The following is a 72,089-nucleotide window of genomic DNA, read 5'->3' as shown; positions in this document are numbered from 1 at the left end:
TCAGTACTGGGCCAACGTCGCTAAAATAATATTGTCATATAAATGACAAGCATGGGTGCATTTGTACTCTTGTTAAGACGATCAACTGTGTTTAGTGAAGAAAAGAAACATCCCGTTTGATCTTTCGTCGTGCATGCTGTAATCTCTGCTTTAATTCTTTCCCTGATACCTGTCCTATGTTGTCCTACCCAAGCACTCCTATTGTCATTGCATAACATTGTCCTGTCGTGTCCTCCAATCCCTTCCCTTTTTTAATTTTACCACTCGACCATCTTATCATCCGTGATGCCAAGGAGTTCGAATCAAAGACGATTCAAACTACTCAGAGGTTGGCACAATTGGATTTAAGAGATATTTCTTTTGACCTACTTTGGTCCAATCTACATTAATAAAGGCGACAGTTTCATGCAGAAACCGATGTAATATTTCGTGGGAATGAAATATAGGTTCTAACAATAGTTACGGCTCCTCAGGAACACATTTCGTGTCAAGAATATATCAGTTTGAACCAAATCTGAAGCCTTGAGAACATGGGCGCCCAACACAGTTCCCAGATCACAGTGTATGGCGCGTTGAAGATTTATATGACAAGAGTAGAGGGAAAAGTTAACCCTGTGATACAAGAATAATAATTTAGTGCTAATTTTAATTCCATATATTACATCAGGTAACAGGAAACTGGAAACCTCGTATTATTATTCTCACCTTTGGGCTCCACTGGAGTGATTTGATTCGTAATTAAATTGGCAGTACTGCTAAGGACACATTTTTGCCTTATGTAGTGTACTAAAGGTTAATAAGTGATCTGCATGTAATGTAAATACTGCAGTTATCAATTTCACACCTGTCCATACCAATGATAAACTTCAGGAGGAAAAGTCTGCATAATTATCGTCATTTTTAAGTCGGCCATAGAGGAGAGAGGGGGTGAGGGTCGCTGGTCCTGTTGGGTGGGAAACCAATGGTCTCCATGGCAACGCAGACTCATTCGCACGTTGGAAACAATTGAAAAATTTGCATTTTTCTGGCCTTTTAATAAGATAATTTGATGAAAATGGAATCTTATCAAGTAAACATGCTAGAATATATTTCGGTATTCTTTGATTGAATTGTGTAAGAGATGAATTTATATGGTGGTGATCTACCACCGGGGAGGTGGCGGGAGCAGACACTGACTGTGGTGGTGAGGCGGACTGAGGCAAGGGCTAACTTCACCACTACTCACACTGCATGACTGGCTCACATGACGTGCCATTCCTGGCCTGCACTGACACATGACGTGCCCTGCCCAGCCTACCCTGGCACATAACTTGTCTTACATGGTCTGCCCTGACAGATGATGTGTCCTACGTGGCCTGTGTTGAGAGATGACGTGTCCTACCTGGCCTACACTGACATATGACCTGTTCTACCTAGTCTGCCATGACACAGGACCTACTGATACCTGGCCCGCACTGACACATGACGTGTCATCCCTGGCCTGCTCTGACACGTGACCTGACTATCCAACCCAGCCCTGAAACATGATGTGTCCTACCTGAGCTGTCCTGACACATGACGTATCCTACCTAGCCTGCCCTGACACAAGACCTGTCCTACCTACCTTCCATGACACATTACGTGTCTTACCTGGTCTACCCTGATACATGACCTGTCCGACCTGGTCTGTCCTGAACAATGATGTGTCCTACCTGACCTGTTCTGACACATGACGTATCCTGCCTAACCGGCCTTGACACAAGACCTGTCCTACCTCGCCTGTCCTGACACACGAAGCGTCCTACCTGGCCTGTCTTGACACATGACTTGTCGTACCTGGCCTGCTCTGACACATTACGTGTCCTACCTGGCCTCCCATGACACATGACCTGTCCGACCTACTCTGTCCTGAAACATGACGTGTCCTACTTTACCCCTAATGACACATTAGGTGTCCTACCTGGCCTGCCCCGACACATGACCTGTCCTACCTTGTCTGTCCTGACATATGACCTGTCCTGCCTTGCCTGTTATTATCTGTAATCTTTCCTACTATGCCTGCCAACACATATGACCTGTGATACCTTCCCTCTCCTGACACATGACATGCCCTGCTTGGCCTGCCATGACACATTAACAGTTACCTGGCCTTCCCTGATACATGATCTGTCCTACCTCGCCTGGCCTGACACATGACTTGTCGTTCCGTACCTGCAATGACACATGACCTGTCCAGTCTGTCCTGCGGTGACACATGACATGTTCTACCTGGCCTGGCCTGACAAGAAATTTCCTATCTGGCCTTCCTGTCATAAGACCTGCCCCATATGGCCTGCCTTGACATATGCCCTGCCCTACTTGACCTCCACAACAAATTACTTGCCCTACCAGGTCTACCCTGTCACATGACTTAGCCTGCCTGACCTACCCTGACACATGACATGTCCTACCTGTCCTGCCTTGACACATGAATTGTCCTATTTGGCATCAGACTTTTCCGGCCATGACACCTGACCTGTCCAGGCTTGGCATATAAGTTGTCCTGCCAAGACACAAAACCAGGGCTGCACTGGCATGACACATGATTTGTCCTGGCCTAGCATAAATGTTGTCCTGCCATGAAACATGACCTGTCTTGGCCTAGGATAATTATGTTGTCCTGCCATGACATGACGTGTCCTGGCCTAACTTATAAGTTGTCCTGCCTTGGCACATGACCTGTCTGACAACAAGACTGGTAATATGTCAGGCTAGGACAGGTAATGTGTCAAAACATTGTCCTACACTTTGCTGACATTTCTCGTGTCATGTCTTGTCATCTGTTCTGCCATGTCTTGCTGGGAGCGTCTGGAGTCCCGTGACGTCTTTTATTTGGGTTCATTCTTGCTGCCTCCAGACGATTATATTTAGCGTAGGGGTCATCTCTTGTACTGGAGGGGGGAATGAAGGCTGTATCTCACCTACCCACTTGGGTAAATGTCTCCAAAGCGGTATTGTTAGGTTGACTGGTATAAGAAAAGGTGACTTTATATGGCCGTGATGGACTACTGGGCTGGTGGTGGTAGTGAAGTGGATTGAGGCAAGGACTGACTTCACCACACTGACACTGCTCGATTCACTAGCATGACCAGCCATACCTGACCTACAGTGACAAATGACCTGTCTACCTTGCCTGCCCTAACACATGGCGTGTCCTACCTGGGCATTCCCTGACATGATGTGACCCACGTGGCCTACCCTGACACATGACCTGTCCTACTTTTTCTTTCCTGACATATGGCCTGCCTTGCTTTGCCTGTTATTACATCTGATTTTCCGTACTTTGCCTGCCAACACGTATGTGTGATACTTTCTGTCTTGACACATGACATGCCTTACTTAGCCTGCCATGACACATTAACTCTTGTTCCTGGGACTGCCCTGATACATGACCTGTCCTACATTGCCTGCCCTGACAAATGACTTTTCGCTCCTGACCTACGCTATCACATGTCTTGCTACCTGATCTGCCCTGTCACATGACTTGTTCTGCCTGACATACCCTGATACATGACCTGTTCCTGCCTGGCATACAAGCTGTCCTGTCTTGACACATGACCTGTCCTGGCCTGGCAAATTAAGTTGTCCTTCCTTGACACACTGCCCGTCTTGGCCTGCCCTGAGTCTTCTTTTGAGGCAGGTCATGTGTTATGGCAGAATAACTTATGTGTCAAACCAGGACATGTCATGTATCAAGGTATGTCAGGTAGGAAAGGTCATGTATAACGAAACAACAGGCAGGACAGGTAAAGTGTAAGGCAACAGATCATGTAACAAGGTAGGCCAAGGACAGGTCATGTGTCAGGGCAGGCAAGGAAGGACAGGTCATGTGTCAGGGAACAGGTCATGTGTCAAGGAAGGCCAGGCAGGACAGGTCACGTGTCAGGGAAAGCCAGTGTGAGTGTGGTGATGTCAGTCCTTGCCTCAGTCCACCGTACCGTCATTAGTGTCTGCTGGCGAGAGTAGCTCAGGAGACCAAGTCCCTCTATACTCGTCTCTTCTTCATTGCCTCTCAACTTAATTATCTATTCCTGTTATTATTATGCCATATATTACTTGAAATGACTCTAAAAACCTATTAGGCACACTTTTGTACCAAAGTAAGAGTTATCAGGGGAAATGTGAAACGCGTCATTTTTTAGTTGGACACCGAGGAAAGGGGACGATAACACCGCACTTTCCCCTCCTTGATGATTGCGCTTAGGGGCACGTTACGTTCTGAGTGGCTTTGGAGATATGGTAAGGACTCTTTCTTTGTGATTGTACCCCAGTATTGTACCCCAATACAACATATAAATAGCTAAGGATGAGGTATGGTGCACTGTCTCCTATATGCCATCTAAGATACGGTCCTTACCTTCAGTAGCGCTAACACCGTCACCATCTTTTCTGCTTTACGAGTAGCCTACCTTGCCACCATCAGGCACTCTTCCTCTGCTTTAGGGAGATTTTTCAAACTGGACAGATCACCTTTCATTAACATCTTAGCACAGAAAATCTCTAAATTAAATAAAATTATCTGAAGAAAATGAAGTAAACTAATAAAAGATGTCACCTGATTCAAGTGGGGAATAACCAGACCTAAACTAATAACCTACAGACCGTGGCAGGACGTGACAAAAATAGGACAGGGCAAAGCTCGGAGGCCAGCATGGGCACTGCTAAGGGGTTGTTATGAGGGGAGGGGTGCTGATTATGGTTGTCCTTGTTCTTGAGATATGTAGATTAATAAATAATATTTAGATATTTCAGTAGTAAAGGAAACTGCCCATGAATCAATATTGAGGAAAGAAATAAACATTTTAATGGGTGACTTTATGCCCTATGAAAAGGGGGGGCTGGTCAGCCTGTCCCTCCCCATAGATATATCTATGTCCCTCCCCCCCTCCACCATTCTGGCTGTGCCCAGTGCTGCCCATTTGTTTTCAGTTGCTGTTCTGAGACCCCTGTTATATATTAATATTGAAATAGGGCACACACACACGCACACACACACACACACACACACACACACACACACACACCGCTCGCTGGTGCAGTGGTAACGTTCTCGCTTGCCAACTGGTTGACGGGAGTTCGCGCCTCGCTCAGGCTGCGAAAAGTTTCACCGACGAAGTGGGCGGTTACTGTCCCCCTTGAGCAAGGGGACGGGTGTGTGTGTGTGTGTGTGTGTGTGTGTGTGTGTGTGTGTGTGTGTGCGCGCGCGCGCGGTCACAGCCTTGCCCTTAGATCGGACTATATGAGCTCTCAGCTCTCTTCCGGGAGGGTAAAAGCTGACGATCACGACCATCAAGTGATCCTGACCGACCCGGTGAAATACACACACACACACACACACGCACACTCAGTGGTAGCGTTCTCGCTTGCCATCTGGCAGACGGGAGTTCGCGCCTCGCTCAGGCTGCGAAAAGTTTTACTGACGAAGTGGACGGTTACAGTCCCCCTTGAGCAAGGGGACGTGTGTGTGTGTGTGTGTGTGTGTGTGTGTGTGCAGGTCACAGCCTTGCCCTTAGATCGGACTATATGAGCTCTCAGCTCTCTTCCGGGAGGGTAAAAGCTGACGAACACGACCATCAAGTGATTCTGACCGACCCGGTGAATTACACAACATCCTTACAAATTTATGTCCATTTATCTCCAGTACAAGAAAGCACTAACATCCTGCACATTACATAATACTAACGCCGCACCAGAAACCCCAGATGTGTGAGGCGTCTAATGAAAGTAGGTTTGTTACCCCGATAAGACTCTCGCTTGTCGTCCACGGCCAGGACACCAAAGCCTTGGTCCACACTGCTGCATAATATTTGTCGTCAGCTGACTGTAAGCCGGTCGCTTGAGACGCGTGTCTTTCTGTATATTTGTGCAGTTTCCCAGAACTTCCATTGCTATTTTGGATATTTCAATGTCTCAGATCACTCAGAAGTACAGTATTTCAGGGTGATCTAAGAAAGCAAGAACAGCTATTGTAAGCATCCAGCTGGCCAAGAACGCAATGAAAACCATGATAGGAGAACCCAGCACTTCAGTGCAAGCCAGGTAAACAGTCTTCTGTTGTCATTTTGTTAGTCACAGCTTGACTCGCTATGTAGCAGCCATCAGATTTTACGTACCGGTATTGTTTAAATCTGATTTTTACATACTCGGGAAAATCTCATTTTTGAGGAAATTAATATCCTGACAGTACTCTTGAAGTGCTAGTTTTCATTTTACTGCATGCATACCCCTTAACTTAGTATCATTATACAGTATATTTGTGTGCTGAAGGTGTGTTTCAAGACCCACCACCTTGTTTTGGGTATAATTTTCCTTTGTTGCACCAATATTTCGGTGAGCATCCCTACGTGTCAAGTGGGGTTGGTGGAGGATTAGTGCCCCTCCCTGTAAAACAATTAACTCTAAGCCCTTGGCCACCCCGTCTGGGATACATGGCGTCTGGCAATGAATGAATGAATTGTGACATTTGGCATTTCCATAAAAAAGTGCATCTGTGTGGAGTTTGCAGTATTGTCCCATAAGCAATTTTGGTCGATTTTGCTAGTTCACACCACTTGATTTCGAAACCAAAAATATTTTTTCTGGTCGATTTTAGTGTGATACGATGAATATGAGCTTCATTTTTTTTGGATACCACTCGTTTTGGAGATTAGACCTACTGAAGGGAAAATATACCTATATTTGGGTAGTTAAGGAAGGGGCCAGGTTGCCCACGACAGTGTTTACCGAACGGCTGCGTTGTTTACCAATCATTGCTCTGACAACGCGTCAGTGTATCTCGTATCAGAGCAGTGGGAAACTTAATGATTTAACCAAACCAATCCAATCCAACCTAACCTCAGTTGTGTGTGACAGCAAGCTTTCAAAGTTAAAAACTGTGCACTAGGAACATTTAATATGGCTAGCAACTCGCAGATGTCAGCAGAGCTCTGAGTTAGTTAAATTCAGGATTTTCTTGTTAAATACACATTTCCGAAAACAAGTTAATAATGGAATAGACTCAAAATAACGTGGTTGCTTCAGATTTCCTGGAACGAGTGATGTGAACTTTGAAAACTGACTGTAATTTCTCTGCTGTGATGCAAAAGTAAAGAATTTTAGTAGGTCTGAATAAGTTTTAGTGTCTGTCATTACATCCAAGAAATGAAACACATATCAGGAGAGTGAAACATATAAAAGCAACAGGGAAATTATACCTCCTGGAAGCAGTTGCCTGCAACCATAAAAATTATCAGAAAAATGTAGAAAACAGGCTGGAAAAATAAGAAGTCCGTTGGGAAAGTCTTTTTGCTGCTTAAACGAAATCATGTACAATATTTACCGTAACATATCAAGTTAGGAATGAAGATACTGCGGTATATTGCTTTCACAGTTTGGTTAGGTTAGGTCCTGCTAGGCTTGGTTTGCATGTATAACCGACAGTGTTCCATAATTAATAACTTCAAAATTATGCTCTTCTGCATCCTTTAAAACCTGGTCCATTGATAAGCAGGGGGTTGTATATTTGTGGCCACCCCTTGTGGGAGTAAGACGTCTGGCTATAGATAGGTAGTATATTTTACAAAGGAAATGATAAATTAGCTATTGCTTTGTGTGAATGGCAACTTTCGTAGATTACCACTGAATTATTACCAGTAAATGGAAATGTTGTCATGTTTGAAATGTCCGTATTGTAAAAATTTAACCATATTGATGAAGCCTTGTATATTTTAGTTGTAGTAGTTGTAGGCAGTTGTTCCTAGGCAGTCTGGCCGAACAGCCCCAAGTCCCTAAGGAAGGCCACGGCTGGGATTGGGCTTTCTCACAGAGCTCTCAAGGAGTGTTTGTTGTGTTGTTGGCGAAGGTGCTTGTGTGCAATGCAGTCTTCCATAATGTGCTTAATAGTATGGGGTGCTGTGTTGCATCCTGGACAGGCATCAGCAACGGAGTCATCAGCCTCTTCTGATAAATCAAGAGGGCTGGATGATGCCCACATCTCAGCCCAGCCAGGTGGACCCTGTCCTCACGAGGGAGATAGGATTCAGAAGGGTGGATATCAGGAGGCTGTGCATGCAGCTGTGTGTTGTCTTTGAGTGACTGAATGGAGCGGTGAGTATGGATATGCTTCTGGAAGCTGATCTGAGGGGGGAGAGATGACAGTACTGTATTTGTGTATGACATCATGTACTGGATGTTGTTTTGATGTTCCTTGGTGTGTGTGGATGTGCTGCCATGTAGTGCAGTGGATGGTGTGGGTTTGTGGAGGCTGTGGCGAGAATTTGGGTGCCTTATGGATATGCTTCTGGAAGCTGGTCTGAGGGGGGTGAGATGATCCTGGGTGTTGTTTTGATGTCCCTTGGTGTGTGTGGATGTGCTGCCATGTAGTGTAGTGGATGGTGTGGTTTTGTGGAGGCTGCAGTGAGATCGGGTGCCTCTCATGTCTAGATGATCGTTGACTTTGAGGACTTTGGTTTCTTGGTGTAGGTGGTCTGTGGGTGTAGCAGTTGTGCAACTTGTGATTATTTTTAGGGCCTTGTTCTGTATGGTCTGTACAGTGTTGTAGTGTGTTTTAGTGAGGTTAGAAGCCCAAGCAGGGCTAGCATAATTGATCATGGAACATATATATTGTTTTGTATACTGTGGTGGTGGTTTCTTTGTTGTGTCCAAATGTTGTATGGGCAAGTGAGCTCAATGCATTGAGTCTTGTTGTTAATTTATCTTTAATGTTTGTGATGTGTTGTTTAAATGACATTGATGTATGTATGGAGTTTGTGTGTGTGTGGTAGGGGAGTGTTGTTTATGGTAAGGTGTGGAATGTGATTATGTTCTGCTGTCCAGTTTGTGAGAAGGGTCACTGTAGATTTGGCTGGGGCTATTTTGAGCCTGTTGTGGTGAACCATTTGTGAAGTTGAGGTAAGGTTAGAGGATGTGTGTGGCTGTGTTTGCGTTTTGGTGTGTGCATGTGTTAAGTTGTTTGCATAGGAAGCTACGTATATTTGTGGTGTGTGGGGTGTGGGTATGTCGTTTATGTACCGTATAGGTTAAAGAGAGTAGGGGACAAAACAGATCCTTGGGGGATGCCATTTGTGAAGTTTCTGATGTTTGAAGATTGACTGGCCAATGTTATGTGTGCACATCTGCCTGCTAAATAGTTTACCAGCCATATTTTTGTGTTATTGTGAGGTTTGTGTTGAGTATTTTGTTTGTGAGGTTGTGGCGGGGGATGGCATCAAATGCTTTGCTAATGTCTAGTGTGACTATGAGTGTCCTGTGTGGTGGCCTAGCTGAGTTTATGCCATCAAAGGTCTGTAAGAAGAGTGTTTGTGGAATCTAGTGGCTTAAAACCATGTTGTGATGGGGCTAGGGGGTTTGAGGTGTAACTAGTTGTAATACCAGTCGTTCAGTGACTTTGGAGGGGGTGCAGAGCAGTGTGATGGGGCGGTGTGAGGAAGGTAATGTGGGGTCTTTGTTGGGTTTGGGGATAGTGATGATAGTGCCATGCTTCCAGATGTTGGGTATTATGTTGTGTGAGTAGCTGCGGTTTGATATGTTGGTGAGTGCTTGTATGCCCTGTGGTCCAAGGTGTTTAAGGTGTATGTTGCTTATGTTGTTTGGTCCACAGGCAGATGAGTGCCTAAGGTTGCCAGTAATGTGCTTTGTCTGGTTGTAAGTGCAAGGTGCGAAGTCTGGGTCTGTGGGGAACTGTCTCTTGCATCAGATGACACATCGGTCGTCACGATGGGAGTTTAGATGGCTGATGTGAAAAGTGATTGATGAGAATGTTTGCTTGTTGTTTTTTTGAAGGTATGGTGTCTGTTGTTGTGATGGCAGTGTGTCATTGTGTAGTGTTGCTTTTGGAGAGTGTGATGCTGTTTAGTGTTTTGTAGAGTTTGCTGGTGTTTGTTTTGTGATCAAGTGTTTGGAGATAATTATTCCAATTTAGTGTTTGCTGTTCTGATATTTTATTGTTTATTTGAGTGTTAATTTCTTGTATTTGTTGTATGGTGCCTTGTGTATATTTGTTGTATGGTGTCTTGTGTATGGGGTGTCGGGGAGTATTGTAGTGTGTCCCGTTGACTGATGAGGCCTTGAAATCTGGTGTGAAGTTGGGGTTGTGTCTTTTTTTGTTGCCTCTAGGGATGTGTCTTTTGTCTGCATTTTGAATAATTGTATTGAATGTCCACAGCAGTGTTGATGTTTGTGATGGGTGTACTGTTTAATGTTTCAAAGTGTTGTTCTGTTTCAGTTGTGAAGGCCTCCCAGTTGGCTCTCTTATAATTAGTGTATGTGTGTCTGTGGCCAGCTGGGGTGATTCTGGCTTTGGTACTGTAGTGATTTTTAGTTGTTAAATGCAAATGGTTCTCTTTGTTAAATTACCACTTTCAAGATCATGAGAACTCTTGTACCCGTCAATATATTCAGCAAACACCAATTTATTTTGTCCAGCTGAAAGGGAGTTTATGATAAGAGTCTGAGCATTACAGTATCACTCTTTGTATAGACTAATCCGAAAGTGCAGTTTCAGAATACAGTACCCCCACTTTCCAGAAAGACATTCTTGCAAAAGGGGGTGTTGATATCACTTGCCCCCACACAGTCATTGCATGTTTGAAGACAAAAGTTTTCTGTGGAAGTGTATAAAAAGAGATTCCGGTAATAATGTACGTCTACATGGTACACAGTACTTCATTGTGTTTACTTTTTTTTCTGTTGAGTTCATAGTACATACCAGAATGATTGCCTGTTCAAGGCCATTTCATACATGAAAGTTGATCTGCTAATTTTTCCCAATTAATAGCACAGTACCAGCTATATTGAATAGTAGTAGTTTGCTCCCTTGGCTCATCCTTTCTGGTCGTTCTATAGCTGCTGTTGTAGATGGCCATCGTTCTTCTCCTAGATCTATCAACAGTGGTGTTCCTCAGGGCTATATCCTATCACCAACACTCTTTCTTTTATTCATCAATGACCTAAGCTGTACATCTAACCCTATCCACTCGTTCGCTGATGATTCCACCCTTCACCTTTCCATTCGGTTTCAGCAATGATCATCTCAGCAGTTGCTTCAACAAACAAGGGATGAGGCAATGGCACACCTAATGTCTGACTTGGCTCGTATCTCTGACTGGGGTAAAAATAATCTTGTTGTTTTTAATGCATCAAAAACTCAGTTTTTACACCTATCAACCTGACAAAATCTTCCACAGGAGTACCCACTAAGGTCAAATAATATCCAGCTCAATCCTGCATTATCCTTGAACATGCTTGGGGTTTCATTCACTCGGGACTTATCTTAGAAAAATCATATTGGATCTCTTGTAAAATCCACTTCCAAGAAATTAGGTGTGCTAAGCTGACTCCGTACCTTCTTTATCCCTGCACAGTTGTTGAATTTATACTTCTCCTTTATTTGCCCCTGTTTAGAGTACAACTTTCACGTGTGGGGAGGCTTCCCACATACAGCTCTTCTCAGTAGGGTGGAGTCAAAGGCTTTTCGTCTCATCAACTCTCCTCCTCTTACTGGCTCCCTTCAGCCTCTGTCCCTTTGCCTCACTTTTGCATCTTTATCTCTTTTCTATTGCAACTTCAATGGTCACTGCTTCTTTGAACTGTCTGCTTGCATCCCTCCACCTTCATGACGGGTGTTTAGCAACCGTCTAGCAACAAATTCTCATCCCTTTTCTGTCCAACTCTCTAATGCAAGAGTTAACCGTTACTCCCAGTCCTTCATTTATGCAACAGGTCAACTTTGGAACTGTCTCCCTCTGTCAGTATTTCCTACTTCCTATGATCTCCAGTCTTTCAAACACAGCGTGTCCAGGCATCCCGAAATAAACGGATCTTAAATTTGGCTCTCTTGTGTAATGTTTTTGTTTTTTCTTGGAAGGAATGGTTTGGAGGCTCCTGGACTTTGGTTCCCTCTTTCTTGCATTAAAAAAAAAAAAAAATTAAATGTCAACCCAGTGGATTGTAGGCTTAAGTTGCTGATCTCTTGCAGTCCACCATCCTCCTTTCTGGGTATAGAGAAATAACTGAAGGTTATGTGTATAGTCAGGCAGTTGAGCCACCCAGTTATATTGGTGCCACCACATAAAAGTGTTCCACTCCAGGCACCAGATGTATGGAAAAAGTTGTGTTATCTCAGAAGACATCCCTGACACACTGAACAATCCAAGTTACAGTACAAGTAACAGATATGGTCAAAAACATTACAAGTTCTTCAGTATGAGTGGCAGTGTTAATGGAAAAAAAAACGATTTCTATATAATGAGGACTGCCTGTACATTCAAGTGTGGTGCAGCATTTTATTGTGAATTGAGCTGTTGCATGTGCAGTATTATGAAATCTTTTTGTTCATGTAGGTACCTGGTGATCTAGTACTGGTAATTAGAAAGCTTTAGTAGGAGTGTTAGCCTGGAATAGGTTTAATCTCCAATAGGTGGCTGAAGGTTTTTGTAATTTAAAACACTATGGTAGTTTATACTCAGTTCTCCATGGTCTGGAGGGGGTAATAGGGATTTACTGTCACACACACACACACACACACACACACACACACACACACACACACACACACACACACACACACACACACACACACACACACACACACACACACACACACACACACACACACACACACACACACACACACACACACACACACACACACACACACACACACACACACCAATAGGTTGACTGGCTCTCTCTCTCTCTCTCTCTCCCCAATAGGTTGACTGGTTCTCTCTCTCTCTCTCTCTCTCTCTCTCTCTCTCTCTCTCTCTTCCCCCAATAGGTTGACTGATTATATTGTAGCCAGAGCTTGCCTTATCTTACCTTTGTTGTCCACAGGTGGGAAATGATTGAGCCAGACTGAATACCTTATTACCCAGACATGCCCCTGATGAAGTATGTGTTAAGATGTTGCCAGTTCTCATCTCTCCCATCACCATCCACTTACCTGCAGTGAGTACCAAGTAGCCATATGGTGCAGTAATAGGTTATTTTTATTTTTATTTTTTTTATCATACACAGTATTTTATTTATGTATGTATGTTCTATAGCCTATTCAGTCCCATCCAAGAAGAGACAAGCCTTAAGCTTTTGAAAGCTGGCAGCTGGTTGGTAGTCTAAGTACATTCATTGTTAATGATACATTGTGAATTATTTTCTTTAATGAGTGAAGCTGACCACCCTCATCTTAAATGTCAGGACCAGCTTGCCTAGCCCTGGGCTCCTACGCTTCTCATTGGACAACATATGATTGGAGGATGGATGGATGGATAAGGGTTACAGTTATCATTTGATGGTAAATTGCCCAAGTTAAATATATACCGGTAGTTATTTGCATAGATTGGTTTAAAAGTGGGGCCTTACAAAGTTTATCAGGTGGCCTACCATGTAAAATTTTGAATTCTTGAGACAAATCAAAACACATCCAGGTAAAGTTTTACAAGTACTGTACCTTGATTTTTCTTCCCATGTTCAGGCAAGTTAAGGGGAGGGGAGGACGCCAGCAGGGACCGATTTTTGACTGACAAAGGCATTTTGTGAAAGTTACCCCATAAAATATCTCCGAGTATCACTCGTTCTCTGTAAAAATTTGGCAGCCATACGACAATTCTTTCCCCTTCAAATAAATTATTTTGTAATTCCAATTTTGAGGTTACTTCCCTGCAGAAATCTCCATTTTCTATGTAATGTATAATATGACCACTTTTTTTCTGCAAAAATTATGTCATATGTCTGGCAATGGGAGTGTGAGTGTGTGGAGGATGTGAGCGAGGTGGGAAAGGCCAGAGATGCTATGACACTGGGGTCGGTGAGACATGCCTGCCTTGATCTCAACCAGTTCTCAGTCTGCGCTAATCTTGGCCATTTCTTATCGTTTTTCCACACTTTTTGAAGATGGGGCGACCATCTAAGAGCTACTGAAGTGTCTGGAAGCGGTAGAGAAGAATTTGATGCCATTTTGATGGAAGTAGCAATTCTTTCTCTACCATCGCCACCTGCTCCCCCCCCCCCCCAGTGCCACCTCACCTGATGACCCCCAACCTTCTACATCTTTTTCTCCAACTTCGTCTTCGCCGACACCTTCTGCCTCTTCATAACTATCCCTAATCCTAACTCTATCTATCTATCTATCTATTGCAAGACGCCTCAATCCCGTTTGGGGTGGCCACAAACAAATCGCCTCCAAGTCGCCCTGTCCCCCACCATTTCACTGCCCTGCTCCCAACTCACACCCCCCTCTCACATATACCTCTCCACCCCATCCCTCCATCTCATCCTCGGCCTTCCCCTCCCTCTTCCCCCCTCCACCTCACTCACATACACTCTCTTCGTCAGGCTTTCACCCTCCATTCTCCTCACATGGCCAAACCACCTCAGTGTGTTCCTCATAACGCTTCCTATCACATCCACATCCACACCACAACGCTCCTTTATATCCTAACTCAAAAAATAAAAAAAGTACCTAATTTGTTCCTAATCTTACAGACACTGCAAGTCAACAGAAAATGAGTGATATCTCGGAACTAAACTTGTTGTCCCTTGGAGTGATATAACTCCATTAGTTTTGAACAAAAAGCATAATACCTACAAAAAGAGGAATGAAAGCGGAACATTGTGTGCGTATATTTTTGTCAGAGACTGACAAACATGACTGTAATGATTTTTTGAACTTGGCTAAAAGGGGGTAAAAATTGAGATAAATACATAGGTATTTTGGGAATTTTTTTGTTCAGCAATGGTGAAGAATATTAAAAAACTGTTAGGGCAATTTATTATTGAGGGTTTTATTAGTAAAACTATCAAATATCATAGAGATCAGATGAATACACATTCCCTGGTTTCCCATTTCTCGTGTCTTTCTTTCTTTTTTTTTTTTAATGCATTTTATGCATATATTATTTTTTTCTGTAAAAACTAATCGGTCAAATTTACTCAAACTTTGGGATGTTATTGCTTATATAAAGTAACAAAACATATAAAGAATCAGACAAATATAATAAAAACAAATGTACCTTCATAAGTAACAACCGTCTGCTCCCCATAAGGTAAAGTATGTCATTACTGTGACATTGCATAAAATCTAACCCTATTAAACATCGGAATTCCAGTGAAAAATGACAGGTAGACACTCGTGAAGAAGCTATTTGTCACCGTTACTTAAATATCCCGCAGCCCATACCTTGTCACAGCTCTGTTGGAAGTTGTAACTTGATATTCAGAACTAAAAAGACAGAAAACTTACTGATGATGTGAAAGTAGTAAGCAAAATGGAAATTGATGCAACAGCAAAATCTATCTATCTATCTTTTGCCAAATGCCATAATCCTGTAAGGGGTGGCCATTTGACTTTGAGTTATTTGTTTTATGGGGAGGGGCACTAACCCTCCACCAACCCACTTGCTGACACGTAGGGAGTACATATGGTTTAGTTATAAGGTTACCACCCAGCGTTGTAAATGGTTTCTTGGCTTACAGGAAACCATTTGGCTTGTCACTCAATGTAAAGACACCTGTAAAGGAAAGAAAAGCAATAAGAAGTGACAGGAAAGATGGGAAAAATAGGAAGAGAGGAGGGCAGGCACAGAAAATGAATGATAAAGGCTAAGGAAGAAGTAGGCAGCACTACATCAAGTGAGTGGATGATGGTCGCCATCACCTACCACAACAGCAAAATGCTGTCAGGTAAATTTGAATTTTCGTCAGCTTAGTCAAGTGGGACATCCCATGAGCTGCCTACCCCCTCCCACATCCCCACATGTCTACCATTCATCATAATTCAGGGAAAATGTCATATTTCATTGGAATTACAATGTTTTACTCGGTTAGATTTTAAATAATGTTGCTGTAATGACATAATTTATCTTAATTTGCCTGAACATGAGAAAAAAAAATCATGGTACTGTACTCATAAAACTTTACTTGGACGTGTTTTGATTTGTCCCGAGAATTCAAAATTTTGCACATATCTAGGCCATCTGGTAAACTTTGTTAAGGCCTGTTTTTAAATTAATCTATGCAGATAACTGTATATAATATTTAATTTGGGCAGTCTTATCATCAAATGGTTATTGTAACCCATATAATTAAAATAATTAAAATGCATCATTACTTTCATCTTAAATGTCGGCACCAACTGCCTAGCCCGGGGTCCTATGCTCCTCGTGGGGCAGTGTAGGATTGGATGATGGGTGGATGGACTAATGAATGTACATGGACAACCAGTCAGCTGCTAGCTTTCAAAAGCTTAAAGCTTGCCTCTTCTCAGATGAGATCTAATAGGCCATAATGTATTTATTATTTATTTATTCACTTGTAGTGGTGGTAGTGGAAGGCTTGGGTCAGAGATGTGTTAATAGCTATCTTATGTTTCAAATCCAAGACTTGGTCTTATGGTTTTTCTGTCTTTAAATTCTGTCATGAAAGTAGTATGATTTCTTGTGGTATAAATTGTCTGGGGTACTGTAGCTTTGCATAGGAATTGGCTATTACCATTTGTTACCTTTTTTTTTACATTTCTTCGTCTTTCTTTCATTTTTCTGTGAAGTGGAAGTTTGGCAGAGTTGTGATGGTGGTGTGGATGTGCTGGAAGGTATTAGGAAAAGTACCGGTACTTGTAGAGAGTTTGGCTGTGTGTAGAGAGTGAAGAATGAGACCTTGACTAGGAAAGTGTGTGTGATTGAGGTGGAGGGATCGTATCATGTGTATCTGTTGTTTATAAAAACTTGAACAAGCTTGCATGCATTTGCCTTGGTCACCTAATGGCAAGTATCCATGCTGCTTGATCTCTGGCAGCCTCCCTGGATGGGGTGAAGTATATGAATGAGAGTGATATAAGTCAGGACAGCCTCATGTGAGGGGACGGGATGACATGAGGCAGTATGTTTGTGGCTACCCCTCTGGTATTGATGTATCTGGGTGTAGATAGACTGGTATAATTCTATATTGTTCTTGTAAGGGTGTTGTGACTTATTTGCCTACTACATACAGATCAAGAAGTCTTATAGATTTCCCAGTACATGAAAGGAGTGATTTAAACTTTTTTTTTTTTTTTTTCTTCTCCATATCCTGAAAGTCATTTAGGAAGAGCTTGATAAAGATGAAAATAATGATATACAGTTTACATACTTAGTCAGGCATAGGATTCTGTAATATTATTGGGTAAGAAAATTAATAGCTACCAATTGTTGATACTTTATCCAGTAATAGAAAATGTATTTATGTGGTAGGCGAACCTCCATCCAGGCACTTGATGTAGTGCTGCCTTCAGAAAATCTGTCTATCTATTGCCAGATGCCTCAATCCTGTTCGGGGTGGCCACAAACAAATCGCCTCCACGTCGCCCTGTCCCCCTCCATTTCACTGCCCTGCTCCCAACTCACACCCCCCTGTCTCATATACCTCTCCACCCCATCCCTCCATCTCATCCTCTGCCTCCTCCTCCCTCTCCCCCCCTCCACCTCACTCACATACACTCTCTTCGTCAGTCTTTCATCCTCCATCCTCTCCACATGGCCAAACCACCTCAGTGTATTCCTCCTAATGCTTCCTATCACATCCACATCCACACCACAACGCTCCTTTATATCCTCATTTGTCAGCCTGTCTCTCCATGTGACTCCACAGGCTCCTCTTAAATAACTCATTTCCACTGCTGTCACTCTTGACTTGTGTCCTTCCAACAACGACCAAGCTTCACTTCCATACATTAGAGTTGGTATGTCATGTAGTAACTTTTTCACGTCCATGCTCAATTCCCTGTTCCTTATCACTGCTTTCAAAGAACCAGCAAACTTTCCTCCCTGCTGTACCCTTTCAAGCATTTCACCCTCCAAACCTCCATCCTTACTTATCACACTACCCAAGTACGTAAACGTACTCACATTTTCCAATTCATCACCATCCAACCTTGCTGTACATTCACTGACTGCACCTCTCTCAAAGACCATCACTTTACTCTTCCCTACATTCACCTTTAGATTCCGTTTCTTACACGCTCTCCCAAACTCATCCACCAAGCCTTGCAGCTCCACTTCATCTTGTCTCAACAACACAGTATCATCTGCAACCAACAGTACAGGGAGTTTCCAAATACTGTACTACCCTCTCTTACCCAGGCCACTCCAACATCCACTACCCTACCTTGTACCTATTTTATTATCCCATCCATGTACAAATTGAAAAACCATGGAGACATGACACATCCCTGTTTCAACCCAACCTTCAAAGAGAAAAATTCACGCAGTTCACCATGCACATGCACTGCAGCCTTAGCACCATCATACATACTCTTCACAGCATTCAACAACTTCCCACCTACTCCATATATTCTGAATACTTTCCTAAATCCTTGTCTATCCACCCTGTCATATGCATTCTCCAAATCCATGAAAGCCACATACAACTTCTTTCCCTTCTCTAGAAACTTTTCCACTAAAGATCTAAGAATGAATATCTGATCTACATAACCTTCTTCCTTTCCTAAAGCCTCCCTGTTCTTCTCCAACTAACTGCTCAGTACTTTCTTTAACTCTGTCAATAAGTATCCTACCATACACTTTTCCTATTATCCTAAGAAGCCAAATGCCCCTATGATTACCACACACTTCTTTTTCCCCTTTTCCTTTGTACAAGGGAATAATTATACCTGACTTCCAGTCCTCCAGGACTCTACCTTCCTTCCAGGCCAATCTGCACATCTTCCACATCCATTCTACTACTATCTCACCCCCCTGCTTCAGCATTTCACTACACACTCCATCAATTCCTGAGGCTTTCCCCAATTTAACTTTCTTCATTGCTTTCACAACTTCTATCCTACTGATTTCTTCCTGTCTTCTCACCTCCCTCCTTCTCCCAGCCATTCCCCAGCCACTTATATTTGCATTACTTCCATCCTCTATGTTCAACAATTCCTTAAAGTGTTCTCTCCATCTGCTCACTTTTTCTCCCTTCTCCACTAGTAATCTACCATTTTTATCTTTCACTCCCCTGCTAACTTCACATCCACCCTGTCTTACTGTCTTCACCTCTTTCTAGAACATTTTCTTACATTCCCTCCACTTTACACTCAAATTCCTTCCAAATTCCTCGTCCACTCTGTTCTTACTCTCTCTTACTAATCTTTTCACCACTCTCTTCCTTTCTACATATAACTCTCTCTTCTGGCTCTCTACTTCTTCCACGCCCCTATTTCTCATCCATTCATATGCTTTCTTCTTTTGTGCCACAGCCTGTCTCACCTCTTCATTCCACCATTCTGTTCCTTGCACCTACCTCCATCTTCTCTTCATCCCACACACCACATCACAATTTACTAAATTGTGTAGTAACTGGATGAGATGGAGGGATGGAGTGGAGAGGTATATATATATATATAGATATATATATATATATATATATAGATATATATATATATATATATATACACACACACCCACACCCACACACACATATTTTATGCGAGGAAGAAGGAGCCAAAGGCTAGGAGCCCACAAAACAGTTCCTTCCAAGAAAAAACAAAAACAATACACAAGAGAGCCAAATTCATGATCTGTTCATTTCGAGATCCTGGACATACTGCGTTTGAAAGACTGGAGATCATAGGAAGTAGGAAATACAAACAGGGAGACAGTTCCAGAGTTGACCTGTTGCATAAATTAAGGACTGGGAGTAACAGTTAACTCTTGCATTAGAAAGTTGGACAGAAAAGAGATGAGAGTTTGTTGCGCGACGGGTGCTACATGCCCGTCGTATAGGTGGAGGGATGCAAGCAGAGAGTTCAGAGGAGCAGTGGCCACTGAAGTAGCGATAGAAAAGAGAGAAGGGGATGTAAGTTGGGGGGAGGGCAGTGAATTGGCAGGGGACAGGGTGAAATGGAGGCAGTTTGTTTGTGGCCACCTCTCATGGGATTGAAGTCGTCTGGCTATAGATAGATAGATAGAGTTAGATAGATAGACAAATAGCTAGAATTATACTGTACTGTATAACCAAATGGACATCTGGTAGTCTAGTGGTTTAAGGCACTTCGACCAGGTGTGGTCTACAATGGATTACATCTGAGGGTTGGTTGGAATTAATTGATCACATACTTTTAATGTCACTCAGAGGAAAGTGACTAGACATTTCTGCTCAAAATGTGTGGTCCATACTCATGATGGAACAGTAAAGGATTGCATGATAGATAAGTAAATAGATAGTATTTAATAGTTAGGTAATAACCCATAGATGTCAGGAGGTTTCTCACTTATTAAGATCGTCTGGTGTTGACCTGGGTAAAAAAAGATAAGTCATCAGGTGAGGTTTAGGGGTTAATTGAGGTAGTTTCTTAACTGTTATACTTTGGCTGGTTTCTCACTTGTGAACGCAAGCATATAGATAGATGGATAAAGTAAAAAATTGGCATTTGCAAGAATATAAATTAAAGTCCCATTGCAACCTATGACGTTGATGTACCAGTTTCCCAGTTTACAAAAGCACTTGTTTGGAAAAAGTTGTTAAATTTTAAAACTCATCCCATATAAATGAAAACTGCCTTTAGGTTAAGTGAGACTAGGTGTTTCAGTGTTATATATTTATTCTACTTACTCCCTCTGGCTGTGCTCTGCAGTTGGGTGTCCACAAACATCTCCCTGGTACTGGTGGGATTCCTGAGGCTTCCAGGCAACCGAGACTTCTTCACGATTACCCGGTAAGCCCATGGTGACGCACAGACCAAAGACTGCCACAGGGGAATGGGAGTTTTTGGCGGATGCAGGGAGTATCCATGGTGATGCACAGGCCCAAGACTGCCGTGGGCGAGTGGGAGTTGTTGATGGATTCAGGAAGTTCTAGTGTCCTTGATGATGCACAAACCTGAGAGACTGCCACAGAAGAATTGAAGTTGTTGACAGACTAAGAAAGTTTGAGTGCTGGGGTAGTGGGACCAATTATTAATTATTATTTTTTTTTCATCATTGTACTTATTATTAGATGCTAGTAATTTTACTCATTTATGGTTGAGACAGCTTGGGTATTCTGTTCCAATAACACCAGGTGACTTTATTTAGCTGGGAGTGAATATAGAAGTCCAGAGGTGTTAATACTGTCACCATTATCCCTCTCATGGTAACATTGACCTTTTATTTATTTATTTATTTTTTAATCTCAGTTTATACTTGGATGAGTCCTAGGAACCCAGGTGTTAATATTTTCCATTTTATTGTACATATCTTTACTTGTACATATCTTTACTTGGGAGTAATGTAATGATTAGTGAAGTGCATTGCAGGTAAAGATGGAGGTAAGTGATAGGATGTTTGTGAAACTGTATATATTTTATTTAGGTATTGGAAAAATGGGTCAGGTTAATGATAGTGAAGATACTTTTATTTCATTTATTCATTTATTTCTTTATTTTTTTTCCTTATGATGTGTTGCCAGGATTTTGAAGGCTTGAATGATGCACTTTCTCTTTATTTGTCTCTGGATCCTACCATACCATTGATACCACCATTTTTTTTGCATTAACTAAGTTTATTTTTGTCTCTGGCTCCTATCATACCATTGTTAGGTGGAAATAAGGGTCCATTAGATGCTGTACGTTTGTGCATCAGCAAAATTAACTGAAGAAATGTTCAGACTCCAGACAAAGTACAGTAATTCTTTCTGTAAGACTGGCTGTGACTAATATGTTTGAGCTAAATAAACTCACCCATTGTAAATTGGAATGTAGTAGCTACAGAATTCCTTTGTCTCAGCCCAAGCACTGATCATTATGGTATAGGTATAGTTTTGAACATACTGGGTGCCTCGGCTTTCTCTTATTATAATAAAATTGTTTGTCATCAGGTAAAATAAAATGCAAAAACAGGTAGTTTCCAGACAGAGGGTTAATGCACTTTTATTTTAAAAATTTGTATGATATAGCTGTTAATCAACATGGAACACTTTTTACAGAACCTGTCATTAATAAGCAGTTAGAATGTGCTGAAAAGGGTCAGGGATGATGCAAGTTGCACACCCATTTATTGTAATATGTACTGTAACTTTTTTTTTTTTTTTTCACTTAGTTGCTAATGGACTTTTTTTTTTTTTTTTTTTAACATAGTACATACAGATTTACCCAGTTCCATCAGGTGCAGTTTAATGCATATTAGGAATCTAGAATTTATTTTTTAAAAAATATTTGAGTGCATAATTAACCTCAAGGATAAGGGGTTGAATAGGAAGGCTGCCAGAGATCAAGCAGCATAGAGAGCTGCCATTAGGTGACCAGGGCCAATGCATGCAAGCGTGTTGGAGCCTTTATAAATGATACAATACAACAGTACAAGTGTATAATATTACGGAAGCGTAGGACTCATTTAGAGTCGTTTCGCTTTTTTCGTGGGGCAGTGTAGGATTGGATGATGATGATGATGATGATGATTCACTTTAATACAGTACTGTAGTTTATGAACACATGGATAGTGTTAATGTATTTAAGCTGGTGGCATTGTTATTGTTTTTGTGCTTTTCTCCAGATGATTTTATACAGTTTATGTGAGATTTTTTCAGCTGGGAGGATTAGAGGTAGCCTTTATTAACTCCTTCAGTACAAGACATCCTTCCTTTGATGAATAAAATTGTCTCTAAGCAGCCTGAATAAAGTGGGGAAATGTGGCATCAGAGTTAAAGGGTTAGAATGGTATTAAAATGATTCATTACTGTATTCTGTTAGGTTGGTTTTATCCATTGTGATGTGTAGAATTATTAGTTAGTTATTTAGTGTATTGTGTTTGTATTATGGCACAGCTTATGTTTTTGCTTTTATATTTTGTAATATACATCTCAGTTTATTTCTTATTAAGCAGAATTAATTGACGTCAGTTGCATTTATTTGTAAGAGGTGGTGCCTGGTGGTTTAGTGGGTAATTCTGGCTTTCCAATCAGATTGAGCCGGTGAAGGTTTATATCCAAGGGATGGTTGGGATTTATTGCTCACGTAATGCCACTCAGGGATGGGTGAGGCTCGTCACTCTGATCTTAAATATCAGGACCAGCTTGCCTAGCCCTGGGCTTCTAAGCTTCTTATGGGGCAACGTAGGATTTGATGATGGATGGTTGGATGGATGGCATTTGTTTAGTTATTATAAGTCAATGGCTGTGGCAGTTTATTCACACTATCTGCTGTACGGTACACTTTGGTTGTGAATACTTGGTGCTTCCCCTGGTTCATGGGGATGTGAACCCAGTGAACTGCGGGCTGAAGTTACCCTTCTCTTGCAGTCCGCCATCCACCGTTCAGGGGACTGGGAGGAACTTCGGGGATGTTTTTATAACTGGGCTGCCAAACTTACTAGATATATTGGTGCCAGTGTTTGAAAGTGTCCCTCTCCATCATCTGTCTTAATACTAAATGAGATTTTCAGAAATCTTTCATCTCGCCAAGCTCACACACCCCTCTCTCTTATACATTTCCACTCCATCCCTCCGTCTCATCCTCGGCCTTCCCCTCCCTCTTCCCCCGTCCACCTCACTCTCATACACTCTCCTCGTCAGTCTCTCGCTCTCCATTCTCTCCACGTGACCAAACCATATCAATATAATTCTCCTAATGCTTTCTGTCACATCCACATGCACACCTCAATGCTTTTTCACTTCCTCATTTGTCAGTCTTCTCTCCACGTAACTCCACATACTCCTCTCAGGTAACTTATTTCCACTGTTCTCACTCCTGACTTGTGTCCTTCCAGCAAGTCTAAGCTTTGCTTCCATATGTTAGGATTGGTATCACAATACTGTCATGCAGTGACTTTTTTGCTTTCATGCTCACTTCCCTGTTTCTTATCACTGCTTTCAAAGAATCAGCAACCTTTCTTCCCTGTTGTACCCTTTCAAGCACTTCACCCTCTAAACTTCCATCCTTACTCATCACACTACCCAAGTACTTAAATGCACTCATATTTTTCATTGCCTTCTCATTCAGCCTCACTGTACCTTCAGTGCCTTCATTTCTCTTGGAGACAATAACTTTACTCTTCTGTACATTCACCTTGAGATTCCATTTCTTACACGCTCTCCCAAACTCATTCACAAAGCCCTGCAGTTCCCCTTCGTCTTCACGTAACAATACAGTTTAATCTGCAAACAACAGTACAGGGAGTTTCCAAACACTGCCCCCTGTCATTAGGGTCGCCCCAGTATCCACTGCCCCACCTTGTACCTCTTTTAAAACCCCATCCATATACAGATTGAACAACCATGGAGACATGACACTTTCCTGTTTCAATCCAACATTCAAATAAACAAATTTACTCAATTCACTATCCACATGCACTGCAGCAGTAGCCCCTTCATACATACTCTTCACAGCATTCAACAACTTTCCATTTACTCTGTATATTCTCAATACTTTCCACATTCCACAAGGGTGACCTATATAATAATTTGTAACTTTCTTTAATATACTGAAAAATGTGCCATAGCTCCAAACTGTAAGGTTTGTGACCAACCCCATAAGTAGGAATATGGTCACAGTGATGATGATTTTGATGATGATTAAAAAGACATGTAAACTTATAAAAAAATTTTAGAGTGGCTCAAAGACTCCCTGATAAAAACAAAACTGACTGCACAAAGGCTACAGAATAGTTGCATGAAGGTAGTATGGAAGACAAAGAATATGTACAGGTAGGCTATACTGTACTCCTTTCATTTAACTTGGCTGTAAATTGCCATCTTTCCATCATGAATACTGAGCTGTAACAATAGATTGGCATTAGAATGTGATTTTTTAATAATGAAGAATTGTTATGGAATGTATGTAGAGTTGTAGTTTTGTCTCATTTTGTCTTACATCTATGTGACTTGCTACAAGAGAGATCATTTGGGCCAAGGTAAGTTGAATGAACTTTAGTACTTCCTCTTACAGCATGGGCAGTAGTCATCCACAAAAGTCATAACATCCCAACTTGTAATTCCACACTCAGGCCCTCACTTTAAAAAAAAAAAAAAAAAAAAAAAAAAAAAAAAAAAGGTTGCTTATGAGGCTTTGTGGTGCCCCTTCTTAGTGATTTATTACACCTTAACACTGTTGTATATATGGGTACAATGTATAGGGCATATACATTTATCTTTGTCATTAGAGCATCAATTTAGTTGTTCATGTTGCTTTTGCTTAACCCTGTTTGCTGACTACAGGCTAGCAACTGCTGTGGGCTTATCCTAAAGGTACAGTATTGTACACATATACTGTGCAGGGAACTGGTGCTCCCTTGTGATAGCACCTCACCAGGTTCCTTCCCACAGGGACATACAGTAGTTTGCATGAACAACAAAGAAGAGGATTTTGAAGCGTAATAAGGATAATAAATCACCAACGTAGAGGTGTTGTAAAATCTCCAAAGCCACTTGGAATATGAGCCATACAATTGCTTACACTGTATCAGAGAATTGCTGCTCTTTGCTGTTTTGAATTAACTGTCCTGTGTTGATTAGGCACTTGGGAGGGTCTGATGGTTGAAGTGTCTGGGTAAAGGTCAGACGTGGGTTCAATACCAAGAGGTGACTGGTGGATTTTTTATCATGTAATCCTACGGAGGGATGTAGGCTGGTCATTTATCCATAAATGTACAGTACACTTCTAGACTATGGTATCCTAGCTTCCGACCCCTGCACCTGGAAAGGGATAACATGGAACTAGCTGTTACCAGTATAGTTTACGTGATGGAGTTCACAGCAGGTTAGAATCAAGGACATGACTTTAGTGGATGACTGCATGCCCCTCAGTGTCCTCTTCTTCCTCACATTCACCTCAGTATCTTCCTTTTATTCTACCCTTCCTCCTCCTCCTCGTCCCAGTCTTCATCTCATTCCCCTCTATATCTGCCTTTTTTTTTGCTGCCCTTTCTTCGACTCTCATGCCTTACTTCATCGGCTCAGTCTTCCTCTCATGCCCCAGTCTCCCACCTCCTCATCATTCACTCATACTCTTCCTGCGCTTATATCATGCTGTCATTCCTCACCTTCTCCTCATTGTCCCTGTCTTCCTCTGATTCCCCACTATACAGTATCTTCCTCTTTTTGCTGCCCTTCTTCCTATTCTGCCTTCTACTCTTGTGCCTCTTTTCCTTGGCTCTGTCTTCCACTCATGCCCCTTTCCTCCTCCTCCTCCTCCTCCTCATCATCATCATCATCATCATCATTTGCTCATATTCTTCCTATTTTATCTTGTCATTCCTCCTCCTCGTCCTCCTCCTCCTCCTCCTCCTCCTCCTCCTGCTCCTCCTTGCAGCATTGTGCCCCTCTTCCTCTTACCTCTGCCTCAAGTATGCCTCACACTCCGTTTCCCTCTTCCTTTCTTGTATCCCGCTTCTTCCTCTCTTGTGCCCCTCCTCGTCCTTTCCTGTGCCTCTCCTCGTCCTTTCCTGTGCCTCTCCTCGTCCTTTCCTGTGCCCCTCCTCGTCCTTTCCTGTGCCCCTCCTCGTCCTTTCCTGTGCCCCTCCTCGTCCTTTCCTGTGCCCCTCCTCGTCCTTTCCTGTGCCCCTCCTCTTCCTCTCCCATGCCCCTCCTCTTCCTCTCCCATGCCCCTCCTCTTCCTCTCCCATGCCTCTCATCATCCTCTCCTGTGCCCCTTCTCTTCCTCCTCTTCTCCTATGTCCCCCCATCATCATCATCATCTTGTGTGCACCTTTTCGCTCTTCCCTGTACCCCCTCCTTTTCCCTCTTCCTCCTCTTTATCCCTCCTCCTGTTCTTTCATCATCCCCATGTCCCCTTCCCTTCTCCCTGTGTACCTCCTCCTCCTCCTCCTCTGTCTTTCTTCCCTTCCTTCTCTTCTCTGTAATTTTCTTCGTCTTCCCCTTAGGCTTCTCCTCCTCCTCCTCATCTCTTGTTCCGCTGTTCCTCTTATGCCCTTTTTTCCTCCTTATCATTCTCTCATGTCCCTCTTTCATCTCCTCCTTCCTCACATTTCCCTCCATCCAATCGCAATATCATCTTCATCTAGTACACCTTTCTTCTTCTCATCTTCCTCCCAAGGAAGATAAAGAGGAAGAGAAATTTGATATATAATATTTAGTCGGTCAGTCCTCTCTTCCTCATTATTTTCCTGTCATGCCTCCCTCCCACTACTTCAATACTCCTCTTGCTTTTTATAACCCCCTCCCTTCATATCTTCCCCTCCTCCGTATGCTCCCTTCCGACTTTATTCCTCCCGACTTTATTCCTCCCGACTTTATTCCTCCCGACTTTATTCCTCCCTTGCTCCTCCTGCTCTTCATACCTTCCCCATGCCACTTGTCCTTTTCAGTCTTCTCTGTCTTTCCCCTCGTCCTCCTTTCATGTCCCTGTTCCTCCAGATCTTGTCATAATCACATTCCTCCAGATCCTCCTTTCTTTCTCCTCATATTGATCTTATGTCCTTCTCGCATTCCATTTAACTCCGTCATCAATAAGAAACTATAAAATAAAGTTATGCATATACAATTTTTTTTTTTGTATCCTCTGTGTATCCTAAAAACGGTAAAAGGTACATGCAGTCAGAATATTTTTAGTCCTTGTGAAATGATGTACTGTATTACAATATTTACTTTTGATACGGTCTTAGTTTTAGGTATGTAAGGAGAACCCCCCCTATAGTCAGGGAATGAATGAAAATAAAGTAGGGGGATACAAATAATGATGCTCATGCAATCTAGAGAGAGAAGCATTTTAGTGCTGCCATCTACGAGGCTTTTCATCATAGGGTTCTCAAAACAGGTTATCATAAGCCCTTCCCTGTGTGGATGAAATGTAGTTCAAATGTCGCCCACTATGTGGCAGCACCAGCTTATGAAAGTTAGTGGTGCTGCCATCTAGTGGGAGATCTTTGAACTAGGTTCCATTGCACAGGGAAGAGGCCTTATGTTTTGCTGTTCCTGAGAAGACTGGTGCTGCCACCTGGTGGCAAATATGTGAACTAAAGCTGCATTGCACGGGGATGGGGTCTTACGTTACCATGTTTTGGAGATCAACTTAAGACATTGTTAGTTCACATTTTCCGCCAGAGGGCAGCACCAGTCTCCTCAGGAACAGCAAAACATAAGGACCCTTCCCTGTGCAAGGGAACCTAGTTCCAAAATCTGCCACTAGATGGCAGCACTAGTAAGACTGGTGCTGCCATCTAGTGGCAGATTTTGGAACTACGTTCCCTTGCACAGGGAAGGGGCCTTATGTTTTGCTGTTCCTGAGGAGACTGGTGCTGCCACCTGGTGGCAAATATGTGAACTAGAACTGCATTGCACATGGAAGGGGTCTTATGTTATCCTGCTTTGGAGACCTACATGAAACAGTTAGTTCACATATTTGCCACCAGATGGCAGCACCAGTCTCCTCAGGAACAGCAAAACATAAGGCCCCTTCCCTGTGCAAGGGAACTTAGTTCCAAAATCTGCCACTAGATGGCAGCACCGGTCTTACTAGTGCTGCCATCTAATGGCAGATTTTGGAACTAAGTTCCCTTGCACAGGGAAGGGGCCTTATGTTTTGCTGTTCCTGAGGAGACTGGTGCTGCCATCTGGTAGAAAATATGTGAACTAAAACTCCGTTGCACAGGGAAGGGGTCTTATGATAACCTGTTTTGATAGCCAGTACCTTGATATTTACCCCGCTACGAACTGACGGCAGTTTTGATGTGCTAAGAAGCATAATTCAGTATTAATGTGGATAAAATAATACACTGTCTACCTCTGAATTTTAATTATTACTCAGTAACAATTTCTAATTACAAGACAACAAGTTCCTGGTAAAATATATAATTACAATACTGCTGAATGGAGAATAAAGTACATGAGAACTGAGAAGAGGGGGAGAAAGAAGGGGCTGGCAGAATGAGGAAAAGGAAGGGAATATGTGAGCAAGAAGAGGAAGAGCACTGAAAGCATTAAAAGTACGAGGAGTAGAAGCAGGAGGAAGATGAAAAGTAAGAGGGACACTGAAAAGGGGTTGAGGGTGAGAGAGGGGGTTACAATGGTGGGGAAAAAAGGAAAGGGAAAATGGAGGGTAGAGCTGAAATACAAAGAGGAAGAGAAGGGGAAAAGGTAATGAGAGAGGAGGAACACACGGGTACAAAGAGGAAGGGAAGGCAGAAGAAGAAAATGAGGACAATGAAGATAACGGGCACAAAGAAGAGGGGAGGAAGAGGATGTGTGCTGAAGGGAAAAGTGGGGAAGAGGATGTGTGCTGAAGGGAAAAGTGGGGAAGAGGAAAAACAGAGGAGGAAACAGAACAGATATAGGAAGAAGAGGAAGAGAAGGAGGGAAGAAGATTGAAAAGGGGAAAGGAGAAGGAAGAGGAACAAAAAGAGTAAGAACGAAGAAATGGCAGGGGAGAGGAGATCTTGAAGAAGATGAGGAACGCAAATAGGAACAATATGGACATGCAACAAGAAGAGGAGGAACACACAGAGGAAAAGGAGGAACACGAGGAGGATGAGGAGGGAACAAAGAGGAAAAATATATGGATGAAATGAAGAATGGGGGAATAACAAAGAGGATGAGGAGGAGAACAAGGAAGAGGAGGGAGAAGATGAGGATGAGGAAGGAGGGAGATGAAGAGGAATTTAAAAAATCACTATAGACGAGGGGGAGCTACGAGCTGAATGAGGAAGGGGAACCAGGGTGGAGGAAGAGAAGGGTTGAAAGGAAGGAGGAAGAGCATATGAAGAGACAAAAGGATAAAAGAATAAGGCAAAATGAGGAGCAAATGGGAAGAGGTAAATGGCAAATGGAGGAGCAAAGGGGAAGAAAAAGGCAAAACTGGGAGCATAGGGGAAGAGATGCAGTAGGTGGGGAAGACAAAAGGCACACATGACAAAAAGAAATGGAGGGAGATGGAGGACAAGAGGAAAAGAGAGGAGGAGGGAGGGGAAGGGTAAAAGGAAAAGAGGGAAAAGAAGGAGCACAAAAGGAAGGGAAGCATCAAGGCAGGAAGAAAATGAACACAAAGGGAGATGGAAAGAGGAGAAGAGGCACAAAGAGAGGACGAGGAGAGGCATAAACATAGCCGGAGGGAAACGTGCACAAAGGGAAAAGGAAGAACAAAAACTAAGGACAAAATTATAAAGGACGGAAGGAGAAGGAGCTCAAAGGGAGGAGGGAGGAGGACAATGGGAGGAAGAAAAGGATAAATGGAAGAGGAGGAGCACCAAGGGATGAGAGAAGGAAAGAAACGCAGAATATAGAGAAAAGGAGGAGGTGGAAGGTGGGGAAGTGAAGGACGAACATAATGTGATGAAGAAAAAAAATACAGAGGGAGGAGAAGAACAAAGGGGGAACAGATATGAGAAAGATGAGGGAAGAAGTATAATAAGAGGCAGAGGAGCACGAGGGGAAGAGGAAGGGAATTAGGAACATAAAAGAAGAATGTGAAAAGTGGGTGACTACAACAAAAATTAAATAACATAATAAATGCCAAAAGGGAATAAAAACTGCACTACAGAGATGTCAGATCACCTCTGAGGATTACACTGAAGAAGCTAGCTAATTTATCTTAAATTTTACCCAAAAGATACATCTGAAGAAGTTGATCTACCTCGAAGAAATTAACCTTAATGATGTTAGCTCCCCAAAAGTTACATCTGAAGTTAACCCACCACAAAAAAGCCAGCTCTAAAGAAGTTACACCTGATGAAGTTAGCTCAAATGAAGTTAAGCATGGAGAATTTTAACCTACTCTATTCAATAAAGTTTCAACAAAAGCTTTTCCAACAGACTATTATGTTGTTGATGAATTAAGAACTATACCGTATGCTGAAAGTTGTCATGATCCATTATAAAGTACTTCCAAAGGAAAACAATTACTGTATTTTGTGCCTTTCACTTTTTAATGGAGCTGGAGAGGGGCACTCTTGCAAGGTGGAAGTGATACAGCCATGTATGAACAGATCCGCTGCCTGGTTATACAAATGTCATCTCCCTCTTTATCCCCCAAAAGGAAGATGGTGGACTGCAGGAAAAGGACTTCAGCAAGTAGTCCACTTAGTTCACATTCCAATGAGCCTTGGACCTAAACAGTAACAACTATAGCATTACATGAATGCAAAAAGTTATGATATTTTGCAACACATCCCTGACATACAAAAAGGATCACCTGTGTTATGACAGGGCACAACTATCAGTCCATAAATACATCTATCTATCTATCTATCTATTGCCAGACGCCACAATCCCACAAGGGGTGGCCATTTGACTTTGAGTTATTTGTTTTATGGGGAGGGGCACTAACCCTCCACCAACCCACTTGTTGACACATAGGGACCACGCATGGTTTGGTTATATGGTATAATAATAATATTAACAAAGAAATCTGGTTAAGATTCTCTTGCACGTTATTTATGCACTTCGTGTCATTTGTGCAATTCATGTCAATAAATAATAATAATAATAATAATAATAATACAGTAATAATAATAATCCATCCATCCATCCATCATCCAATCTTACGTTGCCCCATTAGGAGCGTAGAAGCCCGGGGCTAGGCAGTTGGTCCTGACATTTAAGATGAATAATAATAATAATAATAATAATAATAATAATAATAATAATCCATCCATCATCCAATCTTATGTTGCCCCACAAATTCCTTGATGAGTCTGGCTAAATGCTTGTTTACAATCAAATCTCCGCATCTTGATCCTATATCTCAGGTTACAGATAAAAAAAAAAAAAAAAAAACAGCAAAAACAAATCCCATTTTACCCCTGAGGTGTGTAGGTGCCAAAGGTTAGGCTATCAGTACATTTAAAGGTAAATAAAAGACCTACTTCCCTTGGTGGCATTACACGACTGATAAACCTCAAATCACAGTCTGGGGACTGAACTTAACCACCAGACCACCACATGCCTAAACTCAGAAGTATAAATCAAAATTCCTCTTTTGCATTCTTCCTCTTCTGTCTTTCCTTCATTCTCTCCTCTTCCTTCTGCCTACAGGTGACTACACTCCATCTTCTGTCTTTCATTCCTTCATTCTTTCCTCTTCCTTCTGCCTATGGGTGACTCTACACTGAGTGAAAAACCAAATGGTTTCCTGTACAACAGGATACCATTTACTACACTGGGTGGTAACCATACAACCAAATCATGGCACCTGGTGGTTTAGTGGGTAATTAAGGGGCTTCAATCGTACCTATGTAGGTTTAAATCCATGGGGTGGTTGGGGTTTACTGCTCACGTAATGCCACTCACAGGTGAGTGAGGCTGGTCACTCTCATCTTCAATGTCAGGACCAGCTTGCCTAGCCCCAGGTTCCTACGCTCCTCATGGGGTGACACAGGATTGGATGATGGATGGATGGATAAATTAAAATGTTTGGCTTGTGAGGTGCTGCCAGGATTCTAAGGGCTTAAATATATGATTCCTTGTGTGGAGTCTCACTGGGCATGTAGCTGGTAGTTATACACTTTCCTACTTTTTCCCTGTTCCTGGATGCTACCTCACGCCATCCTTAGGTGAAACAAAGGATCATAGTATACTTGAGAGTGTGAGGGTGTAAGCATGCCCTTAATCTCTGATTATTAAATGCAACATTGATGTTATTAGCCTGCATTCCATACTACTGAGAGCAATAAATAACAATACAGAGAAGTTAGATATGTTCAATCATGAAAACATGCTTCAGTAACTGCCAATAAAAAATGGGGTTTTGTCCACAACTTTGCACTCTCAGTTTTCATTATACAGTCCAAAAGGTAACGACGATGAAGAAAAGGACGAGGACTGTGAAATGAGGATGAGGAAGGTGACGACAAGGACAATGAGGACGAGGATGACGAGGGCGAGGACAAGGATATCAAGGAGAAGGATGTGGCTGAAGCTGCCACTTACAATGATAATGGGTGACTGGAAACACCAATGAACTGACTGAAATTACCATAATCTGAACCACTGCAAGGAACATGGAAATTCTATAATTTATTCTAACAAAACCTACTTTTCTAGTCTGAAGTATCAGGCACTAACACAACACTTTTCAATTTTTCCTTTCACAATGCTAGAGAGGGATGCCTTCACGTGATGGTACCAAAAAAACTGGGTGGCTCACTGCCTGGCTATACTAATGTCCATCAATTACTTTCCAGTCCCATGCAAGGAGGATGGGGGACTGTAGATGAATGGCAACTCCAACCTGCAGTCTACCAGAATCACTGATAAGTCCAAAGTCACAAACACAATGGTAATTCCTTGTATCCAATTGTAACAATATTATCTGAAGGAGGCCAGAGTAATGAACAAAAATTTTTCCCCTGATGGCAGCGGGGGCAGCAACAGTGGCGACTTTTTTCCCCAGAAGCCCAGCAGTCCTACGTGTCACAAATCTTCACATGTCACCACTAGGGCACTATTACCATACTGGATACATGGTGGGGCTGCATCTGCCACTTCTTCATCGTCATCTTGGCGGTCATCTCTAACACATCTCCTGTTGAAAGAATTTTGTAAAGTGCTCTACACCTTGATGGAGGAATTATCATCTACAGAATGAGACAACTGCAAAAGGACAAAAATCTGGGTGTAATTAAGGTGCAAGAAGCATATTTTTAAATTCAGAGTTCAATACAGAATATGTAGCTTCACAATGTAGAGGTAACAGCCAATCCAATTCCATGTTACCCAGGACATCTCTCCTAAAATGAATAATTGAATTAGCCACAAGAAACTGAAAGAAATCCTAAGAATACCCATTCAGCACATGGACCTAAGCTCAACAAAGTTAACTGGTCATAGACAGAATAAAGTGCAAGACATCATTAGGCTGAATGGTTTAATCAAGACTGTTTCGGTTGTATTATCGCTTCTGCCAGAAACACAATTACGAGATTTTGATCCACTTTTCTGGTATTTTATGGCATTTTTATTGCAAATTATTTTAATTTTACTTTTGATGGTTAGATCAGGTAAGGTTAGTTCAGCTTATCTTCCAGAGTTAAATAAAAATAATTTGTGTCAAAAATGCCACAGAAGAAAAGTCTTAGAACTGTCTAAAATAGGCTACATAAAAAATGGATAAAAATCTCATAACTGTGTTTTGGGTTGAAACTATAATTTTACCACTGTTTCTGACCCATTTCACCCAGCGAGAGGAGCATACACATCTATCTATCTATCTATCTACTGCCAGATGCCTTGATCCCGTAAGGAATGGCCACAAAAAAAAAATTGCCTCTACGTTGCTCTGTCCCATTTCACTGCCCTGCTCCCTGCTCCCCCCTCCCCCTCTCATATACCTCTCCACTCCATCCCTCCATCACATCCTTGGCCTCCCCCTCCCTCTCACTCACATATACTCTCCTTGTCAGTATCTCATCCTCCATCCTCTCCACATGGCCAAACCACCTCAATGTGCTTCTCCTAATGCTTCCTATCACAACCACATTTACACCACAATGCTGCTTCACTTCCTCATTTGTCAGTCTGTCTCTCCATGTGACTCCACATGCTCCTCTCAAATAACTCATTTCCACTGCACTCACTCTTGACTTCTGTCCCTCCAGCAATTTTCAAGCTTCACTTCCATATGTTAGAGTTGGTATCACAATACTGTCATGTAGTAACTTTTTCACTCCCATGCTCACTTCCCTGTGTCTTATCACTGCTTTCAAGGAACCAGCAACCTTTCTTCCTTGCTGCACCCTTTCAAGCACTTCACCCTCTAAACTTCCATCCTTACTCATCACACTACCCAAGTACTTAAATGCAATCACATTTTCCATTTTCTCCTCATCCAACCTCACTGTACATTCACTGGCTTCATTTCTCTTGTAGACCATAACTTTGCTCTTCCCTACTTTCACATCCTTACATATACATCCTAGGGTTAAATAAATAACTCTGATCAGAATTACCAAAGTATCACTGAACTCTGTAATTCTGTACAGTACTAAAATTCATACTGCTGTATACTACCAGTGTTGATCCATAAATGAAATACTGTATAGCTACAGCACACCGCTATATTTGGCATTTTGTATTCAACTAACCTGATTTTGCCAAAAAGCAGCAAACAGATTGGGATGAGATGAATCAAGATACAGTATTGTTGGATGTTAATTCTATGGGAATATGGTATCACCAGGTTCTCTGCTTTCGGTGCTGCTTTCATCCACACCATGGACTCCACTCCCAACATCCCATCATCACTCCCTGCCATAGATGTTGGCTTGATGGAGGATGGCATGTTTCGCTTTGTGCTCATCTCCACAATTCTGGAACAAAACAACTAACATTAACCCCTTGAATTATATGAAACTGAACTTAATCATAATGTGTTCACTTAACAATAATTTGCTCAGCAATACACTCTGGCAACACAATCCTATCACTAAGCAAGGGATGCATGTAACATAAAACATGACACCTTCAGGTTCAAGTTCGTCATATATTTGATCCAGGTATACATCCAGATACTGGTGCTAGAGAGGGACACCATCATGTGGTGGTACTGGTATGACTGGGCAGTGCAGCTGGTTATACAAATGCCTTTCAGTTCCCTCCAGGTAAACTGCGGAAAAGCAACTTCAGACTGCAGACTACTGGGTTCATTCTGATGAACTTTGGGTTGCAGTTACTACAACCCAATTTTGTGAAGCCAAGATAAATCCTAATAGCACTGCTAGTCCATCCATTCATCATCCAATCCTATGTCGTCCCATAAGAAGCGTAGGAACCAAGGGCTAGACAAGTTGGTCCTGACATTTAAGATGAGAGTTACCAGCCTCACTCATCCCTGAGTGGCATTACGTGAACAATAAACCCCAACCATCCCTTGGATATAAACCTACACAGGCTCAATCCAATTGGAACACCTTAATTACCTACTAAACCACCAGATGCCATAATTTGGTTATATGGTTACCACCCAGTGTAGTAAATGGTTTCCTGGTATACAGGAAACCAATTGGCTTGTCACTCAGTGCACAGCCTCCAATAGGCAGGAGGAAGAGGAAAGAATGAAGGAAAAAATGACAGAGAAGGAAGGATGGAAGAAAGGAAAGGATAGACATTCAAAGCCGCACTACATTGAGTGAGTGGATGATGAGCGCCCCCACCTACCACATACAGAATTGCTAGATCCTGTTATAAGTTTTCAAAATCCTTTTTTTGCTATTGAGTACTTAGTTAATATCTTGAATTCCATTTTGCTGCAACAGTAACATTTGACAGTATGCTCTTCTATCTACTTATCTAAAGCTAGATGCCTAAATTCCTGAAGGGGCAGCCACAAACAACTTATACACTGTGCTTCACAATAAGCCAATCTGTAAAGGGAGAAGAGTGGAGCAGCATATTTGTGAAAGAAGAGGAATGCTTGAGAGAGGTAGAGTACTGGAATAAGATAAAGTTGTCTGGAGGCAGTACTGTCATGGCTATCCCTTGTCTGTTGGTTTTCAGGAGGAAGTATGTCAATGCAAATGATGATGATAATGGTTTAACATAGAAAATATTAAGAGCAATTCTACAAAGTCCTATCATACCCCCAAATTAAATAATGTACAAAAGAAATTTTTTGATATGAATGATTTTTTACTAGTTGGTGGGGGTGCTCACCATCCACTCACTCAGTATAGTACTGCTCTCAGTTGCCTGTCCTTTCCTCTCATCCTTCCTTCCTCTTATATCTTTCTTTCCTCTTCCTTCTGTCTACGGGTGACTCTACACTGAGTGACAAGCAGATTGGTTTCCTGTACACCAGGAAACCATTTACTACACTGGGTGGTAACCATATACCAGTAACTAAAGTATGGTGCCTGCTGGTTTAGTGGGCAATTAAGGCACTCCAGTCGGATTGAGCCGGTGCAGGTTTATATCCTAGGGGTAGTTGGGGTTTACTGCTCATTAATGCTACTCAGAGATGAATGAGGCTGGTCACTCTCATCTTAAATGTCAGGACCAACTTGCCTAGCCCCAGGCTCTCAAATAAATAAATATACATAAACAGCATATATAAACAAAAAATGTATATAAACAGCATATACTGTATAAACAACTGTCTCAAGATATGCCCGTCATCCTGAAGCAGATTTCCCGAATTTCATGTTTTCTCAAAAAAACATATAGATAATTGCTTCAAAATCAGTAATTGAAATCATTATAAAATATGAATGAAAAATTTGTAAAAAGTATCAGTAATTTCAGGGAAATAATGAAAACCTCGATGGTGATAAGATAAACACCAGGTTTGGTTTCTTCTACATGCATACTGCCCATTTACTATAATCGCTAATTTGTTTCGTTTCGTTTCGTTTTTAAAGGCTCCAACATGCTTGCATGTGTCGCCCTTGGTCACCTAATGGCGGTTCTCCACGCTGCACGATGCATTGCAGCCTCCCTGTTCAGTCCCTTAACCCTAAGGTCACACTTAATGACCTCGTCCCATGTCTTTCTCGGTCTACCCCTCATAACCCCACCCCCAATGTTAACACTTCTCACCCAATTATCATCCCCCATCCTCTCCACATGTCCAAACCACCTCAATCTACCTCTCCTCATCACAACACCAATACACTCCAGTCCCATCCTACCTCTCAACTCTTCCATTGTAAACCCAGCCCCTCCAGGCCTTGGACGCAGGGACGCACTGCACATCCACCTAATCGTTGTCATTTCTGTACGTCTGAGCCAGCGAATGTCTTCCTCCTTCACTGCCCAGGTCTCATTGCCATACAGCATTACACTCCTAACACATGCTGCATACAAAGATCCCTTAGCACATAGGAAGAGCCCTCTCAATGTCAGGAGAAGCAAGAGCTCTCTGAACTTCTTCCAACCACTTCTCACCCTAGCCATAGAGCTAGCTCCAGCCCCACCTCCAGCACACAACATGTCTCCCAAATAACAAAACTCTTCCACACACTCAAGAGATTCACCAGCAAGTTCAATCCTTTCACGTTTGACAATCTCCACCTGCTCACCCCGGCACGCCGTACACATAAAATCAGCATTATCTCGCAGTCTACCTCTGATACCACTACATCTCTTATGCACCCATTTATCACACACACTGCACAAGATGGAATTACTTCCCACGCCCTTGTGGCAAACTGCACATGGCCACTCTCCCTCGTCTTTGACAGTACTGCCACCAACCCTAGATATCATCACTTTTGTTTTATCTGCATTTACCCTTAAACCCTTTTGCCCCATACCATCTCTCCACTTCCTAAACCTTTCCTCCGCCTCCCTTTCATTCTCCGCAATCAACACCAAAACATCAGCATACAACAACTCCCACGGGAGTCCGTTTCTAAAGTCACGTGAAAGGGCTTCAAGTACCATGATAAACAACATGGGACTCAAGACTGACCCCTGATGCACACCAACATTCACGGAAAACTCATCACTCAAATCTCCATTCACTCTCACCTGGGTGTGAGCACCCACATACATGGCCATAACCACCCTAACCAGCCACTCCTCCAAGCCAAGCTTTCTCATTGCCCACTTCACCACCTCTCTAGGAACTCTGTCAAAGGCCTTTTCCAAATCAACAAAAACAAAATAAAGATCCCTTCTCCAACCAATATATTTTTCCTGAAGCTGTCGAACAATGAATATGGCATCAGTGGTCCCCCTACCTGGCATAAACCCAAACTGCATCTCATCAATATTCACTCTTTCTCTAATCATACCTTCTAAAACTCTCTCCATTACCTTCATTATCTGATCTAAAAGCTTTATACCTCTATAATTTCCTCTTTCCAGGGCATCACCCTTCCCTTTATACACATTTACAATTGCACTCTTCAGCCAATCATCTGGGACAACACACTCATAAATAATCCTATTTATCAGGTCAGTGACTAAACTCACCCCTATATCGCCTGAGGCCTTCAACATTTCGGCAGTCAACCCAGACACACCTGCTGCCTTCCCCACCCTCATCCTGCCTATTGCCTCACTCACAGTAGCAGTATCAATCAAAGGCCAATGGCCAGACACTGGATCTGCTGGCTCCAAACCTTCCCTGTCCCAGTCAAATTGTATATTACAATTTTCAAATCTGATTACATCTAAATAATCATGATATATCTAACCTCTCTGCTATAACCATAAGGGCCTTTACAGATTATGAAGAGAATAAAGTACGGTACATCACTGGTGAAAATTTAAAAGGACTGTATTAATGTAGCAGTAGAAAAATGTGCTCATAAAAATAAAAAAATGTTCTAAACTCACATTACCCCTTACACATTACTTATGGTTCATACAGCACAAACCACACAACAAACACATTAGTACACTGCGGCATACACTGTGATGGAGGCGGGGCTCCGATGTAGGTAAACATGATCTTTAACATTCACAATGCCTAGTTTTGGTTTATACAGCATCATTCATACAACAAACGAGGCATTATTTGGTACGTATTTACGAAACCGGCACCCCGATTCCACCAAGTTAGGTAGTTTAGATTCGTCCATCTGTATTTGATAGTATGGACACTGATATTCCGCCTATATTGTAATAAACTCATTAACTTGAGGTAAGTAATTTTGGTACTGATGCAAGCAACACAGGCAGTTAACTGCGGGGTTGTGACTGCAGTTCGTGATTGGGATAAGACAAAATTACCTATTTTTTGATAGTCAGGGAAGCGGCCAGGTCACCCACGTCATTTGTTTACCAACAAATGTCCCCGACTGCCTGCACTGTTTACCAACCATCGCTCAGACTGGACGCGTCAGTGTTATCAAACATACTCAAATATGCGCAAAAGAAAACAATAATTAGTGTCAAAGCCGCGGAAAACTTAGCGACTTAACCGAACTTAACGTAAACTAATCTAACTCTGCCAAAGCTAACCAGGGGGCTTCGCCCCCAAGACCCCACAACAGTCAAACTTTTCACCTAGGTCATCAACTGAACCATCTGGTACAAGAAAAATGAGAGAAGGATAGTCTACTGTAATACAGCCATCTGATTCCGTTTCCAAAATGTTCTTCATCTTCGGAACTTGTTCAGCGTTCTTCATCCTGTTCTTCATCCTTTCCTGTACTCGCTGTACTGGCTGTCGCCCCTCTGCAGCTCCTGTGTGGAAAACAAGATACATTAACAAAGGTGAAAAAAGATAACAGCCAATCCCATATTACCCCTTTTGAGTTACAGGAGCCCTAGGATAGTCCACATTTTTGTTTTTAATGCAAGGAAGAAGGAGCCAAAGGCCAGAAATCTGCATGATTGTTCCTTCCAAGGGAAAAAAAAAAAAGAAACAAAGCCTAAATACACATTATAAATGACCAACCTACATCCGCAACGGCATTATGTTATTAAACACCCCTCATTTATCTCTCGGGGTCAAACCTATGCAAGGCCTTCACCCTGCCTGGGACATTCTAACCATTGTTTACTTGTAGCAGAGCTTCATGTCAAAGAGTGATGACTGAGTAGCAGGTTAAGAAGCCTCTACCCGTATTTCAGTATAACAGAGGTTCCTCCCAAGACTGACGGTATCCAAACCAATATTAAACCTATTGTTACTTTATATCAAAGAAATATAAACTCCAGACTATATGCAAATTGTTACATCTGTGAGATTTTCAGGATTCAAGAGGCTTGAATGGCTTGTGAATGAGTTTGTGGCCCATTTCACCGAGTATGCTGTTGATAGTTCTCTACTGTGCTTACCCTTTCTTTGCTTTCTGAATTCCACCCCATCTCATCTTAGAAAAAGAGGTCAGGATGATGGTGATGGTCGACTGTGTATTACTTATAGGGAGATCAATTGGTGACTATGCTGAATGCCATAACATTCTTTTTTTGTTCATACCTGAGATGACAGGTAAAAGAATCGGTCAAAATATTAAAATAAAAATTTTCAGTCCACAGACTGCTAATGGTGTCTATTAATCATCTGTCTAACCCTCAGTAGGGGGTAATTTATTGCAACCCTTCAGTACCTGTTCATGAGTGCTTTGGTGATGTGAGAAGACACGGCTACACTGCAGATCTCTCTCCTCCTGTCATCTTGACTCCCTCCAGTCATCATCATCTGAACTTGCTCCATGGTGCACGAGAGAGACACCTTCATGTGGTGGCACTGATGTAACCGGGCAGCTCCATTTCCTGGTTATGCAAAGTTTCCTCAACTTCCTTTCCCCTGAAAGGAGGATGGTGGAATGTGGATAGAAGGACAGATTCAGCCTGAAGTCCACCAGGTTCACATTCAGACGAGCCTGGTCCTACAAGAGCAACACCTGAAATTAAAGTGTAAATTTAAAAACAAACCACCAATAACATGGGAAAGCAGAAATGAAATGGACAATACGGTAAATGATGGGTTCCAAAATATATATGCAATTGATGCTGTGTTGTTAGGTAAATGGCAAATCATATTCATAGTTAGCAATGGTGCTTTAACCTTTTCATTGCTGTTGGCACTCTTGGGTATTTGTTGTTGTGGATTCAGGTTCATTAGAAACGTGAACCAGGTGGACTGAAGGCTGAAGTTGACCTTACCCTGCAGTCCACCATTCTGCTTTTGCTGGGCAGTGAGGGAGCTGAGGGACACATTTTCTATATACTAGGTAACCGGGCACGGGACCTTCTGGCTATTTCAATGCCAAAACATGAAGGCGTCCCACTCCGGCACTACTTAGGTATTTTGAGGAGGGTAACACCAGAAGATTTTGTTTAGTTGATTGAAGTTCTATACTCTGCACCACCGAAAATGTCTGCAGACCCGCACCCTCTCAGCCACCATCACTGCTGATGGGCAAGGATGAGGTGGAGATGGGATTGAATGAGGCTGAGTAGAGGAACTGGGTATGGTGAATCAGGATAAGGTGAACGGGAGGGTGAAACGAGTTAGCATGGACTGAGGGACTGCATTCTCCACAAAGATGTACTCGTACTGTCTTTTATTGTGGCTATCACTACATGATTTTATTCAGCTGATGAAAAATTCCACAAGGTGAAGGAATTAACCCCTTCCTGACAGGAGGTCCTCCTGTGGTATTATCCGTAGACTAAAAATTAACCGTTGATGGAGAGGAACGACTTCAAGTTGTGGTACTGATATAAACAGGTTGCTCCACTACTTATAGTTACACAAAACTCCCTCGGCTTTCTCCCTGTCCCTCAAATGAAAGATGATGTATTCAGGGGAAGACCAGCTTCAGCCTGCAGTCCACCGGGTTCGCTTTAAAATAAGCCTGGGGCCACAACAACAACAATAAGGATTTGACAAATCACTTACCACCAACATTATAACGCACCAAACAGGTCCCTCAGGTGGCGTCACAAGGGCTGAGGTCCATACACAATACCGCGCCTGCTCTGATGTAACGAACTTCCCAATCCCCTTTTTATTTACCTTAGTTGATGGCGCTCTCCACCACACCCTGCAGACAACAGAATCACTGAGAACATCTTATAAATTGATACCACCATAACAGCAAATTATCCTAAGATAGTGGTTGGATGAGTGAACAGAAAATGCATCACAGGGAAAGCTTTAAAGCAGTTAATCTGCACACCAGTATATTATGTTAGTCTAACTTCAAGCTCTGCTACATCATCATCATCATTATCAACCTGACCTCTTATTCCCACCTAGGGATGGGGTGAGGAAAGAAAATGGAATACGTGATAGCGAGAGAACTAACCAGCAGCATCACCAATGAAATAGGTCACACATTCATTCAGGTCTACAGACTACCTCACCGGCTAAACCATCAGCACACATGAATATATTTTTTGTAAACACACACACACACACACACACACACACACACATACACACAGAACCACCATCATCCCAGTTCTTAACCAACATGCAAAGATGAAGTGGGATAGGATGCAGAAAAAATAAAAAGAAAAGAAAAGATGTATGAACAGGATGCTCAAAGGAATGGGTCACAGTCATTCAAGCCCTTTAAATTCTGGCTCCAAATCAAAGATAATTTTAAATACATCCTCCATACGGGGGATAGGGAGGGAGATGAAGGGGGTTTGTATATCTGGGTAGTGAATCTCGCCGGTTATATCGATGCCACCAGGGGAAGGCGTCCCCCTCCAGCACCAGGGCCTACAGTAATATGGACAGATAAATACAGGTCGTACTGAAACGCATAACCCTCTCAATAAAACATTTTTTGTTATTTATCATGCAGTCTCCAAACGATTTAATTCAGCCCTTGAGAGACCTTAAAACCGGAGGGGTTAGATACAGTGTCTACAGAGCTCTCCACTGGTAAGGTACGCCCACACAAAAAATATTCGTTACCCTTGTGGTGTGATACAATATGACATAAGGAACACGGATTCTGAACTACTATCAGTACCAAGTGAACTCAGTTTCATTTTTACAAATCATTTCAGAGTTCATCGCACCCAGAGGTAATGATATTTTTTTTGGGGTGGGTGTACCTTCCTAAACTCAATAATATCGCCAGGCAGCAGCAAGACTGTGCTATAGGCCTAGGCAATGCGTCGTCATCTGAGGAAGCTGGGCTATTTTCACAACTTGAATACTAATTCGAGGTTGTATGAAATTCGAAAAGCCTTAGCTGTGAGGTAGTAATAAGTCTCCTTGGTTATTAGTCAAATCAGCTCTTCAGTATGACTGCATTTGGGAACTTGAATACTAGCTCGTGGTTGTGCGAATTTAAATGTCTTAAGAGGTAAGAATGAATCTCCTTGGTTACAAGTCATATTAACCCTCCTGTCAGGCTATGTCTGGGCATCAACCGAGCTGGAAGGGGCTGCGGCTTTCTGCCATTTAAAATTAAAAAAAAAAATAATAAAATGACTACAGCGAGGTCACTGTACGGAAAAGCTCAAGCTCCTACACTGGTTATAAATCAAACACACCATCCTATTAATTCATAATTTATTAAATTAGCAACAAATAAATTAACAATTACAACAATAACAACAACAACAATCAAAACGAAAGCATTAATAACTGGTGTTCATAAATAAACTGGTCCACACAAGGCAACAAGAATCTGGCTGTGATAGAGAGGATTATGTGTTTACTATTTTTTTTTTGTGATGAGGGATTACATGGTTGATTAATTATGCTGTGACAGGGAAATTTTTCAGTGCTATTTTAATACTTCTATGAAACAAAAAAAATCTTCCTGACATAACAATTATTTATGCTTGTTATGAGATACAATGCTAAATTAAAATGTAAGTGAGCTGTGATTAACACTCGTATCTATTGTGCTGTCAGATACATTATAAAACGGCATCTGGGTGCGATAGACGCAATGAATATTTAAGTATCTGAATATCTATCAGTTGAATTTAGTTCATGAAAGTGTTACAGTGTAGTATCCTAGCATGTGTCGGGCTGACTGTGGAAATGTAAGGTAGAACTGGCGCTATTTTAGAGGAAAGGGAATCAGGGACTATCTAGGGTGATACAAGCTACCACGAGTGGAGTAAGGACTACCTAGGGTGAACAAAAGGCTATCTAATGTGACTAAGGGAAAGAGGGTGACCAGTGCTATCTAAGAATGGACCAAGGCTATCTAGAAAGGGTCAGGAACTAGCTAAGGTGGACCAGGGGATATCTATAGGTGATTAGGAGCTATCTAGTGTGGTTCAAGGGAAATCTAGGTTCGAATAGGCTACCTTGGGTGGACCAGCACTATCTAAGGTGAATTTAGAAGCTGTCTAGAAAGGACCAAGATCTACTGAGGGTGGGGAGGATCAGGGAGCAAAGAGTTTTCTAAGGTGGATGAGAGTGAACCAAAACCTATATAGAAGGGGTCACGGCAACCTAAAAAGGGGTCATCGCTGTCTAAAGGGGGTCAGAACTATCTCCAATATTCCTGGCAAACTAAAAAAGACTCAGTACTATGTCAAAAGGGGTTATGGCTATCTTAAAACGTGTCCTAGCTTTCACAAAGGCCAAAGTTCTCCCTCTTTCTCTCTCTTTCCCTAAAAAAAAAAAAAAAAGGGTTCAGGGTTAGCTAAGAAGGCTCAGAGCAAATTTTAGAAAGATAAATAATGAGCCAGGCATGATCTAGGCCAGACCAAGGACCAAGATGATCGAGGAGTGGGCTGAGAGATGGGACCGTATTCTAAACTGACTTTGAAGATTTCGTAACAATTTTCGCGGTGATTTATTCAGCCTGTTGCATTTCAATATCCTCCTGTGTCCTGATACAAACCATGTCGATATGAAAACAATGTATTTAACAAGCAAGAGAATATCAAGATGTAATACGCATAATAAATCACTGAGAAAAATGTGCTACGGAATCTATCATATCAACGAGAATACGAGTCTTAGGTTTATATTCTTATTGGCATAGATGACTGCATAGTACCTTCTCCTTAGCGACTTATTTTGCTTTATGACGCCTTGGTGTCCTCTTATATGCTATATCTTTTAAATATTGGCACGGTTTTTGTCAATAGCAAGTAGGAGAATGTAAAGATGTTTTTCAAAATGTGAATGACCGAGAAGAGACATTAACGAATTCTCCGAAACCGTCATGCATGCGACCCTCAGCCCATCATGTCGTTTAATTGTTGTGGCACAGATCACGGTTGACGGTGCACTTGTTCGCTGTGATCGGGGCACACGGTAGCTTGCTTGTGCCCTCCAAGACACAGTGGCCGAAAGCATCCCTGGCTGACGGATCCCACTCGTAGCCCTCGGGACAAAGGTGGTGGGTCTGGCGGAACGTGGGTGTGCTCTGGGAGTCCTCGGTCTTCACACACTCGAAATATCCGTTGCAGTTGATGGGGTCCCTGAAGCGGCCTTCGCTGGTACAGGTGAAACGTCCCGTGTCCCAATCACAGGGGTCTTCGCATTGTCCAGTGGCTTCGTTGTACATCTCCGTCTCGTTTTCACATGAGAAGGCCTTCTGTACCCAGCCGTTCGTAGTGAAGATGCAGTTGTAGTACTGGGAGCAGTTCTTGGCGTTGGCAAACACTCCGATACTGGTGCACTCTGGAAGTCCCTCGTAGTTCCTGCACTGGCTCAAGTCTGGGTCGAACACATGGTCGTGAGGGCACTGGTAGATGGTTGGGTCTGAGCCCTTGTCCTTGCAGAACAAGAAGCGGGTTTCATCATAGTTATCAATTTTGAACTGGTTGGGCTGGTCGCAGTAGCACTCTGGGGGCTGGCTGGGGTAGCACACACCACCACCAAACTTTTCAACCTTGGTAGCACAGAGGTCTCCCTGTCCGCACACATCTGGGTATGCCGTGCCATTGACGCAGTTCACTAGAGTCTTGCAGTCGGCACACACGAACTCGCTGGTGGCGCCCTCACACACGTAGTCCAGCTTGGGGTCGGCCACAAGAGCCCTGGCAGCACGGGGCAGACACCCCTGCATCTGTGGAGCAGATGGCCATGGGGCTTATCCTATTCTCTTTTTATTCTAACTTGGCCTAAAATCACCATCTATCCATCTTGAATGCACAACTCTAAATACAGTATAACTCCGAAATACCTAACTCGTTAAATTAGTTCGCAAAAAATGTTGGAATGTCGCTAATCAAAAATATAACTAAAAACGTCACAAACAATCATGTCAGTAAAGATTCGTAAAATGAATATTTTGATAAATGGAAATAAATTTATCTTACCTCCTCCCCTTTCTCTACTTTGTTTTCCTTCCCCATCCTGCCTTACCATACTTTCCCTCCTCCTCCTTCATTCTCTCACTCTCAGTCACCCTCCACTTGTCGACTTCCCTGACCTTTCTTCCCCTCCTGCCTCGATTTCCCACCACCATCCCCTTCTGCCTCACCTTCCCTCCCCCTCCCCCCACTTTCCCTTTACTCTTCCACTTACCTTGTCCATCCCCAGGCACTTTCAAGGGTACGAAGGAATGCTCGCTTCCTCCTCCTTTCATTCCCTTCCTTTCCTCCTCTATTCTCCTCTTCACTATCCTTCTCCCCCTCCTGCCTCACCTTTCTCCACCCTACTCTCTCGCCTTTCCTCTGTTTTTCCTCACCTTGTCCTTCTTCAGACATTTCTTTACGGTAGGGCGCTTGACTTTCCGCTCTCTCCTCCTTCACCTCCCTTCCTTTCTCTCCCTCTTCCAGTCTCAGTCCTCCTCCATTCTTTCACTTCCCTGTTTAGGTCCAAACCCTCACTTCCTTGCTAATACCATTCATTTCCTCTCCCTCCTTCAGCAGTCCTCCTTCTCCACTCTTCTATTTTCTTTCCTGTTTCTACTGTCACATCTTTACTTACCTCGCCTTGTCCGGGTCAATGCACTTCTCACCTTCATTTACTCACACTACACTTTCCCTCCTGTCTCACCTTCCTTTACCCTCCTCCCTTACTTTCCTTCACGAACACTGACCTCCCTTCCTATTTCACCTTCCCTCCCTTTCCTTCCCCTCCTGTCTCACGTTCCCTCTCCCACCTATCTCACCTTCCCTCCCACCCTCCTATCTTACCTTTCCCCCACTTCCCGCTCACCTTGTCGAGGACAATGCACTTCTTATAGGTGGGGTGGAAAGCCCTGCTTCTACATGACCCCTTTTCACATTCCCTTCCTCTTCCTCTTTACCCCAATCTTCCTCTACCTTCCTCACACTTAATTCCTGAACTTGCCTTCCCATCCTCCCATACCTTCCTCCACTCACACTATCCTCCCGCCTCCTACCTCACCTTTCCTCCGTGTCCCTCACCTTCTCCAGGCTAATGCACTTCCTCAGGGTGGGATGGAATGCTCTGCCCCTGCATGATCCCACCCTGGCGTGCAGGTGTAAGCCGTGGTCTTCGTCCTGGTGGTACATACAGTCCACGAAGCTGCCACAGTCCTCGGGGTGTGGGAATCGACCCTCGGACACACACCGCATGCTGAGACGGGCGGGGAAGGAAGGTGAAGAAGAGGCAAATCAAGATACAGCCCTCTAACCTACCCCATACTTGAAGCAGAATTACAGTGCGTTAATACATCTTGCAATGATTCGCGGTGAACTATGCAAATGGAAGGTTTATTTAGCTCAAAACTGGAAGACCATATCCTTCTCCACACACTCACACCAAATACTGAGACAGGCGGGAAGTGAAGGCATAAATCCTAGCCTTCTGCTTTACAGAATTTATTGATATATTCCTCAGAGGGTGAAATTTTAACACTGTGCCTCACGCAGAACAACGCTGCTGATATAACAAAATACGTTGTTCATAAAGTATCCCACAAGCATTAGTTTTTACATAAAAAAAAATGTCTCTTCAGCTGATCCATTCGTTCTAGATCCAGGCTGAGCTCAATACAAAGTAATAAGTTTTAATCTAAGTTAAGTAATAAATAAAGAGTTACATTAAACTAAAGAGCATTGCTTTAAGAGGCATTATATGGACTGCATCACCTACACAGTCTCTAGCGAGCATTTTAATGTAAGAAAAGTAATTGTACAAGGTACTGCAATGTGCCTCCGTAGGCTACATATCAATCTTCTCTCAAGCATCATGAAACAGATCTAAAGAAAGGAATATATGTAACTGTTACTCCTATACTTGCTTCTTTTTTTCTTTTTTTTTTCTCGTGGGAATTATATGACTCACTTACTTAAACTTTTCATTTTTCAACGTAAGAAAAGCGTCGCCGCCGATACAAAACATCCCGAATGGCATGTGAGCAAATACCACAAGAACACAGAGCCAATCCGTGAGTTCCTGACGATGGCTCAGAATATAACCATAATATGCACACATGAAAACAATGACTAATTAAACCTATGGGTCTCCCACTTAATTCTCCTGACTGTTGTAATACAAGGAACAGACTTTTCAAACTGGAGGGATTAGCTATTGCCTTAAAAAAATCAATACCAGAGGGTTGTCATTAGGTCTATCAAACCGTGTGGAAGGAATACGAACGTATTGGAGAGAATGTAACCAAAATTCAAAAGGGTATAAAAAAAAATACTTAATAGAAACGGTAAAAACGTATGTGTGGATTAACTTACCTGATTTCGCTTAGTTCTTGATCTTCGTGGGCTGCAGCCAAGTACACCTGGAACAGAGAGACTGATTAATTAGGCAGGTACTCAGAAAGAGTGGCAGTTAAACTGATATATATATATATATATATATATATATATATATATATATATATATATATATATATATAGATAGATAGATAGATAGATAGATAGATAGTTAGATAGATAGATAGATATAGACAGATAGATAGATAGATAGATAGATAGATAGTTAGATAGATAGATATAGACAGATAGATAGATAGATAGATAGATAGATAGAAAGACAGATAGATAGAGAGATAGACAGATTGAGAGATAGATATGCAGATGGAGAGACAAAGTGGCAGATAGGCAGACAAACACATAAATATATAAGACAGACATACAGACTGACACAGAAAGATACACAGAAAGTCAGAATGACAGAAAGATTGACAGACAGACAGACAGATGAATGGATAGATATACAGATACAGATAGACGGATTGACAGATTTTTTTTTATATCCTAGGAAGAAGGAAACAAAGGCCAGATTGATGGAGAGAGAGAGAGAGAGAGAGAGAGAGAGAGAGAGAGAGAGAGAGAGAGAGAGACGAGTAAATATATCAAGAATGAGACGGAGGCATGAAGTGTGAGACTGCCTAACATGGTGTAGTGGAGGAAGAAGGCCTAAATGTGTAACTATTTTTTTTTTTTTTTATTGTTGTGACCAGACCTCCTTTAATTCAACTTTTTAATGGCCTCTCGTACTGAAGGGGTTCAATAAAGCTTTACCTAACCCCTCCAGCTGGCAGAGTCTATCCCAGGCTGAGTAAAATCGTCTGGAAATAGTAGAAAGATGGGTGATACGAGGACTGGTGACAAAATACAACTCACGCTGATGGTCAGAGCGAGGAACTTAATGCCTGCTGCCGCCATGTTGCTGTGAGACTGATGGAGGGACGGGGACAACTGATTCTCCACATCCAAACCCAGGCCTTATATACTCCTGAGGTGGCTGCTTCCCTCCCTCTCTCCCTCCCTCCCACGTTGCTCCTTCTCCCTCTCCCTCCCTGCTCCTTCCCTCCCTCCCTCTCTCCCTCCTGTTCCTTCCTTCTCTTCCTCCCTTTTCCTTCCTTTCTTCCTTCCCACCCTGTTCCTTCCTTTCTTTTCCTCCCTCCCATTCCTCCTTCCCTCCTCCTTTCCTCCCTCTCTTCCCCCTTCTTCCCTACCTTGATCTCCTCTTTCCCTCCTACCATCCCTACTCCCCTCCTACCTCCCCCTTCCCACTCCTCCACCCCCCCTCCTCCCCCTCTTTCCTCCTCCCGTTTTCTCTAAATAAACCCTATTCAGTTCCCCCGACGCTGAGCAAATTCGCCCAGGTAACGGTTCGGTTCGGTTCCCTACACGAATTCGGCGCCGAGGAGAGAAATGGCCGAAAGAGAGTGAGTAAAGAAGGCGAAATTGTAGGCAGGTGTAATAACGATGAGCAAACTGGCCTGACCTCTCTCTCTCCCTCTCTCTCTTTCTCTGCATATGTCTGTCTGTCTGAGTCTGTCTGTCTGTCTCTGTCTCTCTCCGGTGAAGCGTAAGACAGCAAGACAGACGTTGTTATATAGCATATCAGAGTCAATATAACCTGGAGCTCTTTATAACAGCACAAAAGCTTAATCACTTCACTTACATCTATTGTATCTATCATCTCCATTAACCCTCCCTGGCTCCTATGACTCACTCTCAGCTGAATAAAATCGTCTGGCGTTAGGTGGAGTTAAGGACTAGAGTTGTCCACATCAAGAGGGGGATTTCATAGACTCCCAGAGCATATCTAGTTTACTCCTTGTGGACTGCACGGATTGTTGTTGTTGTGGCTCCAAGGTTATCCGAAACGTGGACTCAATGGACTGAAGGCTTAAACTGTCCATCTCCTGAAGTCCACTACCTTTCTTCCGGGCTACGGAGAAGTAGTTGAAAGGCGTCTGTATAACCAGGCAGTTGAGCCGCCCGGTTATATGAGTGCCACCACATGAAGGCGTTCCTCTCCAGCATCGGACTGTACGAGTGCCCGACTTAAACGTAACCAAGCAAGGAAGTATTGCACCCCCGATGAAATTACAGTAACTCTTAAGTGCATTTCACGAGTATGCAGCTTAAATGTAAATAAACCCAGCAATCATGCATTCCCAATTAAATTCTCGGTTAAAAGGAGCGGGTTGTATGAGTAAGCGACCTGTACGTGAATTACTTCGTGGAAATTGTACATTCTCAGTGCAGAATAGCGATACTTCATGTGAAATGCATGAATAAGCGACTTAAACATAAACTAGAACAAGATTTTATTCACTCCTAATGACTATCTCGGTAATTTGGAGCTGACTGCATGGGTAAGCGACCTAGGAGTAATATCAGTATCGTTTAAATTTGCAACCTCATCTTTAAACGACATGGAACCTCAGAATAAAGAGTCTTAAATTTCTCGTTTATTTACCTCTTATTATTTACTCTCTATATCTTTTAAAAAAAAAGGAATATCAGAGTAACAGGCTTGATAATTCCCGTTGATCCCTTTCTTATTTAATTTATATATCTACCTTAAGCTAAATATATTAAAAGAAAGTTAATACAGGGAAACACATCATCATCATCATCATCATCATCATCATCATCATCATCATCATTATCTTCATCATCATTTCATCATCATCTATCCCTAGTCTGCTAATCCCTCCCATGATCAGTAACCAGTACTTCTCTTCTATAGCATCTACTCTCTTTGTTGCACGTAAATCCCACTATGTAAGCCTGTAATCCGCTAGCCTCCCTTCCTCCCTGCCCCCCCCCTCCCCCTCGCCCCTCCCCCCTCCCCAAGTTTGTCCCCCGTCTGTGATCTGTTTGTCCCTCACCACAAAGTTCCTACGGGGGCACTTAAGCACACACACACACACACACACACACACACACACACACAAACTATCACATTCTCACATTCTGTCTGTCTGTCTGTCTGCCTCTCTCTCTCTCTCTCTCTCTCATGGTGATAATGATGTGTTCTACGTGAGCCGCGAAGAGAGCAATATACCAGGCGTGAATCATCAAAATAAAAGCAGAGGACAAGGTAAAGCAGTGATGAGTAGGTCGTGGCAGGGTATGGCAGGGGAAGGCGGGGCGTGGCAAAACAGACAGGGCAAAGTAATGATAGGTAACGTTGGGGAGAGTAAGGAAGGGGAAAGCCGGGCAGGGCATGGCATGGCAGGGCAGGGCAGGGATGGGTAGGGTAGTGAAGGCAGGAATGATTAAGGGAAAGCAGGGCAGATAAGGATAGAACATGAGAGGGCAGCATGGTGGGGCAATGCAGGGTCAGGAAGGTAAAGGTAGGGTAACGTAGAGTAATGTAGGTGAACTAGACTGGGGGAGGGCATGGCATGGCAGGGTAAGGCAGGCAAGGAAAAGGTAGGATACTGAATGCAGACTCGAGTAGAGGAAGGTAGGGCAGGACAGGACAGGACAGGGTCCTGCCCTACCTTCCCGTACTCGAGTCTACCTTAGACAAGGCAAGGCAGGGCAGGGCAGGGAAGGACACGGCAGGAAATGGCAAAGACAGGGCAGGCAGGTTCCATAGTTATGAACTCTCTTGATTTCAAGTTGTGTACAAAATTCCTTGTTTGGTGTGTGCACTACTATTTCTAATAACAGACTCTTTACCCTCTCAGTGAACTCAGTACATATATTTCTATAAATAGGAACCCAGACCAGGTCAAGGCAGGGCAGGCCAAGGTTCGTATCTATAAACTTTCCTAAATATGAAATAGTATATGAAATCTTTATATATACTTTTGCCTTTACTTATACACTTACCTAATACTTCACAGCCAAACCAGAGTCAATGTTCAAATGAAAATACGAAAACACAACGCAGTATCTCATATTAACTCATACGATACCAGCTTATGTTGAAAATTAAATAAAAATCTTAATAAATACGAACCCAGGTCAAGGCAGGGTAGGGTAAGCCAGATGTAAACACACCCGGTACCGGTTCGGCGAGAGGTGAATATCCCGGCACAACCCTCAAGTCAACACCTTCGTCACGTCTCAATCTCGCCACTGCCAGGAGAGTCAGACAGAGATGCTTATTCGGCTTCAAGAAATACACACTCCCTGCAGACTCCTCAAATTAACCCCTTCGCTCCCAGAAGTATTTTTTTCTATTATTTTTTTCCACCACTGCCACGCAAAGATCATTAACCAGCCTTCTTGCTTCACTGTCCTTTTAACCTTACAAAAGTAGCTCTCATAATCATAGTCTCTGTAACAAACTGCTTCGAGAGACTATTAAGTCAGTTGCTGTTTTCTATCCTTTGATCTCCTTTGCGTATACTGTCGTGGAAAAATATCCTCCCACATATACTTCACCTGCTTTAGCACCATGCCATTGCTTGCGTTCCCCAGACTGAATCATGTGATAAATGGACATCATACTGACACGACTAAAAACATGCCCTCCGAAACGACGAGGGTCCTGAAGAGCACCGAGAAAGAAGAGTTCCATCAATGCTTCTATCAGTGGCAGGGAAGTTGGAGCAAGTGTGTGGATGTACGACAGGAGTACTTCCATGGGGCTAATGTAAGCTACGTGTGTCATCATTATCAATATCATAATCCAGATCTATTTGCCTGCCTAAACAATGGAGAGGGGTAGGGTCCAGAAAGTGCAAAAAGTCCTGATAAGAGAAACTAACCGAAAGTCTGCCTAATTAAATGAGAAAAAGGTCTCATTTACTCACCATTCAAGCTTGTGTCTAAAGTTCTGTGAAACTTAGTTAAAAGAAAAGAAAACTCGCGCGACGTATGGCGAAAGAGGTAAAGTATGAGGAAGTGAAGTATAAGGAAGTGTGAGTATCAGGGTCAATCACCTGAGTAGGGCAGGACGGGGTCAGTGTGAAGGGGTGAGGAGTGAGGGTGGTTGGGGAAGGGGTCGTGCGGGGGTTGAGGGTGCTGCATGGGGGGTGTGAGGGATGGAGGGTGTAGGGGATGGGGTTAGCTGAGGTGTGTTGTGTGGGGATGGGGTATGGGGTGTGTGTGTGAGATGGGAGTAGGAGGGGGTGGAAATGATAGGGGTGGCTATGTAGGGGTAGGGGTGGGGGTTTGTCGCGTGAGGAATGGGGGTAAGGGTTATTGGGGGTGGGTTGTGAGGGGTCGGGGGTGATAGGGGGGCCGTGTAAGTGGAAGGGGGTTGTGTTTGGATGTAAGGCACGGCTGACCCTCTCTGTTTGTACACCGTGGGCACAGAGGCACACATACTTACACACAGTACATATATACTTACACGTACACTTTCTCAAACACAGACACTCTCTACGCTCTCTCTCCCTCCCTCCCTCCCTCCCCCCTCTCTCTCTCTCTCTCTCCTACCCATAATCCCCTAGAAAGATTGATGGTCCCATTAACACATCTCAGGCAGGCCCTCTCGTGTAAAATGCCTCAGCCCTTTCTTCCCTAAAAATTAATCTTTATTTTATTCTTGTCACCTTCCGATGTATTTTATTCTTTTTGGACTTCTCGAACTAGAGGGGTGGTTCATTCCCAAAAATTTCAGAGTCTAGTGAAGCTACATCCCACCACATTACACCAAACTACACCACACCACACAAAACCACACCACGCCATACCACCCAGCATCACATCAAGCCACACCACATAACACCACACCAAACCATAAAAAATCACCCCACCCCACACCACAGCACACAGCACCACACCACGCTATACCACATCATTCCATACTGCATCACACCAAGCTATACCACATCATACCACACCATACCACACCACACAGCACAACGTAACACCACACCAAGCCGCTCTCTCACACCATGCCGCACAAATCCCTCTCCCTCACCACACTGCAAAAAGGGCATTAACTTACGGGTCCTGAAGCTCCCGCATCTCGTACTTTTATACTAGTGTCTTCTCCTATTTGATCTGCAACGGGGTGACCTTTACGCTTCTGCACCTCATATATGATTTTTGCATTTTTTCTCACACACATTATGTCGTTTTTATCTCCTGTCTCTCACGATGTCACACACACACACACACACACACACACACACAACTCCGAGGTGTCTTTGGCAAACACAAGGACGGCCAGAAGGGATGTAAAGAATAATTTTATTTTTACACAAACGATATCAACATTCTGGTTCCTAAGACTCATCCTCGGCTGAAAAAAGGCGTCTGAGCTCAAAGGGAATTTATTTAGATTTTTCACGGACATGCTAAGCTTAATCCAGGACTCACTCAAAGCCGAATATAATCTTCTATTGTTTGCTAAATCAAGGCCTGGAGATTACCACATTGACAACAGCCACGAGCCAAAAATCCCAGACAATCCTTCTGAAACGATACTCTTCATTCTCATATTCCTTTCTTGTTCGCTTCATATCATCACATAAAAATATTTCTTATCAAGCCTTCCATTGCCACAGCTAGCAGAAGAGCGTCAATGAACTTTTGGTTACCCCTGTACCGTATGCAGGAAAGAACTCAACCCTTTTCCTTCACTACATGGCCAAGTGTGAATAGACTGGAGGGTTGATTTGACTAGTGACCAAGGAGATTCATTCCTATCTCATCCCAACCTTTTTCAGCTCACTTCACGGCCGTGTAGTAAGACTGGAGGGTTTATTTGACTAGTTACCAAGGAGACGCATTCCTGACAACTATGGCTCATCGGATTTCATGCAGCCACGACTTAGTATTCAAGGTAAAGCCGTGGCCCAGTTCCGTCACGTGAAAACACACCGACAACTGTTTGCCATGTGGACGGGAGCAGGAACCAGAGCGAGCTGAATTCGGTGACCCAGACAGCCGCTCTGTTTGGTCTGCCACTGTGAGACCGCAATTCGAGTGAGACGGTCTATTGGTACTGAGAGGGGGGGGGAGGGTGTTGCGGTCCAGAGTAGGGGGGTGGCGGTCCAGGGGGAAGGGGCGAGCAAGAGGCGTGGAGAGAAAAGAAGAGAGAACTGCAGTAGGGCAAGTGATCCATGCTAGGCCGTTCCTACAAGTGTGTAACTAAACTACTAGAATGAGACAAGGATAGCAAAGGAGGAGGATCTCCCCCGCCCACCAAACCCCCCAGCTGAAACCGACAGGAAAAAGTGAGAAGGAACACCAAGGAACAGAGAAAAGCTGACGTGGAAATTTTTGTAGGAGGGTGTACAAGAAGAAAAGAGACGAGAGGACTAAAGAAGATGAAGAAATTATAGGAAATGATCAAGAGAGAACAAGTGTGATGGGAATATAGGAGAGGAGAGGAGAGAAGAGAAGAGGAGATAAGGTGAGGAGAGGTGTAGGAGAAAAAAAGAAGAGTGAGGGGGAAGGGGGTTAATGGAGAACAGAAGCGATGATGAGTACATGTATGTATGTATGTATGTATGTATGCTTATGTGCGTGTACAGCCTTGTAAACATACACGCAAAATCACGCCAGGTGTTTATTCGAACCTAACCACCCGGACAGACATGGCTACCGGGAGAAAGGGGAGGAGGAGGAGGAGGAGGAGGAGGAAAAAGAGGTAATATCTATCTATCTATCGAGAGAATAAAAGGTACAGTGGCGAACACTAATCAAGGGACAGAGTGAATGCCAACAGCGTGCCAACAGAGGGCAGGTAAATGGCACACCTTAATACTCAGTGGGTTTGTTTTAGCCACATAGAGGGATTCACCCACTGCCACTGCATCCCTATTCAGTTATGAGAGGGCCTCTGCTGTGTCCTTCGCTGCCCTGTTTTCCCATACAAGGGCAACTAAACTTTCCTTCCTGGATATACTCCCCCTTATGTGGCAGAGATCTGCTTTACATGGACCTATTCAGCTACCGTGGAGGGGCGGGACATACCTATTCCTCCATCACCTGTACATATCGCTCGTGGGAAACACACCAATTCCTCTACACACGTACTATCCCATCAAGGGTCCTTCCTTATATTTCATGGAGCTCTCTTTCCCCTGTGGCAGGACTTAAATGTTGCCATGATGGACCTATTTCCTCTTCATGGGATGACTTTCTTATTGCCACCAAGACCTACCGTATATTCTCCGTGGCCTATACACCAGTGAACGTGTTATTCCCGTACCCAACCATCATCACCAGCCCACATATCCAGTGCAGTATGTCCCAGCAGCAGCACCAGCAAGAACCAGCACGTTGCCAGGCGACAAACACACACACACACACACACACACACACACACACACACACACACACACACACACACACACACACACACACACACACACACACACACACACACACACACACACACACACACACACACACACACACACACACACACACACACACACACAAAATCACTTGGGCCAAACTTTGAGTGTGACATCCGCAGACCTTCACAGGCCACGCGTAAATCGTAAAGAATGAATTGCCGATATGAAGCTAGGTTAGGTTAGTTTAGGCAGGGATTGGTCGGATTAGGTCATTTTAGGTCGGGTTGGGTTCAGTTCCATTAGGTATATACGGATTAGGTTAGATTGGGTTAGAATACGTCTGTTTAGATGTGTTTAGATTGGTTTATATTAGGTTAGGTTAGGCTGGGTTAGATTTGGTTGGATTAGGTCATTTTTGGCTTGGCTGGGTTGGGTTGGGTTAGGCAGGATTAGGCCAAGTGAGACTGGGTGATATTAGGTCGGTTTAGTTATGGTTAGGCTGCGTCAGGTTTGGTTAGGTTAGGTATGGCGAGGTTTGGTGCGACAGTGAGGTTAAATATAGTTAGGCTGGGTTAGGTGAGGTTAAGATAGGTTAGGTTGGGTTAATTAGGTGTGGTCAGGTCATTCGAGGTTAGGCGGGGTTCAGTAAGACCTAGTGTGGATGGGTTAGGTGAGACTGGGTTAAATTAGATCAGCTTTGACATGATTAGGTTGGGTTGGTTAGGTGAAGTTGAATTAGGTGAGAGAGAGAGAGAGAGAGAGAGAGAGAGAGAGAGAGAGAGAGAGAGAGAGAGAGAGAGAGAGAGTCACTAATTTTGCTTCCTCTCAAAACAAGTCACTGCCTAAATTTTCTTGAAAGGGAAAAAGAAAGTTGCTCAAATGAGGAAATGAGATCAAGGAGGAGGAGGAGGAGGAGGAGGAGGAGGAGGGGAGAAAAGTGTGAGAGGGGGGGAGAAAGGGGAGGAAAAAGATGGAGGAGGAAGGGAAGGAATGAACAGGTAATTGTGAGAGAACAGGAAAGAAGGATGATTTTTTTTTTCCCTAACATGTCGATGGCGTGTGGCTCCAGTACCACCAGTGAACCACATACAAGTTGCTTCGTCAAAATTTTTCTACTGGCCGTATGCCCTTACCGCCACCAGCCCTACCTTAGGCCTCGGGAAATCGGAGTGTTTCTTCTCGCAGGTCAGTCACCACCGAAGTCTCAGCCCAGACTCTGTGTAAATGTGGTCAAGTTCCCTGGCTGGGAGTGCTGTACAAAGCCAGCTACCGGGTTTTTGATTCCACCACACTCCCAGGACGACTGTAACCATCCACCTCAAATCTCCTACCACGAAATATAGACATACCACATCTCGAAGCTAAAATGTGCCAAGAAAAAAAAAAAAATCTGCTTAAGATGAAGTGCTACGGAGCCTCCTAATGCCAGTCAGTACACGGTTCGATGAAGCGACAAGATGCGGAAAACAGGTCAATGATGTAGGTTTCTCTCCACACCCCACCACCACCAGCACCAGCACCACCACACGCACACCAAGCCACACCTTCCAGTCTCTCACTACTCTTACTAGGCGACACTTGCAGCACTTTCAAGCATGCAAAAAGGGCACTAATTAGCACGTCATCGAGACCAGGCTCATGAGGAACTTACAAAAACATGTCTAAATCCACATGAGGAAGCTGTGGACAACGTGACACCGTGTTTTCTCTACAAATAAGTGTTTCTCCAGCACCTGACACTTTCAACAAGGAAAATGGGTCGAAACTGGCACTTAAGCGATACCTGGATCATCAAGAAATTACAGCAACACATCGACATCAACACAAGGAAGTTGTGGACGAAGTGAGAAAGTTATGAGCAAAGTGACAAAGTGGCAGATTGTTTTCTCTACAAATAAGTATTTTTCTAGCACTTGGCACTTCCAGATAGCACCGACGGTCTTCAGCGAGGTCTGGGTCATGAGGATCTTACAGCTATACGTCCACATCCACACGAGGAGGCTGTAAACGATTTTATATACTGATAAATTTTCTTTTCGACATCTAAGTGTTTATCCAGCACTTTGCATTTGCAGGGAGCAATTCGGCCAACGTCATAAGAAACTTACAGCTGCACGTCCAAATCCACATGAGGCAACCGTGATCGAAATGACAAACTGACACATTGTTTCCTTTTCCATAATAAGTGTTTCTTCGGCTCTTGGCAATTTCAGAAAGCGCCGCAGCACAGCAAGAAAACTCAAATAACGAAAAAAAAAGAAGATGTGCCGGATAAGACAATATTGGGTCGAGTGAGAGTTCAAACATACTTGGACACCAGAAAAGATTGTAAAAAAAAGTCAACAGAGTTTTGTGCAGACTCAAAACGGGATTCTCTCTCTCTTTCTTTCTCTCTGTAGGTGAAGAGGGGGACAAGAGGGAAACGAATTTTGTCTAACAGTCTGATTATTCCGAAAATCAAACTAGGGATCTTTCAGTTGCGAGTTGGACCTGCTAACCAATGCACCACCGTCCCCTCTGTGTCATGAGAAAAGTGATTCTTGTTGAAATATAAGGAAGATGTTACGATTCTACATAATTCTCCTTCCACTGTGCTTCTGCCAGGTAATGTATTGTGTGTGTGTGTGTGTGTGTGTGTGTGTGTGTGTGTGTGTGTGTGTGTGTGTGTGTGTGTGTGTGTGTGTGTGTGTGTGTGTGTGTAACAGTGTGATGTAGGTATATAGACACATGCTGTTGATGATTAGATGTATAGAGACCCATCTTTAGACAGACATACAAACATACAGACAGACGGATAGATAAACAGATAGGTACATAAATATACTGACAGACAGTCAGATAGAAGTACGTACGCACGTATGCATGTAAGTGTAGACTTACATGCATCTATCTGTCTATCTGTATGTTAATTTTCATGCAGATAGACAGATAGATAGATAGATAGACAGATAGAAAGATAGATCGACGGATAGGTAGACAGACTGACAGATACGAATACTATGCATATAAAGATAAGTCATGTCTACCCAGCCTCCCTCACCTGTCTCTCACTCTCTCTTTTGCAGGTGGTAGCCAGGGGGCCCTCCGCTAATTACAGGTAAACACACAAGCAATGGAACAAATAAACACACACGCCGGGCAACAGCAATTCCAGTCATGAGGAGTAACGTCACATATTGAATTGCTCTTAACACCAGACGATTATATTCTGTTTTAGATGAGACACAGAAGCCTGAGTGTTAATCATGTCACAAATTAACTTTCTCTTATTCCGGCCGATTCTAAACGATTTTATTCAGTTGGGGGTGAAATACAGGAGTCTAAGAGTGTTTATTGTTTTTTTATCTCCCCTCTTTCCCTTCAAGCTTGACGTGTGTGAATGAGGGAAGGTTCGCGATGGAAGGGGTGTGTGGGGGGTATGTGGAGTGTGTGAAGGGGAGAGGGGGAGCAGACGGACACCCCCACACCCCCACCCTCACCCTCCACCTCTACCTGTGTCCGAGGAGGAGATACTACGAGGGGTATGGAGGCTGTGTGAAGGATGAGGTGAGTAGATTTGATGATGATGATGATGATGATGATGATACTGCAATTAATGTCCCTTGTGAGAACTGTGGATATTACTAAAATGTCTAATCTCTCTCTCTCTCTCTCTCTCTCTCTCTCTCTCAGCAATGCGGGAGTGAGAAGACGACGACAGGGACGAAGAGATACCGCGACGAGACCGAAATCGAGGAGGGGTCGCCGCCCCCCGTGCGCGCGCCCGAGCACGACTGGAGATGCCGAGACGGGGTCAAGTTTGCTTGTGGGTCGTGTATGCAGGTAGCTGGCAGACACACACACACACACACACACACACACACACACACACACACACACACACACACGGTAACTATTTTTCTATTGCAATTTATCCACCTTCTTACACACACACACACACACACACACACACACACACACACACACACACACACACACACACACACACACACACACACACACACACACACACACACACACACACACACACACACACACACACACACACACACACAGCTGCACAAACACTCGGTTATACTTCGTTTCTTTCACTCCTTGACCACAATAATCAGTGAACATTAACAAGATACCTTACTCTACAACCTAAATAAATGGTTATCGTCAATAGGTAAGAACATGATAAAGCGTAGGACTCTTTCTCCATCGTCTCTTAAGAAATGTTGAAGAAAATGAACAAGATTTGGATTCCCCCTCTGAAAAAATGAGGTACCGGTATAAGGAAAAGTTTTACGAATTCCTGCCCCCCAGCCCCTTAAAAAAACAAACACTGGATTCGCCCCTTCAGTTTGTGGTGTATGCAAGAATAAATGATGAATAAAAAAGCTTAGTAATCCCCCTCCTTTTAAAAATGCTGGATTTGCCCCTACAGGTGGTGGTATGTGCAGGGGGTGAGGCCTTCCTTCACTCCTGCCCTCACACCACACACTGCACACCACACCACCCTGCCTTCGAGGGCGGCGTCTGTCACCCTGCAAACTGGAGCCAAGAGGCGCAGGAGGCGTGCTCGTGCGCCGGTTCGGGTACGACGCTCCCGGACCCGTACAATCCCGGAGCTTACCTTCACTGCCGGAGCTCAAACCTGCCACCCACCTTGCTATTCTGTCCCGAAGGTCACCAGTTCGATCCTGAAGCGTCTAAGTGTATACCTGTGCCTTCGACGAGTAAGTGTGTAGCTACGGGTGTTTTCGCGATACCAGGGAAATGTAGGTGGTATTACACGTGCCTGCAGGACGGTGAGGGATGGATTCAGGTTCGATCCCTCTGTCCAGGCTCCCAGGTGTACAGTCGCGTCCTCAGAAGTTGCGCTGATCCTCTACAACTGCCCAAGACGGACCCATGTAGCCAGAGGATGAAGAAAAAAGTGACAAGATATACATGTAGCTTTTGGCAGCTTATGTGGGTCTTGATCTTCCCGCAGAAAGTCTCCTCCGTCTGTACACCCTCCTAGGACCTCTCCCTAAGCATCACCATCATCATCATCATCATCACCACCACCACCATCATCATCATCATCATCATCATCATTCCCAGCCCTATTTCCACTATCAGGCTGTATAGGGATGGGTAAGATTCAAACACGAAGAAAAATAATCACATCAAAAATACATGGAGAGCACAGTGACACCGCGTCCAAATTATGACCCTGACCTATGACCTTGACCTTGGCTCGTTCTGCATCAAAATTGAATCACTTTTCCCAAGATACACAAACAAATATATGTACGGATTTTTATGTATACCGGAGCAGGAATTTACGAGGTATCTGGTGAACATGCATAAATAAACAGAGCAGAAACTGAGTAGATCACACACACACACACACACACACACACACACACACACATACACACACACACACACACACACACATACACACACACACACACACACACACACACAAAGAGGCTCCTGGGCTGAAGGGATGAAACTTTCGATATTCTCAGCTCATTTAACATACCAAGTACAAATCACCACCACCACCACCACCACCATCACCACCACAATCAACTTCAGCATCAGTGTTTACGATATAAGCTCATATACTCTTTGTCTCATCAATATTAGCCCTTTCATTCCCACATGCATAAATCTTGCTACAGGTAGACGATTTTACTAAGCTCTGGGGAAGCTTTTTGATACAGACTTTAACAACGACATCCCTAAATAAAGTCTCTCCAGAAATGAAAATAATCGTTTGGGGGTAACAAGAATATTAAAAAAAGATAAATAAATGACCACTATCATGATTGAGTTACCAATTACTGTAATCTTTTTGATTCATGGAAGCTTTAAAGTCACTGTAATAAAGACTGCAATCTGTACGTCTTCTTCCTACGACCTTTGTATGTGACAGGGCCTCTTGTAAGTGACACTGTGGCGAAGAGAAAGAGACTAAAAGGGAGTTCGTGAGAGGAGGAGGGTTGGTGAGAGGAAGAGCTTTAGATCCACACTGTTTAGAAGTAGTGTATGTGGTGAACTCCCCCTCTCCAAACACACACACACACACACACACACACACACACACACACACACACACACACACACACACACACAGAGAGAGAGAGAGAGGTCTAACACTCTCTTCGCAAGCGCAGGTGTAAAAATAGCCAAGAGGGGCCTGGACGGGAAGCAAGGGTGTTGGTGAGGGCAGTGGACATGAATGCATAATGATGGGCAGTATTGACCTATGCTTGGTTCATCTGATGGAGTGTTGGCTGAACGAGAAGGGGGTAGGGAAAAAGTGTGTGAGAGAGAGAGAGAGAGAGGGAGAGGGAGGGAAGAATGAAAGAGAGGTGAGACAGGATGAAAGAAGGATGAAAAAGAGGTGAGGAAGGGACATGAGTGAAATATGAAAGAAAAGAGAGAAAGGAGGAGAGAAAGGAAGTGAGAGAGGGAGGGGCATGAAACAAAAAAGAGGGAGTGAGGGGAAGGAGATAAGAGAGGGAAACGGGTGAAAGAAAAGAGAGAAATGAGGAAGAGGGAGGGAGGGATAGATGAAAAAAAATGAGAGAGGTGAGGGATGGTGAGGTGAAAAGAAGAAAGAGGGAGACAGTGAGGGAAACAGGGTGAGGAAAGGGTAAGTGGAAGGAGAAAAGGAGTGGGAGGGGATAGGAATGGAAGAGCGACAGAGGATGCAAGAGGATGGAGGAAGGGAAGCATTATGGAGACGTGGAGAGAAGAGGGAGGGGAAAGAAGGACAGGAGGAGTGGAGGAGGGTAGGGAGGAGTAAAAGAAACAAGGGAGGAAGAAAGAGAGAGAGAAAAAGAAAGGAGAAGTGATAAGAGAAGAAGTCGAGGAGAAAAAATTAAAAGGTGAGAGAGTAAACGGGGACGAGGGAGGGGGTTAAAGCATGTAGAGAAGACCTTGTGTCAGAGGGAGTCATTCACCTGTGCACCTGACCTCGCCTCACCTCACCTACAAAATCACACCACAGTAATTTTTACATTATTCCTCCCATTGTCGGACGATTTTATTCAACTTCGGGGCTACCTATCGCAGTGAAGGAAATAAAAAACATTATCCCGTACAGTACAATGACCATCGACCCCAAAGACGGTTTAATCATCTTTCATTCCTGCTATAACCGGGTGATTTTATTTATTTTTAGGAAAGACCTCTCATAATGACTAACTTAATGAATCGTATACATATTACAGCCTTACTCCAGCATCACCCCCTCGACCACCCTCACCCATTTTTGGCCTCACCCTCCTTCGCCCTCATGCCTCCCTCTCAACCCACCCTCCACGTCATCCTTTGCCTCTATCGCTCCCTCTTTCGCCTCATCTCTCTCTCTTCTCCCTCTTTCCCTCCCCCTCCCCTCCTCTCATCCCCTTTCTTCACCTCCTTCCCCTTTCATCCCTTTTCCTCTCCTCCTCACCCTCTCATCCCCTCTCCTCTCCTCTCCTCACCTTCTCCCTCCTGCGTTCCCTCCCTCTCATCTCCCTCCCTCACCTCTCCCCCTCCCACTCCCTACCTCACCCCTTCCCATCCCCTCCTCACCCTCCTGCCTCCTGAAATAGCGTGAGCACCTTATAACTTGAGTTCGGCCCCCCTACCCCTTTTTCCCCTCCCCTTCATCCCCCCTTTCTCATCACCCCTCTTTCTCCTGTCCCTCCTCTCACTCCCCTACTCCTTCTCCCTCCCCCCATATTTCCCTCCCTCCCCCTCATTTACCTCCATCCCCTTCCCTCCTCCCTTCTCATCCCCCTCATCCTCTCCCCCCTCTCGTGTTTACCCTCTCGGCACCCAGGCAGTGTATTTGACCAAGCCGGGTGTTGACTTACACACACACACACACACACACACACACATCAGAGCATGCACACACGCACATATTCACACACATGTAGACATGGTCTCTCTTTTCTCTCTCTCTCTCTCTCTCTCTCACACACACACACACACACACACACACACACACACACACACACTCTACAAGTCAGCCACCAGCGGGCTTCCCCGAACTCTCCATCCCGAGGCAGGGTTTGTTTACACGGCGGCGGGACTGTTCGGCGCTCATGGTCCCGGCTCAGTCACTGCCCTTACCTCATTCGTTAATTACTTCCACCTTCCCGAGTATTTTAAGAAACACCACAAAAAAAAACTCTTCTTTTCCTGAATATTTACGATCTTGTTAAATGTACTGTGACGGATAGTTAAAAGATCTCGTAGAAGCAATTGTACCGAAACTGTACTATTTTCCCGTCGTAACTCAAATATGTGTTTTGATGAAGAATTTGACACAGAAAGATTTTACACTCATGTCCCTTGATCTCCTCTAGAAAGAAGTTATAACCTGAAGTAATTTTCGCCTGGTAACCAAGATTTGTTTGTGAAGTTAGAAGAGGACACAAGAGAGTCTCCTTGTCCTTGCCCCTTTACTACGACAAAACTAATCTCATTATTCCACCTCTCTAGAGACGATTTTTTTTCCAGCTTAATACAAACCTCACTTACTGTATCTTTTCTATCATTCTAACTTTCTCTAGACGATTTCCTTCAGCTAAATTCAGCCCCTTTTTTCGGAATTTCAAGTTATTCTAGTTGCCTCAAGACGATTTTATTCATCTTCAGACACACTTTCTATACCGTATCTTGTATTTTGTTTTACCTCGTTCCAGACGATTTATTCAGCCTGACAGACCTCTCGTACTGTATATTTGCTCGAACTGGTATTAGACGATTTTATTCTGTTCGTTCCAGACCTCTACCTAATTTCATTTACTTTTATCCTTAAACAAACCTCTAGTACTCTTTATCCAGGTGCCTTCAGACGATTTTACTCAGCTTGTAGCATAAATTTCGCACTGTAAGGATGATAAACTAGCTCCTATAACCCCCTCCATCCCGTGCTGTTTTCTTATAATTATACTGATCACCTCCAGATTATGATTCACCTTAAGACTGGATTCACCTGGTTGATTTGAGGTGAAGGGAGGTGAGGGGAGGTGAGGTGAGGTGAGGTGAGGTGAGGTGAAGTGAGGTGAGCTGGGGTGAGGGGCAATGAGGGGAGGGGAGGGGAGGGGAGGGGAGGGGAGGGGTGAATGGATGTGAGATGGAGATGAGATGATAGATCAATTGGGATGAGGGAGTTACTATGAGAGGTGAATGGAGATGAGACACAGATGGGATGAGATGAGAGGTGAATGGGGATGCGTGGAAATGAGATGAAATGTGATGAGTTAAGTCGAGATGAGGTGAAGAAATGAGACAAGATAAGATGAGGTGAGGTGAGATCATGAGCAAATATGAATGAAGACAAATCGAGATGAGAAGAGTACGTGAAGTTGAGATGAGCGGATATTAGTCGGAATGAGATGAACACCTGAGATGAGATGAGATGAGATTAGGGGAGGTGTGATAAGATGAGCTGAGATGAGAGGAGATAAATCGGGATGAGATGTAGTGAGCAGAGAAAAGTTGATACAAGTTGTGATGAGTCAAGTTTAGTGGAGATGAAATACGATGAGGTGAGATATATTTTTAAGTGAAACAAAAATGACATGATGGCTTGCGGTGAAATCAGGTGTGTGGGGGATGCTAATGAGTAGTGTCATTAAGGTGGCTCCGTTACCTGGCCCAAAAAAGGGGTGTCATTAGAAAAGCAGAGGGTAAGGGAGGTAGGAAAGTAGTGGTGAGGGGGAACAAGGGGGAGGTGAAGGGTAAGGGGGCAGAAGGTAGGTAGGGTATGGGGTAAAGGGGGGAAGAGGAGGGGGAGTAGGAAAGTAGTGGTGAGGGGGAACAGGGGGGAGGTGAAGGGTAAGGGAGCAGAGGGTAGGTAGGGTATGAGGTAAAGGGGGGAGAGGAGGGGGAGGAGGGGAGGGGGAAGGAGGCTGATTGATTAATTAAACGAAAAAAAAACAAAAAAAAACTGGACGTGCAACTGCCAGGGTCATATTTCTCCAGCTGTGGATTAAAAAGGGAAGGAGGAGAAAAGAATGTGGAATAAAAAGGGGAAGGTGAGGGAGTAAAGGGTATGGGTGTAGGGGGAAGGGGATAAGGGATAAAGGGTGGGAGGCAAGGAGTGGGGAGGGATATTGGAGGATGGGCAGGGGGTATCGGGGAGGAAGAAGGGGAGGGGGTAAAAGGGGAGAGGTGGGAAGGTGGTGCTGTACGTGTGGGTGTAAAAGTTGTTGTGGAAAGGGTTTTCACTCCACCCTAAAACACACCTACTGTACACCCATCTCACACCCTCAGCCTATACCACACCTTCACTTAAACTCAACCTATTGCATACCAGAACGTCAGAGCACTTCATCTTATCCTAACAATGCACACTAACTTTCTATGCTTTGTTTCCATGATCACACTCTTCCCTAAATAATACACTCGCCTCACACTACACCTTCACTCTACACCCTCACCTCACACTACACCCTTATTTTATATCACCCTACACTAGACCCATAGCACTGCATCCTACCCAAACACATCATCATCTGGGAGAATTATGTTAATTAAAATTATGCAAAAGTAATATGTTTCTCAAATAACAAGTTTTCTATAAGTGGACACAATTCATCCACCCGAGGAATTGAAGTTAATGTTAAATCAAGACAAACAGTGACTTTTTAATTTTTTTATATCAAGTTGTTACGCTTTCACCTTACCCTAAAAACACCCTTCACCCACATCCTAGAACCTCACCCTGCATACCTGCCCTACAGTTAAGGGTCAGCACAGCAAGGGTGGGTAATGCAGGGCAGTAGATATCTCCCCTATTCCCCCCCCCACCCCCACCTCACCCCAAACACACAAACTCTGGCCCCCTTGCAGTGTTTAAAGGCGTCCCTACCCCACCCTACTCTTTCCTACACTTAGTCAACAAAGCATGGGTAATATAGGGCACTAGGTACCACCCTACACACACACACACACACACACACACACACACACACACACACACACACACAAAACATGGCGTGGATTATGTGGGGCACTAGAAATCTCCCTAATTCCCTACACACACACACACACACACACACACACACACACACACACACACACAGGTCCCAGCCCCCTTACCCTGTTTACCTAACCTTGTGCAAATCTGACGGTCTCTCCTACAATTTCCCCTTCCCGTTTTCTCCCTCTTTGTCGTAAACTCCGGGATTGCTTTACGGTATATTTTAACCCCTTCACCACCTACACGCCCACCAGGGAGCCAAACTTCCCCAAATTTCCCAGCACCTCGCCGTGGGAAGGATTCTTGACTGGCCCTACTGAGGCGATGTCTACCAGAAGAGGGCGCAGGCTCCCCTACATGATGTGTGTAAAGTGTACCTGTAGGACGACCCCACAGAAGTACTTACTTGTGGTCGACGGGTTTGCTCGAGCAGACAAACTGGGGTTAAGCAACAACAGGAGCAGCAGCAGCAACAAGAACAGCAACAAAACAACAACAACAAGCCCTTCAGCACGACGATGCAAAATTTCGAATCTTGCTGCCTCCAGACGATTTTATTCAGCTTAGAAAAGACTCCTCGACATGGAGGGGTTGATGGAGACTGTTCTTGTTATTATTATTATTATTATTATTATTATTATTATTATCACTACTAAGAGAAATCTCATCTAAGTAAAGTATGATCGTCTGAGAAATTACAAGACGATTAATAAGACACGACACCAAAGCGAAACAGTACAATTGATCTTTCCGTGTGTGTGTGTGTGTGTGTGTGTGTGTGTGTGTGTGTGTGTGTGTGTGTGTGTGTTAATTAAGAGTGTGTGCCTATACCGGGTTTCTGTTGCCAACCTTTCCTAGCGTGTGTTTGCCTACGCCGCCTGCAACAAGTGCCAGCAGAAATAATAATGACTAACGCAAACATTTTCCCCTCCTCCGCTTTCCCTCACATGGCCTAGAAAAAAAAATATCGAAAAAAGAGGATAATTGTTGATTTGGTTACTTAATTAGTTAGAATAGTAGTAGTAGTAGTGGTGGTGGTAGTAGTAGTAGTAGTAGTAGTAGTAGCAGAAGCAGCAATATGTGTGTCTTACCAATATAGTTTTAACAATTTTGATACGATTTCAGCCAAACTTGGTGGAAGGGTTGAGAGTTAGCCAAGAAGTAAACCAAATGTATTTGAGAACAACACATTTAAAGACAAATTCACTTTACAGGGCCAGCTTAGGCAATTTTAACTAATTTAGGCCAATCTAAGAAGGAGGACTGAGGACAAGGCACCAATACTAGGTTTCGATTTTGAAAACAATCAAAGACCAAGGTTAGAGGGCTAAGTCAAAAGCCAAGGTGAGAGACATGAGCACCTCACATGGAAGAGTTAAGAGTCAGGCAAAACAAAGGGATTCAAGCTTTGGAATAATCAGCCATAGTTCAAGGTCACAGGGCATGGTAATATTTCCATGCGTGTGTGTATGGACAAAATAAAGCAGTCTGGGTCGGATTCGGGTTAAATCTGGTGGTTGAGGTGAGGATAACGAGGTTGACTTTTTTCTAGACGAACAATAGGTCAATGGAAACGCCACAAGACAAGGTTAGCCAAAGGGTCCAGATTACATCATGGAGAAAGATTGTCGACTTTGAGAACAACCAGCAGAGGGTCAGGGTCACGCGGGAGGGTCATTCATTAAGGTCAATGGATAAAGTCGACTCCAGCGGTTTTGATCTGCAGTGGCGTCACCAGGGGTCAGATTTTGGGGGGCTGTAGCCCTGGTGTAGGTAGAAGGGGGGGGGGCGAACGAAGCGAGCCTATGCATCTGGGGGGTACGGGGGGGCGCTGTAAGCCCCCCCGGAAAATTTTTCGGAAATTGAGCAGTTTTAGGGGCATTTTTGAGGCCTACAGATGAAGAAAAAGTAAAATAAGGTCTCACAGGCTATTAATAAGAAACTTATAGGACACATGAATATTGATGGGCCTAATACCAGGTATCAGTAAGCCTTTTGATATAATGTGTACAAGGTAATTGAATAAAGCTTTTTTGCAGATAATAGTTTTTCTTCAATTGCTAGTACTATGTGGTATCATACCGGTTTCTTAGTCTTACCATATTAAATTTGATAATTCAAAGAAGCTCTTTATTCAATGTATATAGATAATTGCCAAGATTTATCTTCCATTACCGGTACTGTGATAGGAAAACAAAGCCATTCACAAAAAAACAAAAATTATAAAATAGATCTCGTGCCGGTTCTTCAGCAGGTATATCAAGGTTATCACTTGTGCTGGGCGGTGGCTAAAAAAATAATGAGAAAATATAATATATATTAGAGAGAGAGAGAGAGAGAGAGAGAGAGAGAGAGAGAGAGAGAGAGAGAGAATTTTAGTCTACTTTCCCACTCTGTACGTTTAGGACAATATATTTGCAACAATGAGAAATAGCCTAGGCCTAGTCAATTTAAAAATAAATCAATAAAAAAAATCCTGGCCTAAGCTTCATAAAATGACTACTGAAATAGTTTGATATAGGGCTACTTACACATGTCTGAATGGGTTCAGCTTTGGGGTTATCTGGGGTTGCTTCTGGCACCTCATTCCCAATAACAGCCACTTTTTCTTGGCATTCATCTGAGTCATCTTTGGAGGTGCGGGTGAGAATTTCCTTATGTCACCCTGTCCCTGAGGATTTTTACATGACCTTTTCATCACTTGAGTGGCTGCTGGCTGATATCCGCAAATGTATTAATGTAGAATAGCCTATAAAAGGGAAATGACATTCAGTTCTGACAGTCGAGTGTCGACTGAACCAAGTACTGCTGACTCTTTGTATAGAGTATAGGCTAGATCTCATATCTGTAAAAACAAAAATGAACAGGTAAAGTGAGGTGGCTAGCAATATACCGGAACGTAGTAACGTCTAAACAGCCACTGAAACCAATAAATTCAAATAAAACCGAAAACAACACAGGATTTAGCCACAGTTCACAGACACTTCTCAATGTAAACAAACATTCCGAGTTCCGATAATCTGAACATTCGAATTTGTGAAAAATTGCATGGATCAGATATTTTAGACTGCATAATCCAATTTTAAAGCTCCGTGATTAATATATATACCATATTATATATTGTAAATATATAATAAGTCTGATAAATGTAATACAATCTTGCATTCTTTGTGCAATAAATATATTTCAAAGAAAACCAAGCTTGGAAAAAGTATATGGGAAACTAGCTATTATGATTTGAGTCATAGGTTTACGTATATTGTGAATAACTAATCACATTATATAGCTATAAATAACATTGTATTAAACTAATATGGATGCACGAATAAAAGTGGATTGGCGGTAGGGGGTTGGGGGAAAGCTAGGTGGGTCAATGCCGAGCTGCAAGCATACTATGTAAGCTGGTGATTTTTTATTATTGTTATTTGGGGGGGCTGCAATTTTGGGGGGGTTGAGTCCTTGATTTTGGGGGGCTAAGCCCCCCCTAGCCCCCCCCCTGGTGACGCCACTGTTGATCTGATATTACACAAGCATGGTGGTAATGCTGAGTCTTGGAGAAGAGTGAAGAAATCAGATGTTAAGAGTCATGTGTCGAAGACCAAGGTCACAGGACAAAGTCTGATATTCGGCCCGTGGACCAGTTGGCGGTCGCAGGTGTTGCACTCTCTGAATGCTAGTTTTTGTTTTATTTCATTCTTACTGTCTCCAGCCAAGGTGACAGATTGTGAACAGAACCTAGATATAACCATCATTAACCCTTTCGCCACAAGAGGTCTGCCTTAAGATGATTAAAATAATTAACATTGGTGTAGTGGTGTAGGTAGGCTCCGTGCAGTGGCGTGGCCAAGTCTCGATGGATGGAGGCCAGTGTGGAGCCAGTTAAACCTAATTTTTTGGGGTGAGGTTGGAGGACACAATCCTGCACACTGTTCACACATATATAATCCGAATTTTCAAATGGGAGGCAGTGAGGGGCCAAGGGTCTGACTGGG

At 43.4% G+C, this 72,089-nt stretch overlaps 2 protein-coding genes across 2 annotated transcripts; both read right to left on the bottom strand.

Annotated features, from left to right (window-relative positions):
- Positions 1-33,074: 33,074 nt before the first annotated feature.
- Positions 33,075-39,633, bottom strand: LOC145405776 (uncharacterized). Its single transcript, XM_080277012.1, has 3 exons — positions 39,577-39,633; positions 34,986-35,210; positions 33,075-33,427 (listed from the first exon to the last, which is right to left on the bottom strand). The coding sequence occupies exons 2-3, from the start codon at positions 35,198-35,200 to the stop codon at positions 33,316-33,318; spliced, it is 327 nt and encodes a 108-aa protein (XP_080133138.1). The 5' UTR covers positions 35,201-35,210; positions 39,577-39,633; the 3' UTR covers positions 33,075-33,315.
- A 5,852-nt stretch (positions 39,634-45,485) lies between these two features.
- On the bottom strand, positions 45,486-47,784 carry LOC145405751 (uncharacterized). The gene is made up of 2 exons (XM_080276982.1): positions 47,614-47,784; positions 45,486-46,304 (listed from the first exon to the last, which is right to left on the bottom strand). Exons 1-2 carry the CDS (start codon positions 47,782-47,784, stop codon positions 45,486-45,488), a joined length of 990 nt encoding a protein of 329 aa, XP_080133108.1.
- Positions 47,785-72,089: the final 24,305 nt, after the last annotated feature.

Source organism: Coenobita brevimanus, chromosome 68, assembly GCF_032717465.1.
Source record: "Coenobita brevimanus isolate Jiangsu-jjx chromosome 68, ASM3271746v2, whole genome shotgun sequence".
Lineage (NCBI taxonomy): Eukaryota > Metazoa > Arthropoda > Malacostraca > Decapoda > Coenobitidae > Coenobita > Coenobita brevimanus.
This window is presented reverse-complemented; position numbering and strand designations above follow the sequence as displayed.

Coding starts and splice junctions, on each gene's coding strand:
- LOC145405776 (XM_080277012.1), bottom strand. CDS start 35,200: ATGAGCACAAAGCGAAACATGCCATCCTCCATCAAGCCAACATCTATG. Junction 33,428..34,985: donor CTGCTTTTTGGCAAAATCAG/GTTAGTTGAATA, acceptor TTCTTTCAACAG/GAGATGTGTTAGAGATGACC.
- LOC145405751 (XM_080276982.1), bottom strand. CDS start 47,784: ATGCGGTGTGTGTCCGAGGGTCGATTCCCACACCCCGAGGACTGTGGC. Junction 46,305..47,613: donor AGTGCATTAGCCTGGAGAAG/GTGAGGGACACG, acceptor TCTGCTCCACAG/ATGCAGGGGTGTCTGCCCCG.